The 72,089-nt window shown below is 44.6% G+C and overlaps 2 long non-coding RNA genes across 2 annotated transcripts; one reads left to right on the forward strand and one right to left on the reverse strand.

The window, feature by feature from the left end:
* Positions 1-8,545: 8,545 nt before the first annotated feature.
* LOC146200330 (uncharacterized) lies at positions 8,546-16,443 on the reverse strand. Its single transcript, XR_014705225.1, has 3 exons — positions 16,365-16,443; positions 14,064-14,267; positions 8,546-9,047 (listed from the first exon to the last, which is right to left on the reverse strand). It is a non-coding gene; the product is annotated as an uncharacterized LOC146200330 (long non-coding RNA).
* A 9,446-nt stretch (positions 16,444-25,889) lies between these two features.
* LOC146200331 (uncharacterized) lies at positions 25,890-33,127 on the forward strand. The gene is made up of 3 exons (XR_014704818.1): positions 25,890-26,138; positions 28,012-28,161; positions 32,998-33,127. It is a non-coding gene; the product is annotated as an uncharacterized LOC146200331 (long non-coding RNA).
* Positions 33,128-72,089: the final 38,962 nt, after the last annotated feature.

The raw sequence follows: 72,089 nt of genomic DNA on the forward strand, positions 1-72,089 counted from the left end.
ACATTCTCCTTTCTGGGGAAGCGAAAAAATTGATGCGCGAGGCCTAATTATTGAAGATTTTATTCTATCTAACAACATTTGCTTACTAAACGCGGGTAAACCGACCTACTGCTCTCCGAGCACGGGAAAGATGAGTGTTTTAGACCTGTCATTTTGTTCACCTTCTCTCTTTAACGATTTTAAATGGGAAGTTTTAGAGAATCCATATGGGAGTGATCACCTACCAGTACTAATCCGCATGTCATCATCACCAAAAGTCACCCCAAGCAAACCGCGACGATGGAAGCTCCATTTAGCCGACTGGCCACTTTTCGAGTCCAAAGCCAATCTGGAAGAAGTTTTCTCAGAGGAGCTCACTGTAGATGAATTGAATGAAAGGTTTACTAATTGCATAATACGTGCAGCAAAACTAGCTATTCCACAGTCTTCGGGAGTTGTGCATAGCAGTAACAAAGCCTGGTACACGCAAGAATGCCGGGATGCAAAAAAGAAACAAAATAAGGCCTGGGGAACTTTCCGCAGGTACCCAACCCAAGGAAACCTTATAGCATTTAAAAAGGCAAGAGCAGAAGCACGATTTATTCGTCGAAAGGCTGAAAAAGAATCGTGGCAGAGGTATGTAACGTCAATAAATAGCTCAATGACGTCTAAGAAAATGTGGGAACAAGTTCGTAAACTCTGTGGAAACTTTTCCCCGTTTACAATTCCCATCCTCACAGCCCCTGGTGTTCAGACTAGCATAGAAGAACAGGCCAATATACTAGGCGAACATTTCGCACACGTTTCAAGTTCGTCACACTACACAGAAACATTCCTAAAATACAAAAACATAGCTGAGAAACAAAAGCTCCCAACAAGTGGTGGCAGAAATGAATCATATAATAGCTTTATTACACTCCAAGAAGTAAAGAACGTCCTTGCTGCTGGAAAACAGACTGCGCCTGGTCCTGACGAAATTCATTACGAAATGCTGGCTCATTTATCCAAATCCTCTGTAGAGGCACTTGTGAAATTCTTTAACAAAATTTGGACTCTGGGTAAACTCCCGGAGGCTTGGAAACAAGCCGTTATTGTTCCGTTTCTGAAACCAGGAAAGCCGCCGACCTCAGCGGGCAGTTACAGACCCATAGCTCTGACCAGCTGTTTATCAAAATGTTTTGAAAGTGTTTTAAACATCCGACTAACTTTCATCTTAGAATCTCATAAACTTCTTAATGTTCATCAGTGTGGTTTTAAAAAAGGGTGCGCAACGACCGACCACTTAGTGCGTCTTGAAAATACTGTCAGGGAAGCGTTCATACATAAACAAAATTGCCTTGCCGTTTTCTTTGACATGGAAAAGGCATACGATACGACTTGGAGGTTCGGGATCCTACGCGATATGGCAGATTTGGGCATCCGAGGCCGGATGCTAAATGTTCTGAAGGACTTTCTATCAGGTCGTTCATTTCAAGTACGTCTCGGTACCACCTTCTCGAGGAACTTTATTCAAGAGAATGGGGTACCTCAGGGGTGCATTTTAAGTACAACTTTGTTTATTGTAAAAATGAATTCTATTAGCAAGGTAATCCCAAAATCCATTATGTTCTCGCTGTATGTCGACGACCTTCAAATAGCCTGCACATCCTCAAACATATCAATTTGTGAAAGACAAGTACAATTAACACTAAATAAACTAGACTCATGGGCTTTTAAAAATGGGTTCAAATTTTCCCCACAGAAAACCGTGGCAGTAATGTTCTCGCTGAAACGAGGTATTCAGATCAATCCCAAGTTACACTTAAATGGGATTGAGTTGCCAGTAAAGAGCGAACATAAATTTTTGGGTGTAACGTTCGACAGAAAACTAACATTCCTGCCTCACATAAACATCCTAAAGAGGAAAGCCATAAAATCTTTAAACATACTGAAGGTTCTCTCTCGGAAACACTGGGGGTCTGATAGGGCGTGTCTTCTACATATATATCGATCTGTTGTGCGGTCTAGCTTGGACTACGGGTCCATAGTCTACGGGTCAGCTAGACCATCATACCTAAGGAAATTGGACCCGGTACATAACTTAGGTTTACGCCTTTCTTGTGGCGCTTACAGAACATCCCCTGTTGATAGTCTGTATGCAGAGACGAATGAGCCTCCGCTGAAAGATAGAAGGGCTTCACTTACATGTGCTTATGTCCTTAGAATAAGGTCACAGAAAAAACACCTCTGCTATCCAATAGTCTCAACATGCCGCTCACGAGTAATTTTCACAAATAAACCACAAGCGACGAGGCCACTGATGATGCGTTTCGAAAACATTTGCAGTGAGTTAGAAATTCTGGACACCTTGCCCGACACTGCACCAAAAAACAGCCCCCTACCCCCATGGTACAAACTTCCAAATGTCTGTGATCTCACTCTAACACACTTCAACAAAAGCCAAACTCCTAAAGAGCATATAATACAAGAATTTCGCACAATAAAAGAAAAGTACAGTAATTATACAGAGTTTTATACAGATGGATCAAAAACTTCTACTTATGTTGGCTGTGCCGTAGTTGAAGAGAACTGGGAAGAAATAATTAGGCTTCCTCAGTGCGCATCAATCTTTACAGCTGAATCCTATGCTATCCTGACAGCTGTAGAAAAAATAGTGAATGAAGGCATTGGGAACAGTGTCATCTACACCGATTCGTTGAGTGTACTGATGGCTTTAAATCACAGAAATGCTGCCATGCCTCTAATCGGTGACATAATACATAATGTAAAAATGATCACGACACAAGGACATAACATAGTGTTCTGTTGGGTCCCTAGTCACGTAGGCATTGACGGCAATGAAAGAGCAGACAAATGTGCTGCACTTGCCCACAACAAATTGATTCAGAAAGTAAACATACCACATAGTGATTGCTTGAAATTAATAAAACATAAACAGATGAATAAATGGCAGTCCAGATGGAATAACCAAGAAAATAATAAGTTGCGTCTCATAAAGCCTGTACTAGGAGAATGGCAATCGAGCACACATCAACAACGTTTTATGGAAGTGATAGTATGCCGTCTTCGTATTGGACATACACATCTAACACATAACTTTCTGCTAATGAAACATAACAAACCGACCTGTGAAGAATGCGACGAGATACTCACTGTAAACCACATTCTAATTACATGCTCAAAACTTGAGGCACTACGGAGAAAACATTTTACTATATTTTACAATCATACCATCCCATTCCATCCCACCTTGCTTTTAGGAGAAAGAGCACTTGTAAACCTAGCATCTGTTCTCAGTTTCCTAGAAGAAGGAAGCTTTTTAAATAAACTATAGATTAAACATATCCATTTCCTTTTTTGCAACCAAAACATACATTAACCTCGCTCTTGGCGCATGATAGCCTTAGTTGCTTATGCGCCATAAAACCCAACACAACACAACACATAGTTTCATTTTAACTAAACAGGATAAGCCCCTGTGTGATTCATGCGGACACGAGCTAACAGTCATCCACATTTTAATCTCATGCAGACGACTTGAAAAACTGAGGAAAAAACATTTTACACCGTTTTACAAACAACACATTCCTCTTCATCCAGCTTTGCTTTTAGGTGAAAATGCGCTTGTTGATTTGCCCTGTGTTTTCAGGTTTTTAATAGAAGCAAACGTCCTAAACAGAATGTAAGATTAAATTACATAAATACAACACTCTTAACCATGAAATTGGCGCATGATAGCCTAAGTTGCTTATGCGCCACTAAACCCAACACAACACAACACTAATATACAAGGAAGGGGACAAAAACAACTTAAGTAACTACCGTTCAAAATCTATTCTACCAATATTTTCTAAAGGTCTGGAAAAAATTATTAATAAGCGAATTGATACGTTTTCCAATACCACATGTTAATAGCTCAATATCAGTACGGCTTTAGGAAAAGACGGTCTACTGAAGGAGCATTGCTTACCCAAAAGGAAATTAATTTAGAGAATATAGAAAAGAAACTGATGACTTTAGGAATCTACTTAGATTTCAGTAAGGCCTTTGATCGCATTAATCACGACCTGTTAATAGATAAATTAGAACAATATGGTTTCCGCGGAACGTGCTCGCCACTCATCCGATCATATTTATTGCTTCACGCTCGCAATATGTCGAGATTAATGAACCCAAATCCCATATAAGGTCCATAAAATCTGGGGTACCACAAGGCAGCATTCTGGGTCCGGTCCTTTTTTTATTTTATATTAATGATTTGGTGCTAATTGATAAATCATGTCACTTTGTTATCTATGCTGATGACTGTAATATATTTTTTACGGGAAGCGATCTGGAATGTATTTCACACGATGCAAGCTCATTTTGTTTTAAAGTACAAGAATGGGCCCAGAATAATAGTTCAGTTCAGTAGTTAAGTCGTATCCGACTCTTCGTGACCCTATAGACCTTGTCACGCCACGCTTTCCGGTCTCTCACTATCTTCCTAACATCACATAACTTCATCTGCAGCGCCTCGAGGATGCCATCTAACCATCGCGTTCGCTGCCTACCCCTTCTCCGGCGACCAGTCTCCTTCCGGGGTAATCTTGGAGCCCAAGAAGAGAAAATCTGTCACAGCTTCCACTTCTTGTCCCTTGATGCTCCAGGACCTGATAGGGCAAGACGCCATGACCTTTGTTTTCTTAATGTTCAGTTTAAGCCCAAACTTCTCACCCTCTTCTAGTAGGCGCATCAGAAGTCTCTTGAGTTCCACTTCACTTTCTGCCATTAAAGTGGTATCATCCGCATACCTAAGGTTGTTGATACGTTTTTCAGCAATCTTCATTCCGGCTGAAGACTCGTCCAGACCGGCCTTCCTCATGATGCACTTTGCATATAAGTTAAATAGGCAGGGCGACAGTATGCAGCTTTACCTCACTCCTTTCTCAATCGGAAACCAATCAGTAAGACCATGCCCAGTTCTGATTGCGGCCTCTTGCCCCTATACAGGTTCCTGAGGAGACAGATGAGGTGAATTGGAACTCCCATCTCTTGGAGAGCTTGCCACAATCTACTGTGGTCGACGCAGTCAAACGCTTTCGCTTAATCACAAAATCAGAAGTAGATGGGTTTCTGGAACTATCTTGCTTTTTCCATGACCCAGCGAAGGTTGGCAATTTGGTCTCTAGTTCCCCTGCTCTTGCAAAACCCAGCTTGCACGTCTGGAAGCTCCCGATCCACGTACTGCTGCAGCCTACCTTGGAGGATTTTCAACATCACCCTGCTAGCATGCGAAATAAGCGCTATCGTGCGGTGGTTGGAACAATCTTTGGCACTGCCTTTCTTTGGAATGGGGATGTAAACCGACCTCCTCCAATCCTGCGGCCACTGCAGGGTTGTCCAAATCTTCTGCCATAATGTATGCAGAATGTTAACGGCGTTGTGGTTGAGGATTTGAAGCAACTCAGCTGGAATACCATCAATGCCGCTAGCTTTGTTCTTAGCAAGGCTGGCTAAGGCCAATTCAACTTCACTCTTCAGGATGCCCGGCTTTAGATCAGTAATCACAACCGTCTTATGTTGGGTTTGCACATCCGGGTCCTTCTTGTACAGCTCTTCTGTGTATTCCTGTCACCTCTTCTTTATCTTTGAGGCTTCAGTGAGGTCCTTGCCTTGTTTGTCCTTTATCACGTCCAGCTTAGCACAGAAGCTTCCTTTGATATCTGATTGTCTTATACAGAGCTCTTGTGTTCCTTAATTGGCTATTGTCCTCAACTGCGTGGCACTGTATGTTCAGGAAGGCATTCTTATCTCTCCTTGCTATTTTCTGAAAATCCTCATTGAGAACCTTGTATCTTTCTCTTTCCCCCATAACTTTTGCCATCCTCCTTTCTTCAGCTATTTGCAAAGCCTCGTCAGATAACCAGTTTGCTTTTCCGCATTTCTTTTGCTTTGGAACTACCTTAGTAGCAGCTTCTAGTATTATATCACGAAGATCAGTCCACATCTCTTCAGGCTCCCGGTCTTCTAGATCTAATTCTTGAAATCGATTCCTCACTTCCACAGCATATTCAGATGGAATTTGATCCAGATCATACCTGAAAGGCCTTCTAGTTTTCTGCGTTTTCCTCAATCGAAGCTTAATTTTGGCAACAAGGAGCTGATGATTGGTGCCACAATCGGTCCCAGGCCTTGGGTTTACTGCTTGTATAGCGCGTCTCCATCTCTCCCGGCAAATAATATAATCGATCTGATTTCTATACAGACCGTCCGGTGAAGTCCATGTGTACAGGCGATTCTTGGGCTGTTGAAAATGAGTATTCGCTATGGTCAGGTTGTTTTCTCGACAGAAATCTAATAGCCTCTGCCCAGATTCATTTGGCTCACTAAGACCGAACTTGCCTGTAATTCCGGACATTTCTTCACTCCCGACCTTAGCATTCCAGTCTCCTATGAGAAAAACGACGTCTGATGATGGAGTGCGGTCTAAAAGGCATTGCAGGTCCGCCTAAAATCTCTCAACGTCAGCTTCTTCAGCAGTAGGGATTGGTGCATAGACTTGGATAACTGTTATGTTGAAAGGGTGACCTTGGATCCGAAGTGAAATCATTCGGTCGTTTTTGGGGTTGTACCCTAGCACTGCTCCGCCCATTCTTCTGTTTACTATGAGAGCGACCCCATTCCTTCTAATAGTCGCCGGAATTAAATTCTCCCATTCCGGTGCACTTGAGCTCACTGATACCCAAGATATCAATGTTCAATCTGTCCGTTTCTCGCTTGACGACATCAAGTTTGCCTTGCATCATAGATCTTACATTCCATGTTGCTACATGATATATATCCTTGCAACATCAGACTTTCCGGTCGCTTCTAGACACATCCACAACTGAGCTTCCCTTTGGCTTTAGCCCAGCCGCTTCATTCGTCCTGGAGCTACTAGGAATCGCCCTTTGTTCATCCCCAGTAACATGTGGGATGCCTTCCAACATGGGGGGCTCACCTTCCGGCGTCACTTAATAATAATAACTTAATAATAATAATAACTTATACTTATAATAAATATACTTATAGTTATAATAATTATAATAACTTATTAAACTTATTATTATACCTATACCTAAAATTATTATAAAAACTTAGGAATAATAACTTATTATTAAATGAGTCAAAAACAAAATGCGTTCTATTTCGTGTACTAGGTAAATCAGCTGAAGTGCCCGATAGAATTATTGTTAGTCCATATGTTATAGATACAGCGAAATCTGTGAAAACACTTGGCGTTGAATTTTCTTAATACATGCTTTGGAACGTACACATTGACCATGTTTGCTCCAAAGTGCGAAAACTGGTAGGTATCCTGAATAGAAATCGCAATTTAATTCCAGCAAAAATTAAAACGCTATTGTATAACGCCTTGTTCGAGTCTCATCTTAGCTACTGCACCCTGGTATGGGGAGAAGCGACTTCACAAAATTTGAACAGACTAATCTTGTTGCAAAAAAAAGCCGTTTGAGCAATACAAAATGTGCCGTTTTATGATCATACTGAAGTTCTTTTCCAGAAAATTAAAATAGTAAAAGCCGACAATATTTACAAATACAAACTCATAAAAAATTGCTTCTGGAGCGATACAGGAAAAGCTCGATTCTTTTCTCAAACTAGCCAATCTACAGACACAGCATTATACTTACCCTCACCGCCATCAACTGCAACAAAAAATTTCTTTCTCGCGAACTATCGCCGTCAACGAATTGCTTACACACTTCCAAACACAATAAACGACTTCACAGAAAAAAACATAACCGTAATTAAACTGAGCAAAAACCATATCTTAGAAATATTCCTGTAAACAGCTTGGATCAATGATTAAAAATGTATTTCTATCCTGTATTTTTTTTCTCATTGTGAATCAGCCTATATTATTTACTTTACTCATTGTATGATATGAAATGTGTTTGCGTGCAATTTTGTGCTTGTGTTTGCGTAGTTTTGCATACAATTATATATTATTTGTATATTGCATCTGTATGCGACAGTGTAATGAATTTTAATCTCTGCAATCATTGAAGAAAGTGTTATGCCAAACAGTGTCCCAGGCAGCACACCAACATCGCACCAATCCCGGCCCAACGTCGACAAAAATTGGTACCAACATTGGCGTAACACTGGCTTTTTGAGAAATTACTACATTTTTATATATTGGTCCGACTTATATGCCAACATTGCACCTGCCTTGGCACTGCCAACATAGGCTATCAGCTGGCCGTGCCCCTAGTGTCACGTATTGGCATGCCACTAGTATTCACTGGCACATCTGACATTGGCAATATACCGGCGGTGCCGCTAGTATCATATATTGGTATTTATTGGCATGCAACAAGTATTCATCGGCACACGTGGCCTGCCACTGTTAAGCCACCTTTAGCCATGCAGTTATTTCACCCTTGCCCTTACTGCTGCCATTTGCTTAACTGTCACTCTGACAATTGTGGTTTTCTTATGCAGTCATTTCCCAATACCACCTTGCATGTCATCTCCCTAAGGAGCCATAAAAACCATGCAATTAAATGAGGCAAGCAAAATATTTTCCGAAAACATTTTATTGAGAGCTCATATACATGTAAATGCCACAAGGACATCAGAGGGCCAAAATGCAGTGCAGGAGGCATTGGATACAGGGTTAATATGGGAGAGGCTAGTAGGTGTAATTGGAAACAGGGCACTAAGCAGCACATGACCAGGTAGTGCAGGTAGAGGTGATTGGGTGCAGTGTGCATTGGTCATGATGGAAGGGGCTGGACATGTTGAGCAGGGTTGATGCACCATAGCCTTGTAGTGCGAGAGGTGTTGCAGGAATAGGAGGCTGAGCATGGTTGCATTTCAGGGCAGTGTCCACCATGGATGGAAAATGGCAGTGGACTGTGTTGAGCATTATAGTTGGCAGTTAAGGGTCAATGGATCAAGTGATGAGGTTGAGGGGGCGGGGGAAGCACATGGCCCAGGTAGTAAGCTGGGCACCCCGCAGGAAACAACCATTCAGGAACAGTTTGTTGAGGAGATTGGTCCGTGGGTCTTACAAATGACATCTGCACAGAAGACAAGCATATATCACAATAAGATCTAAACTCACCTTCTCAACACTTATCCAAACACATGTTTGAAGTCTGGGTGCTCTATACGATTGAGTACAAAATACAGTACCCCGCTATAGTAAAACCTCTGATATAGTAAAGTGAAAATGAAGTCCCAGTTCATCTTCCATAGGCAACTGTACATTTTCCCCCTTTATAGTAAAGATGTTTTTGGTAAAAATCGGTTAAAGTGCTTCTGGCCATGGCGACGACTCCCGCGCACTACCTAGAGTCGCGAAGCCAAGACTTTTTGTATTTGAAAACAGAACAATAACCCCGAGTGTTCGTTTAGGTGGCTTTACTACTAGCCATAGCAGCAGTCAGATGAGGGAAAGCGCGCAGCGCGAAGAAGAAGAAAGTAAAGCTGTCTACAAACATAGCAAGGAGGCAGCGTGTTCCATTCAGAAAGTAAAAGAGTAAACGTGCAGCAAGAAATAGGGAAGGGAAAGAAATGGGTCAACATTCACTGCAGTACAAATCATGAGGCAGTGGTGGCAGAAAGTGGAGGTGCAGCGAGTAAGGTCTTACAGCACTTGAGTGTCATGCGAATTTATCACTTATTGCCTTTTAAAAGACAGAAAGAGCAAAAAGGGACACCATGTTCATGCAAGGCTTTTGTTTTTACGTGAAATCGAACTTGGTTGCATTCGTAATCACGTCTTCATGCTTCAAAGGTACTTCCACAAGATGTAGAGAAATTTTATAATGAAAAAATTACACTAAGAGATGATAAAAGCGAGATGGAAGGTATTTGGGTTTTTTTTTTCATTAAGCAACAAGACGTGTTCAGTAAGTGCCTATTTAACTACTAGACAGCACTTTCAGGACCATGTCATCACAGACCACTGATACAGTAAATACCATGATATAGTAAATATTTTTGCTGGCCTCAGTGGCTTTACTATAAAGGGGTTCTACTGTATATATTGAAGGCCTATTGCCACACATTCTTCTTTTAGAGCACTTTGCGACAGGTTTCTGGGCCTGCAAAGGCATGCAGCATCTTATGACGTAGGAATGATAAACCTATATGCAAAATAATATCCATTCCAGATACAAAAGAAAGATATTTGGAAGTAAAAACCTGCTTCCGGCAAACCGATAACTTCAGGTAGATGCTTAGTGTTCATATAGAATTACAGTTCCTGAAAATCTGACGGTTCAGGCTCCAGAACTTTTAATTTTTAAAAAATTCTTAAACATTCCTGCAATAGACAATATGGATTACTAAGCATGCAAGACTGGATGATATTAAAGAACACATTAAAGAATATTTTTCTGCAGTACACCAGTTACAGGCACGCATACATTACTGCGGCCAGAATAAAGAAATAATTGCCCTGACAGAGTCAATCAAGCTATCTTCAATCAGCTAACTGAGGGAGATGTGTAGATCGCAGATATTCACAAGGCTGTGTACGCATATAATATTCTCAAGATAACCGTACCATTTCAAGTTCCAGCTTTTTAGTTTTCACAGCTTTATTGCTTGCTGCATTCTACTATAAACAATTGCCTTAATTGTAATGTACCAAGGAATAGTTTTCATACAGTGCTCATTATAAATTAAAGATACCAGAACAACATGCACACAAACAAGAAAAAAAAGTATAAACAATTGCCTTAATTGTAATGTACCAAGGAATAGTTATCATACAGTGCTCATTATAAATTAAAGATACCAGAACAGCATGCACACAAACAAGAAAAAAAGAACGGGACAGAGCGCCATTCACAACTGATTTATTGTGCAGAATAAAGTACATATATATCTCATTGCCGGCATATGCGCAAAGAACCCATTCAGCATCATGTAGTTTAAGATAAGATATGTTCAAGAAGCCCATGCCTCATACCACAGCCTCTTTCTCTGAGAAATCATTTCTTGAACATAGCTTATGTTAAACTACATGATGCTGAATGTGATGTAGCTGAATGTGTTCCTTGGGCATGTGCCTGCAGTGAGATATATATGTACTCTGTTCTGCACAATAAATCAGTTGTGAGTGGAACTCTGTCCCGTTTTTTTCTTGTGTGCGTGCATTGTTTTGGCGCCTTCAGTTTATAATAAATAAACACGAACAAGCCCAACAAGAAGTTCTAGTCATCATACAGTGCATGCTTGTTCAGCTAAAATTATTACAGTCAGCCTGCAATGAGCAATTGAGCACGTACTAGAAATTTACTTTGCATAGGCAGGAAAATGTTATGCTAGATCTGAGTACAATGATATTGTACTTCCCTATCAGCTAGCAGCCTACCAGGTATGCATTTTCCCTCATCACAGCTAATCATATGGCTATACCATCGGCAACCTTCCACGTGCAAGATTATATTCAGTTAGGCATACATGGGTGATTTTATGTCCAGGTAACAGGTGTGGTGCTCGGGCATCTGATTTCTTAAAACCAATTCATAGTAGTTGTTGGTATAGAGAATAGTAATCTGCCTGAATATCTGAGGCCAAATATTATTTTCATTGCTTAAGCACACCATAAAATACAATGCTTGATGTGACTATGGGATCATAAAAAAACGATACATCTAGCATAACAGTGATTTTTCACTTTCACCCTATCACAATAAGTTCCTTGAAAAACCAGTTTAATCCTGAGCTGAAAAGTTGTTTCGCACACATTTTACATTTCAGTATCTATAAAACGTTGCTATTTTGTGAATATATTTCAAAATCAAAATTTCTTAACAGACTCACAAATTTTTTTTTTTCAAAAATGGACAATATTTTGTACTCAAATTAAAAATAAGATTATGTCTGGAGAAATAGTACTGTTTGCAGAACAAAACAGCACATACGCAAGAAAGCACCAATATCACTCAAATTTAATGTGCAATACACGAAATGAGAGTTCACCTAAAATTACAAGTACAATAGCCCTGTTTACATGGACTCGACAGCACCGGGTTGAATCATCGTTGAGTAAGCAAGGTCATCATTCTCGACCCGGCTGATGTCTACATGAACTCGCTTTCTAGTGAGTAAGTATCGTAGCAGAGCGTTGCATCGAGATTCGAAGTTATTGCGCAAGTTCTTACTCGTATTTGATCCCATTGCCTTTTACTATCGAGAGCTTCGATTATTTTTTATCGTTAATGAGCGCTAAAAAGCATTCATTTCGAGTGACGCTCGTCGCCGCTCCAGAGGCTTTTCATAGCCCAGAGTTCCACATAACTAGACTCCCTGACTGGACAGCGTCTACATGCCTTTAGATAAGCGGGTCAAGCGAATTAACCTACCCCCTGCAAGCGAGTTAACGCAACCCGCTCCGCCGCCTATTTTACTCGACCCGACTGTGTATACATGAACCCCACAACTGATTTTTCACTCGACAGATGTACTCGACCCAATACTGCCGAGTTCATGTATACAGGGGTGGAACGCACGTGTAACAAGTAGCAATGCTGCTAAGAATCCAATCTGCTTTCTTCTGGCTCCCCATCCAGTTTTCTAAAAAAATATCTTGTCTGACAAAGGAGGATATTTGGAGTTAAGCAGCTAAGCAACACAAGATCCATATGCTTGCTCTAACGCATGACTCCTCAGTGCACTTACAGTTGCAATTTGCTTGGTCATGTGGCAGTTCACTAAACCGTCTGACTAGACATGACAATCAAAAAAATAATCGGCGGATCATTTCTGCTTTTATTAAGACATGCAAAAGCTTTTTGGTTGTTGACATAGCATTCAGAGATTGCGGGAGTTTGGCAGTTTTATACGTCTTATTTCGTTTGGCAGTTGCAAGGGCATGTAGAAGAAGAAATATGAGTAGGGAATATAAGGGGTGACAACATCCCGAAATGAAACTAATGGACCAATGATGTACACTGCGTATCTTAAGTGACGTCACTGGTAACATCAAACACAGAAAATCGTCCTTGAGTATGACAAATTTGAAGCCCAGGAGGTGAGTTGGTTGTGGGCAAGTAGTTGGTAAAGGGCAGTCCCCCTGAGAGGTAGGCGGCAAGATCACTGCCACCCATTATGGGGAAAGCCCTGGCAAGCATGCAGGCGTGCACATATATAAGAGCAATAAATGCACAAGGAATGCACGCCTGAATGAGCAGCTGCACTAATAATTTCCTTTTGTCTTGCAGCCCACCCCTCCTGCACTGTAAGCAAGTCTGCTCTGTTTTCCGAACACAGAAGCATATGCAAAAACAAACAGAATGTCCTCTAAAATTTACAAAATTTGCACGAGTATTGCATGATGATCTCCTTTCTGCAAATGTCTTGCTCTAGGGTTACAGAATAAATTCATTGCAGCTGCGAATAAAGCGAGTTGGGAGCTAATGGCAAATCTCAATGGCTTGGGGAGAGAATTGATTATAATTGTCACTTTGAGCAAATAGCCTGGTTTAGATCAAAGTAATATTACATCTACATGACTGAAGCCAGTGTAGGCAACCAGAAATGTACAAGCAGTCAGTAACTGCATGTCTGTATGAACAAATACATACAGTGCAGGCAGCAGTAATGAAGGGAGAGTGGAAGGCAAATAACCTGAGCAATACTTAATGGCTTTCTTCTCTGAAACCTCAATACAGGCTTCCTGCGAATTCTTGTAATGCAAGCATAATCAAGTATGCTAAATATTCCATCACTTAAAGCACCTGCTCTCCCGTGTTACGCAAATGACAACTACTTCATCAGTTCAACAAGCTATGTCTGTTATTGTGCTATTACACCACAGGTTCACTCAATCATGCCTCAACTTGAAATAGCCACATACTGTTGAAATAAAGCAACGAAATATAGCACCAGCTATTAAAGCACTGTCAGGGACATGAAGGATATTATTTTCTGCATACTGTGGGCAAGACTTCTGAAAATGTAAGTCTTGAGCTAAAAAGCTAGAAAAAGTGATATAGCATGCAATCATATAGCGAAAAGCCAGCAGAGCCTTTTTTAAAGCCTTTATATAAAGCAAAACAAAGGCAACGTGTCATACCTACCGAGGCAATGCTTCCTTACACACAGCATGTTTCATGGCAAGGCTCCCACAGTTGTTGACAGGTTATGCAGCACCAAAATGATGATAATGTTGTCTGCCTCACATTCACGCAGCACTCCTTTGATGGCAGATGATTGCTTGTGCAAAAGCAGTGCGATGATACAAGTGGAGCAGCTGGACTGCGGGCGTTATAGAGCAAAGAGCCCTAAATGCAAGGAAAGAAAGTCTCCATTAAATCGATGCCTCTAAATCATGATAAAAGCATACCACGGCTCTTCTCTGTTTAGTTAATCTATAATTTAAATTGAAAGCTGTCTCAAAAAAAGTACTAATTGCAACTCTATGTTACACATGGTATAACATAGCTGTGCCAGGGCGGTGGGGCGATCAGTTAGCATAACGACCGGAAAATGCATACTGATGTTTCATGCAGTCTTGATGCTAGAGCAAAGTGTCATGGTGCGGAGAACAAAATTAAAAGCATGCACGGGCGCCAAACGTGTGCTACACAACCGACGCGACTAGAGGTGTGCACGGGCATAAATTTTGAGCCCGAGCCGGGCCTCATGCTACAAACCCGAACCCGGCGTGGAACTGAAATTGTCTGAGCCCACCCAGCGCTCACACTGAAGGCTCCCGCCCTGCTGGACATGCTATAACAGACCAGTTGCAAAACCTACAAGTCGGCTTCCCTATGAGGCAGGAATTGATGCACAGTGGCGACAGAACCTGATTCAGGGATAATAGTTAGGTGCAGAACATGCATCTACCACAGTCCACGCTGCTTGGGATGCAGTTACGCACAGGCCATTGTCAGAGAAAGGTTTTCAGGCATTCGTAACACTGGAATAAAGGGGGGAGCACTGTCACACTAGGGGTGAAGAAAGAAAATTTAGAAAAGGGACACTAACCGGAGAGGGTAATAGCGGGGCGACAATGGGCACGCGAATGATACTGTGACGAATGGGCAAGAGGTGCGGGAATTACCCTTCCCGTCAGGCGATGTGCTAGCACTGTACCCAACTATTACCCCAAAGTCTATGCCACCATTGTGCAGGAATGTCTGCCGCACCGGGAAGCTGACGTGTAGTTTTTGCAACTGATCTATTGCAGCTGAAGCAACGATACAGAAAGAAAAAAATAGGCCACAATCCCTGGCGATGCATCGCGCGACGACGACGATAACGCCTGTCGCTGCCGCTAGTGCACATCGCACAGAGCGAAGGACCTCAGCGACAGAGACGCGTTTTCAGCCTTGCTTTGTTAGCGCCGCCTCTTCGTTTAGTAAATGAGTATAGTTACGCTATATCCAGTTTCTTGCACTAAACAGCAACACTGATGAAATTTCTTGAAAAGCGTCGAGCCCCCCCCACTCCTTCCCCCCGCCCCCCCCCCCCCCCCCAAAAAAAAATGGTCCCAGCGCAGCGGCGTGCTAATGCAGACATGATTGAAAGCAGTGGCGTTTTTCTGCAACTTTCGAAAATTAGCAATATCTAGCCACACTAGCCTTTTTTGTTTTGCAATACTACCCTACCAAGCTTTTACTAAACCGTCTCGATGCGCTCATATATGCACGGATCAGACGAAATGAGCGTCTGCAGGATTTTCGCTCATACCGGACAAGGGAAACAAACTTTGCATGCAAAAAAAAAAAAAAACAAAAAAACAACAACGAAGGTGAGTACCCCAAAGCCTTTTGCGATTGGCTGCCTCGCGAGCTGGTTCCAGCATCATGAGAGATTTCTAAAAACCCAGAACCTGGGCGACAGCGCCGAGCGGCAATGCTTTAGCGGTCCTCAGCTCACTGCGCATAGTGCTGCCGCGCGACTCATGCGGTTAGCGTTTTCTCGCACCAGACACGAAAATATATGCTTTTGCCCGGACTCCACCGACTCCGCCCGAGGTCACCCGAGCGGCCGAGCCAAGTGACGGCTATACGCCGTTCCAGCCACTGTAACACCGTGAATATCCGAAGTTGGCTTTTAGGGCTACGATGCTACGCAGTGTTTACTTTAGGAAATCAGTACTCTGCAAAACAGCAACGGTTTAACTTGAAATAAGCTGCAAAATGATCGGAATCGAGTCGCGCATACTTGAGAACCACTTTTGAAAAGTTAACAACGTAAGAAATATGCTAAAAGAAGACAAATCTCCCTAGCACATGGCTTCCGCAGCCTGCAGCAAAAATGAAATGTAAGACAACGCTTGTAATTTAAAAAATGCTCAATCTAAGAGGCTAATATTTTGCTCCAATATACACAAACGCTTTATAAAACCTGAATGAAAAAATTTGAGAACTTACATGGAATATTTCTTGAAGAAAGAAGCATTTTCCGTGCGCGGTGCCACCGAACGTCGAGCCGAGCGAACGAGCGGCCGTTGGAGGGACAAAAGAACCGAGCGCCCTCTTTGAAACAAAATACAACTGCCGCCGTCATGCCGGCTAAGCGATGGTCGCGTCATCCTTCGAGCTTTTTAGTAATCGCTTTTTCAGCAGATCGATGGTCTCGGTTTTGTACCCTCCGTTTAGCAAGCGTTTCCTAGATGACAGGACTTGAATCAGCCTTGAACGATGCGCTGCTGTTGCTGCTCATCTATGTAGGGCTCTGTGCCAGCAGCGAAGCGCGTCGTCGCCCTGGAGAGGCGCCTAGCTGTTTTGTTTACAACACCCAAACCTGTTCAAGTTGTATTTTGTGAATGCTGTGTTCTACTACGAATAGTTTGCTCACTTTTAGCATACCAACGAAAATGCTTTCATACAATAGTGCTCAATCGAGTGGAATATTTCAATCACCCTGAAATGAGGATTTGAAGCAAGTTTGTTGAAAATTATTGAGCTAAGCATCTCAGTACCACGACTTGCCACCTCTTTATAAGGTAGTTGCATACCATGCTTACATTTTTTCTCATATATCCGCACCGTCAGCATCATTCTATCTGCTAGATTAGTCGTTTGTTGGCCCGATTCATTAGGCGCTTGTTTCTTTCTCAGTTTAGTTTCTTGCGTATATTTTATTGGCCAAGAAAATGCGGTAAAAGCACATTTCTCTATGCAACCTGTTGTGAGAGCCCGGAAATGTTTGAAAGAAGTCTCCAGTCTGTTAGCGTTTGTCTTTTTATTACTGTGCAATTCCTTCCCCTGGGCGGCGGCCGTCCGCCCCTTGGACCCTGAGTGGTGCGTCGACCCGTCCACCGCTTTGGCGCACCTGCATGGATTTCGACGCGCGCATGCAACCTCGGACCTTGCTCGCATCGCATGCGGTGAAGAGAGAGCGATCGGGGAACGACAGGAGTGCGAAGTGCGCGAGCCTCGAGGACAGGATTGAGCAGTGCGTCAGCACGGAGAGCAGGCGTTGGAAAACTGTGCGAACGAGCGTGTGCGAAACAAAGATGTGTCATTGTAATCCAGTTGTTAATATACCCATTGTACCTTTTCGTATTTTATTTGTGTTTCCAGTCTTTTCTTTCACATTTTTTTTTCATTCAAATGCTAACAAGTCAGTTTACATGTGGGTATCTTCTCTCCATACACAATATTTGTAAAAAAAAAAAAAAACTACCTTCCCCGCGCACGCCTGTAACTGTTCCACCACGGAGGTAGTTAGAGAATAAATAAGCTTTGATACCGAATTAAGCTTAATTGTAAAACAACGACTGCTTTATTTAGTTTTTGAACTCTACAGTTATTCCTTCTTGCCATATGTAGCGCAAGCATTGTATTGCAGTGAACGACGACGGAATCGCGAAATTGGGGGTGTGAATAAAAGCGGAGAAACGTTACAGACTTCTTTTTTTCGCACTTGTGCGAAAAAAGAACAAACAAACGAGAAATTCTAAAATTATGCTATCCATGCACTTGGCATGGCGTCGAATCACAGTTGTTCTGCTTAGCTGCCGCTCTTGTATACTGGCCGCTACACGAAGCTATTTTGTGTTCCTATGAAATTCAGTGTGACAAAGCCCCCCGCGGATATATTTCGCGTTTCAAGTTCTTGTGAAATGTGGAAGCCGGCCCGCCGCCGTGCCGCGGGCGACTCTATAGCTGGCTCTGCGATCATTTTTGCCACTGCAGTGATTCGAATATTCGCGGCTTGTTTAGCAAATAGCTGGCGTACTCGTTTGCCGAATGAGTGTTTCAAGATAATCATAGAGCATTTACCAGTACCGTATGTGTGCGATATTCCATCAGTGATTAATGCGCCATGGTCATTGTAGTCGTATTTTTGATTTTACACGTATGGAATGGTCTACTCTTGCAAAGCCGTCAGTTACGCTAGCTGCACGTATGTCAAATAGGTATATGAAAGAAATAGAGCCTTAAAGTATAGCGGCTGACGCACTGCGTCGTAAATTCCCGCCCGGGCGGCGGCCGTGTGCACTTTGAACCACACGTGGAGCGTCAGGGCCTGCGTCTTGGATTGCATCGCGCAGCGTGTAACCCGACAACCCCACCTGCAGAGCGCATCCACTCGGGCAAGTCGGCGCCGCTGTTGCTGGCGCCGTGCCTCAATGTTTTTCTTCCTTTGTTTGTGATGTTTTCAATGCACCCTAGCAAGCAGCGAACAGAGCGTCCATATTTCGGAGCGAGTGAGTGCCCTCAGTGGACTGGAACAGAAGTGCGCGGTGTGTCGTCAACAACAGCGGACGCTTGAGAAAAAACAAATGTGCGAACGAGTGCGATGAAGAAAAGTGAAACTGTAACCCAGTTATTTGTTTCAGCATAACCTTAATATTATTCATACTGAGATTGTACGTGCAGTGTTTTCTCTCCGTTTTTTTCTAATACTTCACTTCTTAGAGCGACAACGAAGCAGGAAGCGTCAATACGATTTGCCATATGTGGGAACGTTCATGCATTTGCGGACCGACGTTTAATTTACCGCTCAATAACCCAGCTTTAATTTAGATCACCATTGTTGAATCGTTTAAGCGAAAGTATGTGCTGCGATGCATCGTATTCGTATAGCTTGAACGGCCAAGTGTATTTTTAAAGTGTATTTCGATGGAACCGCGCTCGCCATAGACGATCTGAGTCACGTACGAGCCTTAATAGGCCGACGCTTATCGCTCATTAATTGCATCGCACTGCATGCGTGTCCTGCGGTAATCGTCTGTTTAAAGCTACTGTTGTTAAAACTGATACACTCGGGGGCAAAGAAATTTGCTAAAACTTTTGGAATTCTCTTCACCCAGAGCAGCAGGAATCGCCACGGGAGCAGCCATGGAAGAACCTAGACCATTGCCGAATAGAATACAAAAAATAGCAACCATTGCCTATGCACGATATATGACATGTCGTTTTGATTCTTTCTGATCTCTCGGTCGGCGTGGAGCTATTTATCGCCGCCGCCGCCCGGACCAGCAAACGGTGGTGAACTTATTTGATGCCGTTGACCGATCGTCGGTCTCATCCAAATTCGTCACAGTATACATGTGGATTAATTACAGTGCCAGCTTAAGTCAATGAAGATCTAGTGTAAAAGAACACGGTGTAATCCCAAGCAACATAAAAAACAGCTAGGTGGAATTAAAGCAAACACGACGGAAACCAGCACCGCGGAACTATAACTATTTAAACACAAGATTTCCGAAGCATTAAAAATTGCAAAGGTAACTTGAAAACATCGATTATAACAGCACAGTTAACGACTCCAAGTATTAAATGAGCCTGCCAACCGCAAAAGCACGCTAATGCGGTTTCCCACGGAATATTTCCAGCCACATGCTAATTTGCATCTAATATTGACCAGTAGGTGAAATAGACAAGACAATGTTGACTAAAGTGTATGCCAATGCATCTGGCGGGACATGGTAATAGAACTAACAGTATTGTCCAGCATATGCCATATAATATTCAACGTCAGTGGAGTAATGGCTAACGCTGTTCGATATAGCCATCCTTATGAAAGGGCAATGCCAATACCGTTGATATGTAAGGTATGCCAGTGTATATCTGACATTGGCGGGCCATTGTAACAGAGCTGACATTATTGTCCAGCATATGTCGAATATTGGCCAACATCAGTGAACTGACGGCTAATGCTGTCCGTTATAGCCATCCTTATCTCATGGCAGCGCCAACACCGGTGATACGCCGGATATCCAGGCCCATCGTTGCCATCCTTGTATAATGGTACCACCGATATTGTGAGGGCATCGGATATGACGGGCCAATGTTGTTATCATTATAAATAGGTACGAACAATATTGGTTACCAATAGAATCCTCAGGGCCAGTGTTGGACGTGTTATAGAATGGTACAACCAATACCAGCCATAAGATGGCAACGCTGGGCCTACATAGGGCTGATCTCTGCCAACTCACTGACAATATTGGCCCGGGCTGTTGTGCTGCCTGGGTGTGTCCCTGTTGTCTGGGTGGCCGGAGCCTTGTCAAGCTGCTGCTGTGCAGCTTTATCTCCCGTCCCCCTTTTTCGCCATGTATCCCTTCCTTGGTTAAAATAAAATGTTCTTGAAAAAAAAATTATCAAAGCTAATACTTGAAACAAACCGCGAAAAATTTTCCTCTCAATCCGGGTAAAACATTGATGGGAGCTTCGGGGCGGCATGGAGTATTGAAGCACTACAACACTGTAAAAGGTAAATGATCTGTAGGCGCAGTACTGAACGTTTCAGCGGGAATACCGGTGGGTTGAAATTTGCAGAGTATGATGTTATTCAAACATTTCGAAGCATTCCTTGTATTGCGGGTGGGGGAAGTGATATAATTATGAAAATAGATTAAAGGGAGGATGTTAGAATAGTGGCTATGATTAGCACCCATGTATCAATATTCCTATCCTCAGTAATGATAGAGTTTACTGAGCACTTGATTACGTAATGAATATAGTTTCAAGGTCTATTAGGAATATTTTCAGATTACAAAGCTGTGCACGGTAACCAACACCACTCAATACACTGTCAATTTCCACGTACGTTGCCTCTCTGTCATCGTTTGTTCCATTAAAATATGAGGGCGCTTTGTAAAACGAGTTTCTGTGAAAATGAGATGCCACCACACCTATATATATCACAACGAAGGCGTGAGAAAAACATAGCTCGGTATATTGAGACCGTCGTTATGGAATAGCGAAGTATGTGATACGTATGTATTTTTTGTCTAGCTAAAAACGACCAAAGAAAGTCATATTTTTTATATAGTCCTGATATTACAGTACAGAACATGTCAAAGTGTGCTGCCGTGAATATATGAAGTATTTTTGAGCTTCCTCTCTTTCTCATCAGAATGTTCACTTCTAAAAACCATCCACACTTTCAGTAGTGTCCTTTCTTTGCAGTTATAGCCTTTGAAAACAACAGCTTATTCCAGACACAAATGTGTTTATTCTCAAACCTCGCTGTGATGCGTGTCAAGCCTAAATCTGAAGTTGATGGCGTTTCATTCTTTTGGCATTCAGTACTTTTCTCACACTTGCTACACAAGGCTATATTTGTCACGAAAAGAGCCCGCAAGTAGTTTGCGTCCGCAATCATTGTAAGCAAATATAGCCAACATGCAAACGCGCGAGTTTCTTTTCATGCGAAGACTCATGTGGGGCCTAAAGCGGTTTTGCGTGGGCCGATCCAATTGAGCTGGGTGTTTGTGAACTTACAGCCCAATTGCAGTTTCAGTTACCTTGAAATTCTCCGCAGGGGACCAGTTTTGGCACCATGCGGGCACGCCCGTCTTCCAGCTCTATCACGACCGATGTGAAACCCATTGCCGTGTAGCCAAGGTTACCTCATTTGAGCTTCAAGAGGGTTTGGCTAAATTGAGCTCTCCTTCATGTTCCACCTGTCCTCAAGTAACCTACAAGATACCGTGTGAGGCAGCTTGTGGACATCGTGTTTGCTGCACTATGGCTAATGAAGGTCCAGAGATTCATTATTGGTGGCTCCATTTCGGATCTATGAGTGCTCTCCTACAGAAAGCCCACATTTGGTTGAAAATGCCCTCATATGTCCTGCAAGGAACAATTGTGGTCGGAATACAAGAATGTGCTTTGCGTTAGCCTAAGCGACGCTGCTATGGGACCGTCTAGTACAAACAGCAGCAAGCCCAGATGGGACTTGCCCCAATTGCCTCATTAGGGACCAATGCAGTTATTATAATGTTAGCCCCAGCCTTACATGACTAAATCAGACCAACTGCGGCCCCACAATCTGTCCTACGTGGGGAGCTTTAAATCATATGTAAAGCAAATGTGGCCTTTATGTGAAAACCTCTTGAGCAAACCTGAATAGGACTGCACACTAAAAACCCTAACAACTCCCGCATGAATCAAGGCGGGGCTAAAAGCGGACATGCCCGCAGGTGGTCCCCATGAGCTCTTTGGTGTACATTTAGGATAGTGCAGCATATGTTCGGGCTCTGAGCATTACAAAAAAAAAATGAGCCAGATGAGGGCACCCTACGGAATACAGCAGAGCACCCTAACCCAGGCAGCACAAAGCATTGGCCAATGTTGTATGACGGCAAGCAGTGGCCCTACATTGGGCCAGCCTAACCAGCATGCTCCCAACATAGGACATGCCAGTCAACACAATGTCCAACAATGGCCCAGTCTAGCCAGTGCTCTCCCAGTGTTGGCGCTGCCAGTAGCCAACACTGGCTAGCTTGGGCCAAGATGTACAGTGAGTTCCCGATACTGGCACTGCCGTACATACAGAATGTCTATGTTGGACCGAGATTGCCGTTGTTCCTCCAATAATGGTCGCACGGGATTTAAAACTGGCTATAATGGGCCAAGCTGTCCTGCCTTCCTCCGTCATTGGGATTTCCATTTTTTAAAACTGGCTACAATGGACAAAGTTGTCCTGTGTTCTTCCGGCATTGGATGTTCCGGTTTTTAAACATGGCTACAATGGACAATATTATTCTCTGTTCTTCCAGTATTGGATGTTCAGTTTTTTAAAGATGGCTACAATGGACCAAGTTGTCCTGTGTTCCGCCGTCGTTGGCCGTTCCTTTTTTAAAACTGGCTACAATGGACCATGTTATCCGGTGTTCTTCCGGCGTCGCCCGTTCAGTTTTTAAAACTGGCTACAATGGACCAAGGTGTCCTGTGTTCTTCCGACGTTGACCGTTCCGTTGTTTTAAACTGGCTGTAATGGACCATTGCAATTTGTCTTGTGTTTTTCCAGTATTAGCTATCCCGGTATGAAAACTGCCCACGATGGACCACTTTTTCCCCTGATCTCGCAAATGTCATTGCCATCCTAAAAACGCAGCTTTAATGGGCTGCCGAAGTGAATATTTTCCGTTGACCATTCAATCAAAACAAATTCTCCATTTTTATGGTTGAATACACGTGCGCTGGACGCCAAACCGCGGCATTTAATGCCCACAACATTTCAGCCGATCGTTCGGACCTCACCAAGTACCACGTACGGGACGACAATTACTATAACGCATTCATGCACGCACCGCTGCAACTGTCTGGATTCGTCTTTTCGGTGCGCTCATATGCGGCGCACCTTTGGGGGTCAGCTATATGTGTTTATGGTTTTAGCCTATTGGCATGCATGCAGATTTCGTCGCAGGCGCATACGTTTGTCGCACAATTATATCTAATGAAAGCACGACCGTGCGACCACATATGTATACCCCAGACCGGCTAGCATTCACGACCCAATATGCCTGTATTGGACGCCGATTACATCCCTGCATCTATACGTAACCTATAGTACAAATCCAGTTGTCAGTGAGAACGCGCATAAAAACGAAATCGTGTCGCCATAGCATGTTCATGTGACATTAAATTAGTGATTAGAAGGTAGCTTTTTCATTGCCGAGAAGGAAAACGTTGCCTCAAGTTGAAGGAACAAATGACCATTTTCTCAGCGATGTTTTTGTTCTAGTGCTTTTGTATTATCCATAAGGAACTACGCGCAGCATCGTCTGTTTACCTGGAGAAAGGACCGAATACCATGTGTGTACTTTCTAGACGCAATCACTGGAAAATGAAAAGCCGGAAGACTCGCGAGGTTACCATTTTAGTTTTGGGCATTCACACGGTGGTAAAAAAAAATGACAGTTTTTCGTGCAGACTGCGAGCATGAAGGCCCCGGTACATTTATATGGCGCACAACATATATATCGCCAATAAACAAAAAAAATAGTTTTTTCCGCCTATTAGTTTAGAGTTTGACCATTCCAACCGCGCTAGGCGGTGGCAAAGGAATAAAAAAAACTGTACAGGAATGAAAATAATGTGCGCTGTCGAGTCATTCGAAAACACGAATGCAGCCTACAAACACTGTTTTAATGAGGCAGTTTTCCATGCCCTTTCCAATTCTTTCATTCTACTAAAATGATTTGGAATACGTTGCTTGCTCATTGAACGTTATCGTCTTTTTGTGCAATCCGCGTTAGGGTGAAGGTGGTTGCGAAAAACGTCTGTGTATTGCCTGATGCCACAGCGCTTCAGGACCTCGACGCGCACAAAATTGATTCTGAATCATTCATTGCTGTGTCTGTCACCGTCGATTTGCGAAGTCGAGACAAAACATGAGCGAAGAAATATTGTTACAGCTGGAGAATGATGAGGACGAAGTGGCGCGCTCGTTTGTGGAAGATTAAGAAAAAGAAGTGCGTCGAATGGGCGGCCCTCGTAGCCTGGCTCCTTGGCTGTTCCTCAATGTATATATCTTTAATCCTCTTTTGTAGATATATTTCTCCCTGTTACAAAATTATATGCCAAAATTTAAAAACCTTGAACAATTCACAAATTCCGTAGAATGTTCAGAACAGCGCGGTGCGCTATAATTGGACAAAGGTTTTATCGATGTGGCCATAATTACTTGCGCAACAAAATATTCAAGGTGTTTTAATGGTTTTGAAAGCTGAGGTAGTGTAGAATAGGTGGAAAAAGTTTAAACAATGTGAAAATTGTTTTTGTTTTCCTAAAAATTTTCAATGTTCGCTGTTTTCTGTAAATTAGCGCGATCGTATCTCTGTATCCAAATGTCATAAAAATATGAGCTTTAGCTGTTTGCGGATAATTATGCTGAGAACATATTGTGGAATTTTTGCTGCTCTACCATGAACCTTTTCTGAAAGAAAGGCCTGCAAATTAGGAAAATTTTCGTTTCCGATGTTTAGAATTTTTATAAAAACATCTACTCATACCCGAAAAGCGAACATTAACTGAATACAAATAAAAACATGTATATATTTAGTCGGATAATTTTCAGCTAGCTAACTTGAGCATAATTTGTATAATCTATAACCAAAGTTGGCCAGAATAGAAGAGAAGCTCGGAACTCCGCCTCTTTGACATTATTAATCAGTCATCACGCAACAGTATATAATATTTTGAAGTAAATATAAAAGGTCGAACGACCATCCTTTGTTCGATCATAGATGGCGAAAGGGAGGGCACGCGCGCATTTGTCGATGCACCAGCTGTATGGATTTACGCAAGAATGTGGATGGTAGATGGGGAGGTTTTCTATTTTTTTAGAAAATGTTTGTCCGTGGTTGGCTTGAAGAAAGAATGCGTTTGCGAACACACAAAACAAAACTATTTATTAGAACTCGACTCGAGCGGTGCGCGCTGGCGGCCGCTCATCGGCACGGTCCGAAGTCACGGCTGGCCGGTGCAAGCAGAAGAGGGCTGGGTAAAGGAGGAATGGAATGTTGAGAGGGTCGTTGGTCCTTCGTTCCCACGCGCAGCCCTTGCGAACACAACACCGCGGCGGGAATCACGCGCTGGTTGAGCGGGTCGTTGTTCCACCTCGCCTACGCGTCTACGTGCAAGACACAACAGACAGCATCCCCAGCTGCGCTGCTGTGCGGCCTCCTCCCAAAGCGTTCATTTCAGAGCTTGTTGGAGACGCTACAAGACTTGTGACAGCTTCTTAAACCTTTCTTTAATTTCTTCCCTCATTAATTTTCTTTTTCATTGTGCTGTGCATAATTTTCTCTTGCGCCTATACATGTCCATGTGCTCCGGTTGGTGATTGCTACATATCAGTGAATAGCTGAGCTGTGAAATGTCGCCGGAGTACGGATTACAGCAACGGCGGGATACCATCGGCATTATCAGACTCAGTGAACGCCGTCATCTTAGACCGTGAGTATATATCTTTGCAGCATGCCATTGCTTCATAATTGGTTCTATATAATCTCCTACCAGTCCCAAATGTTCTCTTTCCTTATTCTTCTCGAAACAACTGCGCGAAGCATGACTTCAAGAACTAAGCGAATTTTCGTCCGGGTTACATGCAAGGAAGTGCGTGGACTTATTTGCTGGCTGCGATATGAATAGCATTTGCGCCGAAAATAGAGGAGCCGTGCGTAACAGGTGTGTATGCCACCAACACGTGACAGAACACTGCAGGCAGCCATTTGCGCAGTTTTTTGACTGTGCAGCGCGCCGCAATCAATGATTAACCAGACACTATGCGCCCGGCTTTGTACATATATTTTGGACAGCCTCTCTTCTGCGCGCAGGAAGCCATGTTCACACAGTTTTTGGATTTTGTTAAGAGTTAAGGGCAGTTTTTTGTTTTCAGATGTACAGACGAAGTTTTGAAAACTGTTCGTGCCGTCTGTGCAAGCGAATTTTACAGTGGGGCAGACATGTGTGTGATGCCGCTTGATGACTAGGCTATAATTAAGTCATAATGAACCTCCACTTTTATAATGGTTAATATCATATTGAGGAATTGAAAGCCGTGAACAGCGCAAGTGAGCCCCTTTTCAAAATTTTCTTAATAGACGCCCCCCTTCTGAGCACGTGCCTTCAGGTGAGGGCGTTATCAGAAAGCGGCGACAATAGGAGAGCGATTTCGCAGACGCGCTTCGAGGGCGGGGGAAAATAACAATACAAGCAAAAAGGCACATCAGCCGTGTGTGCACTGCGTCCCTGTCACTGCAAAGTAAACAACGTGCACGCCGGACACAATGTACAAAACATTGACGGCTGGTATGAGGCAACCATATCGTCCGAAATATATTGCTCGCGAAGCGCTCGATGACGGCGCGCACTTTCAGGCGAAATGGGACAGGACGTCAGGTCCGCCTGTTCGGCAATTACAGCTCTTTGTACCTCCCGTGCCGTACCGTATGCATGAAGTGCACGCCATAGCCATCGTGCAAAAATGTTGAAACCGAAGCAGCGATCCACGTATTCTAATTCTATAGGAAATCATTTGGGAGTAGAAAAGAGCAACTTAATATGATGTGCATGGTTCTTTAATGAACGATATGTATAAATGGACGGTTGAATAGTTACAGTAATGGAGTTTTCCGCTAGAATTGTTTACGGCCGTGACCGCAATAAACATTACTCATATTGCTCTTAGCTTTAAGCTCTGGCATTGATAAGCCTATCTAAAGAACCGACTGGCAGTGACAGGTTGTTTACAGCTGTTGATCAAAAGGTAGGCCATCATGCTATTATTGCAGGCATATTTGCTTCTTTTTGTACCTCTGTTTACTAAAACTTAATTTTGTTCCCCATTCCTAAGGACGCTGCACCTCTTACAACACTCACTGTTCAGTCGCTTTTATTCAAGTATACAAAAAGGAGGAAATGCGCATGCACTCACAGGATAGCCTGTCTTTCCGTTAACAGCTGCAAATAACACGCCACTGCTCCTCGGTACCTTGGATGAAGTTTTCAATGGGGTTACCTGAGATGCCTAGCAATTGCTGTAATATTTATACCAATCACTGCAGTGAAACAGAAAGGTAACACTGCATCACTTTAACTGTTGCATGCACCTATAAACGTGCCTAAATTTATTGCCCATTCTTATAGACGCAGGACCTCTTACTATAGGCTTTGTTCAGTAAGCAACCGTCTTTCATTGCTTCAATTTCTATCTCTCCACCACTTTCTTGTTGCTCTGGGTGTGATCATTTGATTTCATTGTTCAAATCATATTGTTTTATCATGTGTGAATAATTTAGCGTGCACATACATGCTTTCATTTTTTTAGATGCGCATCGGGAGCGTTTTCTACGTAGAAGTGGATCGATTGAGTTGTATCACTGGTGCGAAAACCGACAACCCCCAGAAGATATGTGTCCTGTGGTTGGAAGGGAAATAAAGAAGAAGAAAATCAGCGGAAAAGCCTGCCTAAAAAAAGGTAGCACTGCATCACTGTAACTGCTGCATGCACCTTTAAATATGCCTTATTTTTATTGCCTATTCTTATAGACGGTGGACCTCTTGCTATTGGCTTTTTGCAGAAAGCAACCGCCTTTCATTGCTTCAAGTCCTATCTCTCCACCACTTTTTTGTTGCTTCGAGTGTGATCCTTTGATTTTATTGTTCAAATCATATTATTAAATCGCCGGTGAATGATTTCGCCTACACATACATGCTTTCATTTTTTTTAGGTGCGCATCGAGAGTGTTTTCTACGTATAAATGGATCGATTAAGTTGTATCACTGGTGCGAAAATCAACAGTTAGGTACCCCCAGAAGATTTGTGTCCTGTGGGTTGCAGGGGTATGAAGAAGAGGATAATCAGTGGAAAAGCCTGCCTAAAAACTTACAAAGATGGCGCAAAAGCGAAATGCTGATCAGGGTTAGAGTCTGATTACTTCTGTTATCCCATTTCACTTGCTAGGTGATGTGACATATATGAAGCACCTTAGTATAATTTGTGGTATACTCACTGAAAATTGTGTAGACATTAACTTTTTTCTCGTTCAATTATTTTGAGTGACGCACGAATTGGAATAAAACAAAGTCATCCACACGTCTAATGCCCATAGACATTAGATGCGTGAATGAGCTCATTAATTGTGTTCCTATGTGAGCATGCAATAGTTTGTCGAATATATTATTTATGTTAAAAGTTGATTTTTTTACTGTTAACCGGAGTAATACATATGCTCCATATCATAGCATTATTCGCCTGTAGTTTGTATCTGCTCTTTCCTAAATTGTATTCTACAAAGTATACGTGTGTCATCTCGTACGTCTATTTAACTAGCCAACAATTTGCAATCGAATCCCTTTTGTGATGTTTCAGCTACAAATAATGTATGACAGTGTTGACAATATAGGTAGCTTTAGGTATAACATATAGCGCGAAAATCTTTAATATATGCGATGATATTTTTATTCACCGCATTGGCTAAACCAGCCTGTTGAAGAGACGAAATGAAAACAAATATGGATGTCTTCGGACAGGAACAGTAATCGTGGTGCCATGACCATTTTTTTAATTAAATTTTCATATGTCATGGGCTAATGTCTCGACACAAAGGAATGACCCTTAGGTTTGCCAGATGCGGCGTAGTATTCTCGAAAAAAAAAACGCCTATCACTAAAGCTGGAAAACGCCGTTTTTGTCGTTTCAAAAAGTTGCACGTTTGGAGGCCGGCTGGTTGCGTAAAATTTTGTCATCCACTGTTTTTTACTCACCGCATTTGGGTAACGTTTACTTTTATAAGAAGTATTAAAAGTGTGTTTTATTGATGCAGTTGATTTAGTAAAAAATCACAAACTTTGCTTCAAGAACAACGCGCTACAAAAATGTTAATGTTCAACCTTACATACTGGCGTGACGCATTGCGTTGTTTGCACTAAAATATTCTGTGTTTATTACGCAGGTCATATTGTTAATTTAAGGCAGAATATGGAGCTCTAAGCTGCTATGTGTGTTCTCTGTAACGCCACCAAAAGTATTATGCTGGAAAGCGATTTGCTTAAGATTGTAATTATAAAAATTACACATTGAAAAATCATCTTCAAAAATATAGTATTGTTAGTGGCGGTCAAAGCTGACAAATGGAATAATATATTAATAACCTAGATTGAATACTATGGCACCTAGCAATAAAAAAGAATGCAGGACAGAGAAAAAGTTCAGCCTTCACTTGCGTTCTGCCATGAAATTGACAGAAATAGTGAATTAATACCATTTTAAGCTATATTAAGTATTTGTCCCAGAAGCAGAAAAACGGTGTTAAGCGCTGACAATATTTTAAATTTTACTTAAGGTAAAATGTAACTAAATTAGGCAAATACTAAATTGAAGTTTTGATGCCTATTCCATAAGGGGGAGCCATATAAGCACATCTATAGAACAAAAACAAGCATTTTTATATTTCTAATATTACATTTTGCAGAATTCAATATATTTACTGACTCAAATTAACAAAGTACTTTGCATTGTTTCCACAGATTTTGATAAAAATTGATGTTGCGGCCGTTTCTTCAATTCTAATCAGTTTTCCTTATTTTACCATTTTCTTACTTTTGTCCAATTTCAAAATAATATGCAGATACACACACAAATCTAGAGCTTCAAATTTTTTCAGAAATAAAGAATGGAACCTAGATAATGTAGAAAAATAGTTTCTGTGCCAAGATATTATTGGATCTTGCAAGAATGCAGGCTGAGTTTGGCCATTATCAGCACAAGCACTCGGTTTAATATTTAATGTTATATTTTTAAACAGTATAACGCAACACTTTTTAGTCCGTGATATTTTTGAGGTACTGAAGATTTTTGAGAGGGATTTGAATGAAAATCGAAGATGATCTTTTTTTAATTGCAGCAAATTTGCCCTTTACTGCTGTTTTCGAATTCTGAGCAATTTTGATGCGTTGTGGAGAACACACCTAGTGGTCTGGAGCTCCAGATACTGCCTGGAATTAAGAACATGCGTCAGGAAGTGAAAACATATTTAGTGCAACCAACCTAATGCATCATATGCCAGTACATAAGGTTAAAAATGAATATTTTTGCAGCGTATCGCTCCTGAAGAAAAGTTTGCGATTTTTTAATAACACAACTGCAAAAACAAAATAGGTTTCTAATAGTGTTTGTAAATATAAAACCTGCATATATTTAGAGAGTAAAAAAGAGCAGATGACAAAATCATGGTATCCAAACTTGCAACATTTTGAAATGGCAAAAACAGCTTTTCCTACCTCTAGAGATATACCATACAATTGTTTTTTTTTCGAGGAAACTACGCGTATCTTGAAAAACTAAGGTTAATTCTTTTGTGTCTAGATACTTGCCCACCACATATAAGAATTTCATTGGAAACGAAAGATGGCCCTGGGACCTCGATTATGTTTCTTATCTAAGGCACCCATAATACGCTGTGAGAAAGCCAATATCAAGGGCTTTTTTTAATATTCCATATTTCGAACGGTTGTGCCATCTAAGAAAATTAGAAAGCTAGGCACACCTTAGGTGTAGCCAGCCCTCACTTTCTGTTACAGCTGCATTTGCTAAGCTGAATTAATGCGTTGATTACTTTATTTTAGCCACGAATATAGCGCTATTACGTGTCAATTTTAAAGAAAGGCCGCAGTGACGCGATTCCTGTAGAATTTGTAAGTGAAATCTGTAAACCTTACAAATCTACCCATATATATGATCTCTTCCAGGTTTTATTCAAGCTACATTACACCAGCTGCGCCCCATAGCTTGAGCCAAGGGTTATAAATAAACCATTAGAAACAGACGATGGAAACCGGTGGTGCATTGCTGGCAGCCACTTAGGACAGCGCAGAAAATTTTTATTGTGTACGTAGCGAAGTGAGGTTATTCGCTTCAAGTACTAAATATTCACTTTAGACAATAAGTAGGACTTAGAGTCGGTGAGCACGTTCGGAAACCCCTGTTTCAATATTTGCGGTTAGAAACCTCATGTGTACCTTTTTTTCCAGCTGCAGATAAATTCCGGGTTATGTAGATACCGTTACCAGCCCATTCGCGCACCTCGATTGTGCCGCTCACAACATGATTTTGAGCGGACAAAATAACCTGCCGCTATGATGGCTAGCCCCATGCATGAGTAAGGGTGATATGCTGGCGATGGTTGCTTCGCGTCGACCCTTTGGCGCACATGAAGGCTCGAGTTACAATGAGCGCGCCGAACTTTGCAATGCGGATGACTACAAAGCGGTAAGGATATAAATGAGTGTAACAGTATTTTTCAGCTGTAAAATACAAATACAGTCTTGTTGGACGATGTGCTGGCGCGGACGAAGAAACCATAGGCAACTTGTAGGTCTAACGCTACACAGGGCTGTCGAGCCAAGCCAAGTCCTCAATTGTATTGTCCGGGAATCAGATTTCTGTATTTTCGTGGTTTCCTATTGTATCTGGCGTTCAAAATGCAGACGTGAGGGTTCTTTATCACAAATAATCAAACGTGGATTGTGCCGGTACTCTTCAAAGTAGCAACACCATTTATTGTGTAAGTCATTAATCAGTAATTTAGGTAAATAATGTCAATAAGGATTCCAAACAAAACCTTTTCTGTGGCGCTCAAGGTAGCTTCCAGCAATATATATCTGGTTTCCTTTGCCTGCCTCCGAAATGTTTTTTTTTTTTATCCCTTGGACCAAATTTGCTTGGACAAGCAGTATATGTGTAAAAATGATGCACCTGTGAGCTACCCGCTTAAGTGAGCTCCCGTTTAAGTGAACTACCCACAAAACCAGTCAAAAGCGTATATCAGCTAACCAGCGGCCAGTGCAGCAGTCGTGGGCTTAGATCGCTTGTGTATATTATATCTAGCCATTTAAAAAAATGAAAATGGTCGCCGAACATTCTCTTGGTAACGATTATTAGTATAAACTGTTTGCACATCGCAGAAAGCGTAGGAGCGGCAAAAAACTAGCGCGCCAGTCATATGCGGAGACAGCCGATAATCAAGCACTAATTCCTAGTGTGGGATGAAACACTGGCTGTCTCAGCCGTATTGCTGTGGAGGCGATCAAAATGCAACAGGGCACATGCTATGCAATGTATGTGCGTCTTTCATCCTAATAAACCCAAGGCAGCTGAAACTAGTCTGGAACTCATCAGTATAGTGTTTCTCATTGACCATAAATTTCGGTACATGAATCCTGGAATTTTCTACATCTTCCTAAAATAATGCGCGCGATTTTATATGCCTCGTAATAGTGTTGTAAATTTTGTTTCCTCATTGTTTTTGTGCAGGTGCCATTTGCGAAAAAGTTGGGGTGGACGATTTGGAGGCACACGCATTTATTCGCAGGTGGCTGCCTGGTTCCTGTGCCAGGGGGGGGGGGGGTGGAAGAAAAAGGCGTTATGCTGAAAGCTCCCCTGGCGAACCAGGCATGCCACCTGTGAATGCAATTGCAGGGTCAGCCCCCTCATTACGCCTATGAGAGTGCCCTCCAGCTCCCTGGCCCCTTCCACTTCCCGAGAGCCCGCCCTGCCCTGACCAACCCTGCCACTGCCCTGCTAACTGCTGCTGTGTGTGCCCTCAGCGCTGGCTAGTAACAACTGCCGTCTATAGTAACAATTACAATAAATATTATCTTTTTGTGAACCATGCCCTTGTTTTGTGAATATCTACTGGATGCTCATGAGCAACAATTTGAATTTATATGGCCACTCCTATTTGAAAGGCCATTATTGTCCCAGCGAGTTCGATGTGCTGTCACGAATATGGCTAGAATGAAAAAGGCTGCATTTTATGGCCTGCACAGGCAGTGCCACAAAATGTGTAATCTTGACATCATCAATGGCACATGAATGGAGTAGCCGGTGTACCCATAAACCATTGGATTAATATTGGTATCGACAATATGCGGCATGAATGGAGTAGCCAGTGCACCTGCAATGGCTAACCATTGGTATGATATTGGCATTGACAATGGGCCATCAATGGAATAGCTGGTATTAAACAAATATTGGTAATACAATGATGGTATAATGCTGGACAGCATTGGCAAGAATCATGGTGCATGAATGGAAAGTCTAATATTGTGCCTACATTGGTGGCTCCAGCTTGGTTGAACACTGGATCAATCTTGGAATGAAAGATGGGCCAAGAATGGAGAATGTAGTAAAATGCCCAAATGCCAATATCAGTCCTATATTGATGCCATTCTTTTCCAGTGATGAACCATTGTTGGACCAATGCTGGTGTGCTGCTTGGGAAAGCGCCACAGCCATATTTAACCCTCCATAACATCCCCATTCTACATTTCAGTGTGCCGTTTTATTTTATAATAATACGCACGCATGTAAGTGCTTCTACTCGAGGGTTCACACAAACGTTCTAAGCGTAGTGACACGTGCACCTGATATTACGTGTTTTTGGCTTGCGGGTAATTATGACAGCTGCGCTTTATTGCAAAAATGCGTGCAGAAATATCTGTGTTACTTTACGAATATGTGTACTTCGGACTTCGGACTACCCTACAAGCCATACGACGTCAGTTGTGAAGACCTTATTTTGAAGAGTCGAAACAAATTGCACCACAGAACCCGACAAATAAAAAAACACACACTTGATATTCAAGAAACTAACCACGAACTGCTGCCCTAAAAAACTTATCGGAAAACATTCCCCTCCAAAAACGCAACTACAGGCCCCCCGGGAAGGAAATAACCAACAGCATCAAATGCATCTCAAAAGTACATCACTATTCCCTATGTCTGAGGCGCTAGCTCAATCATCGGCGTATATTAGAAAAACAAGGAATACGAGGCATACGAGCATTGAGACGCTTTGCCGAGCGTGCTACTTTTTGGCAAAGATCCACCAGGAAGAAAACGTGCCCAAGGCAGTGTTTACAAAATTTTCTGCGCCGACTGTAACGCTAGCGACATCGGCAAAACAAAAAAAACCTAAAAGAAAGAATTCGGCAATAAAAAAGCATGTACGGAACTTCCCAAAAGAACGCAACCCTGTAGCTGAACATTCAAAAGATTCCGATCACAAAATAAAATTCAAAGGAACGTCCATCCTGGACACCAAGACAAATTATCAGTAAAGATGCTTCCACGAATCATGGGATGTACAGTCGACCGCAAACAATATCAACCGCACAATAGGCAACCTTCTTGCCGTATATTTACAAGGTCTTCACTCCTTCCTCGCCACTTCACTGAAGAAAACAAAAAAAATCACTTGTGTTTTAACTCTGGGTAAACCTAGTTGAATTGCGATAGCAACTGCGATTGTATAGGCTTGCAGCAAGGCGTAAGCTATGTGGCCTCGTTGAAAAATTAATAGCAGGTGCGGGTGCGCCCATTTTTTAACGATCCGAGAATGCTACGTCACCGCTCGACGGCTCGGCAGCTGACTTTAGGATTGTGTGTACGAGACGACGAAGTGCTTTTAAAGCATTCGATATTGCAATACATAGGCTTCAATTTTAATCATGGAAAGTAATGAAGAATTTGATTTAACTATTTTCTGGACAAAAACGCCGAAATCCGCAATTTTTACTACCTCTCAAAACCGTCGAGAAAGCAGGGCCTGGTTCATTTGAACACCCGAAACACTGGATCATGCGGACTTGCTTCTATTCTCATTATTACCGCCACATGCTGGGTTTCCACATTTAGCAGAAGACGAGAGCCTCCATACCATACAGCTCTTAAAAGGATGATCAACAAGGGCGCACATCTCATCCGCCGTTTGGAAGCTTCTCCCCTTATGGGTAGCCTACCAAAATCAGTAGTGGACATTAGTTTTCTGTAGACGGGGCAGCTCCAGTGTATTGGCATTTAATTGCAGTTAATCCTTCTAAAACTAGAATAGTACAAGACAGGTTCTAGGGGGCGTCAGGCCAATTGTGTCGAGCCCACATAGAGCACCCATAGATAATTACGTAGGAATTTTTTGCACGTCCTCAGATCCGGTAAGATTAATGCGGGAAAAATAACAACGTTGAAAAATAACAACAAGTTGATAACAACGTTTTAATGTTCTGGCTTGAATAATAACGCTGGGAAGAATCATACGTTACCTAGACCATATTCGTAGAGCAACGCAGATATCAAGGCGAAATCCTTTATTACCTCAACGTTATTGGCAGGAGATTGACGAAAGAAGGCTGTCAGCCGAGGTGTTACGCTTTAGAGAGTGAGAAGTAAAAATAAATTATAAATTTTGTCTATACCGCGATTCTAACCTCCATCCCTTGAATCCCCAACATAGCGCTTTGACAGCCTCGGATTGTAATTTTTTTGCCTTTATTGCATGAAAAAACTTCCGTTGAAAAAATTGCACTGAAACTTATCCATGACTGAAATTAGTGGGCTGCTTAATACGAGCCCGCCATATCCGTAGTCGTCAACACACCACCATCCAAACATAATAATTTTGGAAAGCACACACATGCATCTAGGTACAGCATCTAGTTTGGAGGTTCTTCGCTTGTAGCACATACACTCCACATCAAAGCGCACTTGTCGTGAAATACGGATTTGGACGATCTTGTTGACTCTGCATGCGTGTCCCAAGCACCCGTTGTGGGAAAACACTGAAATCGTTCATTGACAGCAATTAGAACCCCTCACCCTTTCTATCAGCTCGATCGCAAAGAAATGTAATGAAGCCACTGCTGTAGCCGGACAGCTCATTTGGGGATATTTTTTCAGACAGCCATGTTTCCGTTAGGACAAGTATAACTGCTTACGAGATATCAATACACGCGTTAAAACAGTCCTTTTTATTGTAAAGGCTACGCACAATGTTGTATACAACAGAAACGTGCGAAACTGACTTCCTCTCGCACATTCCAAACATTCTGTAGAGTATAGCATTGGTAGGTGCGTCCTCGGTACAACTGCTTGACTGGTGGATTGCACCTCGCGAATATTAGTAAGCACGTCAAAAACGTAGCATTTGCCGCCGGCAAATAAGTTATTGTGTCGTGGCTTGTACTTTATTTTGAGTGATTTGGCGAACTCTAGAACACTCTTTATAGCTTTTCGTTTAGCGGGGCAAAAATCTTTGCTCATGCCAAAATCGCTATCGCGATGGCCAGGCCACTTGGAAAGCTCCCATTTTTTAATCTTGAACATTGCGAATTTAGTGATAACTGGTCTTGTTTTGTTAGAGTCGAATCGGCCAATTCTATGAGCATGCACGATTGCATCTGATGATATTTGGAGTACAAGAGGGTCAGAAAGAGAGGTAAAAGTTTTTCTTCTGACTGCTGGTTTGTTTCTGAGGAAGCATTGTTTATGGCGAAAAACATATTGTTAAGGTTTATTTATAAAGTGGTTCTGCACCTTAGCCTGATGTGCTAACCAATATATAGTGAGCTTATTTATAAAGTGGTTCTGCACCTTAGCCTGATGTGCTAACCAATATATAGTGAGCTTCCTCTTCTTCCACTTCTATTCCGGAGAGCCTCTTTTTACACTTCCTTGTTGTCTTCTATTCGCATGCCTGACATTTCCCCCTTCGCAGACGAAGCCCCTGGGCTGTCAGTCAGAGTCCCGAGCGAGAGTGGCAGCGCTTCATTCTTGCGACATGAACTACCTGTGTTTTCCGAGAGGGGCGACCTTGGGAACATAGGCGAGACACGACGTAGTTCAACTCATTGATGCGTTTGAGCACAATAAATGGGCTTGTGTAGTGCGACAACAGCTTCTGGGACAAACCACGCTTGCGGAGAGGTGTCCATGGCCACACTAAGTCGCCGGGAAGGTATGAGACATCCTGATGCCGACGATCGTGGCGCTGCTTAGAGCGGTTCTGCGAGGCCAGAGTGCGTAAACGGGCGGCCCGACGAGCCTCTTCAGCGCGGCAGAGGGTGCTCGAAACAGACGGCTCGGTGTCGAGAGAGAACGGCAAAATGATGTCAAGAGAACGTCGAGGCGGACGGGCGTAGAGGAGGAAAAATGGACTATAAGAAGTCTCATGCTTCGAGGTGCTACAGGCGTAAGTAATGAAATGAAGCAAGTCATCCCAGTTCTTGTGCCGCGAGTCAACAAGCATCGCAAACATGTTCGTCAGTGTGCGGTTTGTACGTTCGACGAGGACATTTGTCTGGGGATGGTACGGCGTAGAGTGACGCAACTGGCAAGTACAATAGCGCAGAAACTGTTCCACAACATCTGCCGTAAACTGGCGACCTCGGTCACAGATACTTACACGAGGTGGCCCATGACGGAGGACGACAGCGTGAAGAAGAAAGAACGAGAAGTCAGCGGCGGTGGCGGAAGGGATGGCGGCAGTTTCACAGTAACACGTGAGATGATCAACGCACACGATGACCAAGCGATTGCCTTTGGACGAGCGGGGAAACGGGCCTATGAGGTCAACACCCACTTGCTCATATGGTGTGGTCGGTGGTGTCACCGGATGTAAGTGGCCCGGCGGAGAACTCGTGGGGAGCTTGAACCTCTGGCACTGCACGCAGGAGTTCACGTAACGCTGAGTCGTTCGACGCATATTTGGCCAGTAGAAACCTTTCTTAAAGGCCCCAATACAGTCCGACGTAACGCGCGCGTGCACGTCGGCCTCCGCGACGTTATGTCAGCGAAAAACCGAGGTCTATAGTCCAACGTCACGGCGTGATGGATGTAGCGAGCGCGAGCCGACGCGGCCCAACGTCGCCGAAGCGCAAATAGAATCTCGCCTATTTCTCGCCGACCGCGTCGGCCACGCATCCCAGCATTCCTCACGCGCAGTGAAGATGGCGGCTTGCATGTAGACAGCGACCGCGCGCGCATTTCAGACACTGTTGCGGAAAAGCGGCTAGAAGGAATTCGAGGGCGGCCCTGCGTCTATGATACCAAACGGATTGACTATACAGAGACGTTCAGAGGAAAGAAAAATGCCTGGGATGCACACAACTGTCAATAGTACGGCTGGGCACAGCTGTGAGTTCTTCGCTGCGGTGCGTGTGCCATACTCGTTTTAATGCATTGCTCTAATAGGTGTAACGATGGTGTTGTTTCATTTACCTGCAGTACATTCAGTGGAAGTATACCAAAAACTGCGAAAGCGGCTTCGCACAGAGTTGTCACCGGTACACGCCAGAATCGAAGGCCGTACTAGATTGGGCCGCACGGAACGTCAGCGGCTCAGCAACCAGGGAATTCGCGAAATTTATGGAATCCTACAGGAGCTGCGGCCGGCCGAGAAAGTGGTCCTCATTACTGTGTAATCTCTAACTCCTCTGTAATCGTACAGATACTTAAATTTTGATTAGTTTTCAGTAAAACACGCACGTACACAATCATCGTTCCGTCTGTAGCCGTCGTCGACGCGGGCTCCGGCCGTTACTGGACTGGACGTCTCCACGGCTGGCTGTAAATGCTTTGTGCCATTTAAACATTCGCTGTAAACACATCGCACCATTGCCTTGATCACAACAGTAATTAATGCCTCGATAGGCTGCAGCCAGTTCGCCCCTGTAGGTGCCCTGTCGTCTGCTCAAAAATGCACCCCGTAAACGTACCAGCCCTCGAGGGCGTCTTGTGCGCATGCGCGCTGCGGCACCGGACACGCCAGCCGCGCCAGACTGTAGAAGCGGCAGTTTTTTGACGCGCCCGTCGTAGCCGACGTGCCGTGGCCGACGTCGCCGACTCAGTCAGTCGCGTTGAAAACGTCGGAATATATTGGGGACTTATTGAGCGTAAGAGTCCTGGCAAGCCTCAAGTGCCCAGCTGTAACGTCATCGTGCATAGAGTGTAGAACAGAGGAGTAGAGGCTAGCCGGAACGACTAGCCGAAAGCGTGCACCGCCAGACGAGTAATTTTGTCGATACAGCAAACCATCGCGAATGCAGAAAGGGTTCGCAGATGCCGGATTACGAGCTTTTTAAAAAAGTGATACCAAGTCTTTATATATTCGTTGTTCTCACTGGAAAGCGGCAAGATCCGGAAATTGTACGGAAACGGCGGCAAGATAGTCGTCAAAGTTGTCATCGCAGAGGGTAGTTGCGAGAGGCAGCCGCGAGAGGCAGCCAGCGTCAGCGTGTTGGCGGCCACTTTTGTACGACACTGTAAAGTTGAACTCCTGAAGCCGTAATGCCCAGCGGACCAACCGACCGCAGGGGTCGCGTAGATCCACGAGCCAGCAAAGCGAATGATGATCGGTGATGGCTGTAAAGGAACGTCCATAAAGGTACGAGCGAAACCGCTGTACGCCAAAAACGACGGCAAGGCACTCTTGCTCCATCACGGTATAGTTGCGTTCAGACTTGCTAAGGGTGCGACTTGCGTAAGTGACAACGTGTTGGTTTCTGTCATGCCGTTGTATGAGCACAGCACCCACGCCGATGCCACTTGCGTCAGTGTGGAGTTCAGTGGGAGCTGTCGGGCTGAAATGACGCAGTATGGGCCGCGAGGTAAGAAGAAACTTGAGCTGGCGAAACGCAGGATCACATTCAGGAGTCCATTTGAAAGGCATATCTTTCTGCAAGAGGCATGTGAGGGGGTAGGCTACGTCAGCAAACTTAGGGATGAAGCGTCGAAAGTAAGAGCAAAATCCCAGGAACCTCCTGAGTTCTTTCCCAGACTTGGGCTCTTTGACACAGCTGCCAGCTTCAATCTTCTGTGAGTCAGGCCTAACACCGTCTTTGTCAACCAAATGCCCAAGCACAACGATCTGGCGTTCACCGAAGCGGCACTTCTTAGAGTTCAGCACGAGATCCGCTTTCTCCATGCAGAAGCACCACAGCTAAACGGCTGTTATGCTCGGCGAAGGTCCTACCGAAGACCACTACGTCATCTAGGTAACACATGCAAATTTGCCACTTCAGTCCACGCAAAAGAGTGTCGATAAACCTTTCAAAGGTAGCCGGAGCGTTGCATAGGCTGAAAGGTATCACGTTAAATTCATATAACCCATCGGGAGTCACGAATGCCGTCTTCTCCTTGTCTTTAGGATGCATCGGTATCTGCCAGTATTCGGACCGTAAATCAACAGATGAAAAGTAGGAAGCTGAATGGAGTCAGTCCATGGCAACATCAACACGTGGGAGCGAGTAAACATCCTTCTTGGTGACAGTATTGAGGCGTCGACAGAAAATCGCCAGGTGCCATCTTTCTTTTTCACGAGAATCACAGGGGCGGCTCTTGGGCTAGGTGATTCCTGAATGATTCCTCTTTGCATCATATCACGGACCTGTTCGTCAATTATATTACGTTCTGAAGGTGAACCGCGGTATGGTGTCTGTCTAATCGGGTGTGCAGGTCCGGTGTCGATCATGTGATGGGTGCGGGAAGGCGGAATCGGTGGTGGCTGATCTCGAGCAAAGTCGAACACGTCCGCATTTTTCATAAGAACCTCCATCAATATTCGGCGGTCGTTGGTGGGTAGCGATTCATTTATCATAGACTGAAACTGGGAATCAGCATGATCCGGACGTCTAGTTGAACGAGCAACGCCGTCACTGAACGCGGCGATGTGCATAGAAAGGCGTTCTTCAAAGTCGGCGAGTTTCAAACCACGCGGCAATAGGGCAGGTTCATTCGTATGGTTGACAGTCCAAAGCGTGGCACGGCCCTCGTTCACTCGAACAATGCTGCGGGGCACCACCACACTTTTTTGGCACCGGAAAGGGAAACGGGTTCCACCAGAGCGTCGAAGGCATTGGGAGCCACACCCGAAGACACAACTGGGACGAAGATGGCGGATATCGCCGGAACGACGGTATCCTAGATAACAGAAAACGCTTAGACCGCCCGCGGCGATTCTTCTATGAGGGCCGATCGAAGGCTGGGGCTTATTGATATCTCGCCACTGTTGAAGTCGAGAGTTGCGCCACACTGCTGTAAAAAGTCAACTCCTAGAATAACGTCGTGCGTAGAGCGAGGGAGCACCGTAAGTTCAGTTCTAAACTCGTGTCCAGCCATCGCTACATTTACATAACAAATACCAAGCGGAACCAACGATTCTCCCCCTACACCTCGAAATATGACAGTTCTATTCCAGCCAAACATAATTTTGCGGCCGAGACAGTTCTTAAAATCTAAGCTCATCACGGAAACTGTAGCACCCGTATCCACTAAGGCCATAACACAAACACCATCCACTAACACTTCCAAGCGGTTCTTCAGCATAACTACCTGTAGAGGAATTGGCAATATCAATGACCTGGCGACCGCACCTCCATCGGCCGCATACGCTAGTTTCCCGGTGGCGGAGAAGAGCGGCGGGGAGAAGGCGATTGTCGGGAGCGGCGGGCAGGAGAAGTCAGGCTGCGATCAGAAACTGGTGACTCGTTGCGTGGTGGTACGTAGCGGTAGGAGTCCGAAGGGGGGGGATAGGTCGGGTCACGGACTTCTAGACTCACGGTAGAAAGGCGATTTGACCATTGGCGCTGGTAGCGTGGTGCCGGGTTCCGCCGGCGGCAGAATCTGGATATGTGGCCAAGCATACCACAGCGGTAACAGACGGGTGTTTCACGAGCACGGTCCAAATAATAGTCCTCGGTAACAGGATCGAAGCGATCAGCAAAGTCCAGCCGCTGGGGTTGTTGCGGAGGAGGTGGCGCCCTGTAGTGGGTACGAGCTAGGGGAGTAGCGCCATATGAGTCGTTTCGGTGGTCACAGGACGGGAGGAGGTGCGGTAGAATCCCACGAAGAGCGCTGGATGGGAGCTGCCTGCAGGGGGCAGCTATCGCAGGGGATTGCACTGCGGTTCACATCTTGATGGCGGGAGAGCTCATCACGGACAATTTGGCGAATTATGGCGGCCAAATTCGGAGGCTCATGTGAATGCTCGTGAGAATGCACGCTTGCAACAGTGGTCACGTTAGGCAGACGGGCGAATATCGGGGTTATGCTACGCAGCTTTAAAGTTTCGAACGTGCGACAGTGCTTGATTACGGCCGTGGGAGAATCTAAAATTTCTTTTCTAATTAAAACGTTATATACGTCCACCGCGATGCCCTTTAAGAGGTGGCCAACTCTGTCTTCATCAGACATGCTCGGATTCACCGCTTTGCAGAGTTTTAGGACCTCTTCTATGTACATTGTGCATGTTTCACCAGGCCCTTTGGCTCGCTGGAATAAGGTCTGCTCAGCGAATTTTAGTTTTGCCGTGGTATCCCCGAAACAATTTCGAATCTCCTCTTCAAAACAATCCCCGCTCGTTAGGGACGCTTCATGGTTCTCAAACCATGTAAGGGCGGTGGAGTCCAAGAAAACATTTGCCAGCATTACAGTGGCATCCCTGCGATTCTATTTGCTCACCCGCTGGTAATTGGTGAGCCAGTCGTCTACGTCTTCGCCAGCCTTGACAGAAAAGGTCCGCGGCTCATGTTAAAGCTGCCATGCGGGTGTCGCTGGACCTGGCTGCCGTGCATCGCCGTCTTGGATAATTGTGGGTGTCAAAGGGGAGCCAAGCGAGTCGTCGGCTCGAACGAGGTAGAGAAGAATCCGTGGTGATCGTTGCAGCACTTCCACCACACTGTTAAGGTTAATTTACAAAGTGGTTCTGCACCTTAGCCTGATGTACTAACCAACATATAGTGAGCTTCCTCTTCTTCCACTTCTATTCCGGAGAGCCTCTTTTTACACTTCCTTGTTCTCTTCTGCTCGCATGCCTGACAATATTATCGCGACTATAATGAACTTCCATTTGTTCAAGTCGAGCGCGAAAGACTTCGGAATCTTGTTCAAGGTGGTTATTGTTTCCTCGTGCATCATTTATGTCCAGCTTCTAATCTTCGAGGGGAGCGGTTTGGTGTTCAACATTTGGTAGGCGTTTATTTTGCATATGGCGTTAAAGAGCGAGACCTATTCTTGCCTAATTTCGGCAATAGTTTAAGCCATGGTAGCTTGGTAAATTCTATCCTAATGCATATTTCATTGGTTTCTTTTACCATGTTGAACTATGCTGCCATATCTTTGTCGTCCGGTACCGGGCTTTTTACATTACTGCACAATAGCAGAAAAAACGGGCAAAAGGGCGCTACCGGTGTTCCCGGAGAATGGAAGCACACCAATAAACTGATCACCCGATTTAAAGCACTTAGTACAGAAAAATTAACGACTAACCTGCACAAAAAGGACGATAACCTTGAAGTGAGTCATCCTCGAGGTGCTTCCATGCCCAATGACAAGGGAGTGCTCAGCGCTGGCATTTAAGCACTTCGTTTCTCTAAGTGCTGATGTCGATAAGACAGGGCTACGGTGAGTGAGGCCTGGGTTGGCAGTTCCGTTGGGAAACAGCACACTGGTCGGTCAGCTGTGGAAATTCAACAAAGCATTGTTCAGGCAGTCCAGTAGCATTTACGCTTGAGAAGTGTACTATTTTTTGAAGGGCGTTCCCGCACCAAGACAGCAGTACTTAAAATCAACAAACTTCGTAAAAACGACGATAAAGTGTGTGAGTGCATAGTTCTCAAGGTAAATTCATGCCCACTCTCCCTAGTTATGTATTCCAAATGCACCCGCAGTCACTTCTGCTAAATATAAATGCGGGCGAGGTATGCGCGGGCTTGTTAAAGTGTGCCCCACGTCGAAATCTTGCAGTATACACCCAAGCAGAGACTTAATTTGCACGCGCCTGATCGCTTTGAAATGTTCGCAGCGCATTTAGTCCTATCCCCCCAAACAGGCGCACTGTATTTTAGATATTCATCCATAAGCGCCTTGTACAGGCTAAGTAAATATCGCTCAGACGCACACCAGGATTTGCCAGCTATATGCTTACAACGTGTACAAAACTAGTTTTCTACGGAGCAAAGAGATGCGCTTCGACCTGGACAGGACGCGGTCTATAGTGACACCCAGGAATTTATGATGCGTCACGTAAGGAATGGCTCGACCATCAAACGTCACGGGTTACCACATCATCGAATTGCGTGTAAAAGCCAAGATGACGCTTTTTGTTGGCGATCGATCAAGCCCTCGTCGACGCAAGTACGCAGACACAATTGACACTGAACGCTGCAATTCTGTTTTTACTAGGTGACGCGTGATACTTGATGCCCGTACTCAAATGTCATTCGCATACTCAAATACGGAAACCTACTGGGTAGTGCACAAGATTAAATGAAATGGGACTTAGCACTGCTCCCTGAGGGACAACACTAGTAACAGGATGGATGAACTACCCTGTCACCTTCATCTAAACTACCCGGTTCCTCTTGTAACTTGCTATACACTGAAGGTTGAATTCCGCCAATCCCACATTTATCAAGAGCGTCCAACATTGCATCATGGTAGACATTGTCGAATGCACACTTGATGTCGAGGAAGAGAGCTGTGGTTAGCCTGTGGCGGCATTTCTCTTGTTCGACTGTCGATATCAAATCTATTACACTGTCCATAGCTGAGTGACTTTTACGAAATGCTATCATTGCATCTGAACATAGATTCTGAATGCAGAAATAGACCATTCAGAACGTGCTACTACCATTCTTTTACCATTTTATTCTTTTGCCAATGCAACTTGCCAGAGCGAAAGGTCTATAGGAGATCTTTTGATGTGGCGCTGTACCTGGGTTTGAGCAAAGCCACAATGCGGCTTCTTTTCCATTGTTGACCAACACTGGCCGTGAACCAAGCATTGGTAAACCAGCTTAAGAACGTTACTTCTGTTTTAGCACCATGTGACGAAGTACACGGTGGGCCATTCCATCCGGCCCCGGGCAACCTGCCAGAGCGACAGGTCTGTAGGAGATTTTGTGATGTGGCGCTGTACCTCAGTTTAAGCAAAGCCACAACGCTGCTTCGTTCCCATTGTTGACCAACACTGGCAGTGAACCAAGCATGGGTAACCCAGGTTAAGAATGTTGCTTCTGTTGCGGCACCATCTGATGAAGTACACGGTTGACAATTACACCCGGCCATGGGTAAGAAGAACGTTTACAGGCAGAGAGCGCGGCTTTGAATTCATGCAGTGTGAATGGAACGTCTAGGCCATCACCAAAAGTAGGAGAGGCACACCGATGCTTCGGGGCAACAGGTGTGCTTCCAGCAATGCACAAGCACCTTCAAAACCTATCCGGCACTGGTAAAGTGTTAACGCGCAGAAAGGAGAGTGCTGCTGGGGAAAAGAAGGCAGTGCGCGAATACCATGTCATATTCTTGAGAGTGGTTTCCGGGGATCCAGCTTGTTGTAAAATGACCGCCACCGTTGTTTAGCGAGTTTCTCCAAATAGCACTGCACTTTCTTCTGTGCACGTCTAGAAGCCCGGAGGTCCAAGACGTCTTTCGTCCTGCAGAATTTTCATCCTGCACGTCGGCGAGTCAAACGTAGCGGAGAATAAAGCACTTCTACTGGTGTTCTGATATATGGAACAGGGATGCTGCGTGATGCCTCTCGCAGTGCCATAAACAAGCACAGCTCCAAATCAGCAGCTGTAGTGAGAGCTTCGCAGCTCACTTCTAAAACTTTACGGAATGTATTCCAGTCAGTGCAGCGTGTCTAGGCATGTAGAAGACAGTCAAGGCATCGAAGCTGCACATATGTTGGTGTATGGTCACTGCCACATGTTTCAACATCAGTACACTAAGTTGTGGATGATTCAAGATGTCTCGAATCAATGCCAGTTCCTGGAAACTCCTTTAAGCAGTGCCACGCAGAAAGGTGAGCGTCCTATCGTTAAGAACAGCAATGCCTGCATTATATAAGAATGTTTCACTACCCCTACCACGAACGTTCGTTACAGCGCTACCCCAGCAATGCTGATGGGCATTGAAATCTTCCAGTATTATATGGGGGTATGATGTGCTGTCCGGAAGTAATTGTAGTCTTCTTGTGTTAAAGCTGCCTCTAGGTGGGATGTAGGCATGAATAATAGAAGTTGCTTGCCCATTCAGGTTCACAGTGACAGTAACGTACGCGTTGCTGCTGCCTCCGGGAATTTGATGAAGAACGTAAGTCAAGACTCGCGCAAATGCATAGTAAAACCTTGCTTGGATGTCCAGCCGCTTTAGATAGAAATTGCCAACATCTGGAGAGGCGAAAATAAGTAATATGGGGTTCGCATATGTAATGTACCTGAAATCCGTAGTCGAATATCATCTGCCTGAAGTCAGCTAGGCGGCTCGCCGCCCTCGAGAATTCTATTCAAATACTACTGATTGAGAAATTATCTCATGCAATGATGGTGGGGACAGCTATAGAGCCAATATTGTTGTTTTCTGTTGAAGAATTTTTATGCTCGGCTCAACACCATTTAAAGTTGGCACATCTACCCGAGCAAAGGTCGTGTCCACACCAGCAATAATGAGGGGTAGGGTGCCGATCAGTTGCTTAAGCATAACTCTTATTCTGTCATCTGTGGCAGACAAAACAGCCTCGCGCACTGTCGGTCGAGCTTGACAGATTACATTGCGCATTGATAGGGGCAGCCACGCTGCAGAATCCTGCGGAGGGGTTGTAATATTTGGCACTTGACGCTAGTCAGTCAAGAAGAAATGTGAGGAAGAAGTTCGCCTCTGTTGGTTAGTTCACCAGGCTAAGGTGAAGAAGTGCTCTGCAAATAAACAGTGTGGTGGCAGGTACTGCAACGATCACCACAGATTCTTCTCTACCTCGTTTGAGTCGACGACTTCCTGGACCCCTCCTTTAACTGTGACAATGATCCAACACGGTGATGCACGGCAGCAGGGCCCAGCGGCACCCGCTTGGCAGCATCACATTGCAATGCTGGCGAAGATGTGGATGAGTGGCTCACCGATTTTCAGCGGGTGAGAAAGTACAATCGTTGTGATGCCACAGTCAAACAGGCTGATTTTGGTTTCTTTTTGGACTGCAGAGCACTGACATAGTAAAAGAACCACGAAGCATCTTTAACTAGCTGGGGCCGCTTCGAAGGGGAGATTCACAGTTGTTGTCGGGATACCACGGCAAAAGGAAAATGTGCTGAACAGACTTTACTCCAGCGCGGGCACGGAGAAAACGTGCACGACGTACATTGAAGAAGTCCTAAAGCTCTACAAAGCGGTGGATCCCTTCACGTCTGAGGAAAACAGGGTTACTCACTTCCTGAAGCGCCTTGCTGAGGACGTATATAATATTTTGATCACAAAAGATAACTTAGATTCTTCCACAGCTGCCACCAAGCACTGTAGCGCATTCGAAGATTTAAAGCTGCGTCGCATAACCCCTAAGTGCGGCCACTTGCCTAATGTGACCACGGTTGCAAGCGTGGATTCTCACGAGCATTCTCAGGAGCCTCCGATTTTAGCCGACATGATTTCGTCATTAACTCTCTTGCAATGAAGATGTAAGCCGCAATGGAGTCTCCTGTGACAACTAGTCTCTGCAGGCAGCTCCAATCCAGCGCTCCACTTCTTGGGGTACTACCGCTCACACTCATCCTGTCCGTGGACCCCGGAACAACTCATACAGCCCTGCTCTACTTCCTGGTTCCAATCAGAGAGCGTCACTGCGTCCGCAACAGCAAAAGCGGCCAGACTTTGCTGATCGCTTCGATTCGGCTTACGGGGACTATTATTTGGAGCGTGCTCGCGAACCATCAGTATGTTGTCGCTGTGGTATGCTCGGAGACGTATCGAGATACTGCCGCCGACAGAACCAGGTTCCACGTTACCAGCGCCAAGGTCTACCCGTCGATATTGTCACACAGTGGTGACAAGGCCGTAGACACGAAAAGAAGACGCAGGCTTGATTGTACTGAAATTAACTCTGCGCCCGCGAAAGAACTAAGCAACTCGGCGGTGGTGATAGCAAAAAACATGCTCGTCGATCGTCGAACAATGAAGGCAGGCCACACTCGTCAACGCTCAATTTAAAGGCTGCTCAAAACAATCTAGATAACGTCGCAAACTGCTACTAGTAAAACATGGAACATTGTAGAAACGTACGCAAGTGATCGGCTTCTTCAAGACAGATCTCGGCGCATCGTCCGCGACAAAGAAAATGATGACGCGTTGTATCGCGACAACGAGTATGAACAATCACGGGATACAGAATCACAGTGCCGGCGGCTGTTAAAAAAGAACAAATACAGTTTTGAAGGTTTGGCGGCAATATAATGTCAGTTCAGAAGTCCGTGACCAAGCCTTTCTCGCTTCTTCGGGCTCCTACCGCTGTGCACCACAACTAAATTACTCTCCAGCTTCTGACCGCAGCCAGACTCCACCTGCTCGCCGCTCCCGACGTTCGCCCTCTCCCTGCCACCTGTCGCGACCACAGGGACACTAGCGTCTGCGGTCGATGGATGTGCGGTCGCCATGTCATCGATGCTGCTAATTCCTCTACCTGTCGTTATGCTAAAGAACCGCCTGAACATGTTATTGGATGGTGCTTGTGTTAGGGCCTTAGTGGACACGGGTGCTACAGTTTCCGTGATAAGCTTAGATTTTAATAGTCGGCTTGGCCGTAAAATTATGTTTGGTTGGAACAGAACTGTCATATTTTATGGCGTAAGTGGAGAAACGTTGATTCCACTTGGTATTAGTTATGTAAATGTGGCGATTACTTGCCACGTGTTTAGAACAGACTGTACTGTGCTTGCTCGCTCTACGCATGACGTTAATTTAGGTGCTAACGTTTTACAACAGTGTGGCGCAACTCTTGACTTCAGCAGTGGCGGGATATCAATAAGCCCAAGCCTTTGATCGACCCTCATAGAAGAATCGCCGCCGACTCCCCAATCATTTTCTGTCTTGGAAGATACCTTCCTTCTAGCGATTCCGCCATTTTCCTCCCAGTTGCATCCTCGGGAGCGGTTCCCAATGCCTTCGACGCACTTGTGGAACACGTTTCTCTTTCTAGAGCGAAGAGGAATCTGTTGGTGCCCCGCAGCGTCGTTCGTGTGAACGGTGGCCGTGCCATGGTTCGGACTGCCAACCATTCCAACGAACCTACCGCATAGCCACGTGATTTGAAACTCGCCGACTTTGAAGAGGAACGCCTTCCTATGCACAACGCCGCTTTCAGTGACAGCATTGCTCGTTCAACTAGACAGCCTGATCCTAATGATTCCCAGTCCCAGTCCATGAAAAAGGAATCGCTGCCCACGAGCGACCGCCGGATATTGATGCAAGTTCTTATGAAACATGTGGACATGTTCCACTTTGCTCGAGATCAGTGACAACCGATTCTATCTTCACGCACCCATCATGTGATCGACAGACGTGATCGACAAGGACTGCAGTCGTTTGTGGCGCACAGCGGTTTCGCTCGTACCTTTACGGCCGTGATTTTACAGTCAGCAGTGACCATTATTCGCTTTGCTGGCTGGTGAATCTACGCGATCCTTGCGGTCGGCTGGCCCGCTAAGCATTACGCCTTCAGGAGTTCAACTTTACAGAGTCGCACAAACCTGGTCGCCAACGCGCCGACGCTGACTTCCTCTCGCGACTACCTCTCGTAACACCCTTTGTGATGACAACTTTGATGAATATCTTGGTGCCGTCTGCTTCCAATTTCCGCATCTTGTCAGATTTCAGCGAGAACAACAAAAGATTAAGACTTGGCATCACTTTTTGAAAAAGCTCGTGATCCGGCTTCTGAAAACCCTTTCTGCATTCGAGATGGCTTGCTCTATGGGAAAAGATTACTCGCCTGGCGGTGTGCGCTTTCTTCTCGTCGTTCCGGCTGGCCTCTACTCCTCTGTTCTATACACAATGCACGATAAGATTACAGCTGGACACTTGGGGTTTGCCAGGACCCTTACGCGCATTAAGGAACGTTTCTACTGGCCAGAAATGCGTCGAACGACTCCGCGGTACGTGATCTCCTGTGTGCAGTGCAAGTGATTCAAGCTTCCCTCGACTTCTTCTCCGGGCCGCTTACAGCCGGCGACACCACCGTCCACACCATATAAGCAAGTCTGTGCCGACCTCATAGGCCCGTTTCCCCTCCGTCTAAAGGCAATCACTGGGTCATTGCATGCTTTGATCGTCTCACGAGCTACTGTGAAACTGCTGCCATCCTTTCCGCCGCCTCAGCTCACTTCTCGTTCTTCTTCACGCTGTCGTCCTCTGTCATGGGCCTCCTCCTGTCATTATCAGGGACCGTGGCCGGCAGTTTACGGCAGATGTAGTGGAACAGCTTCTGCGGTTTTTTTACTTGCCAATTGTGTCACTCTATGCCGTAGCACCCCACACAAATGGCCTCGTTGCAAGTAAAAACCGGACACTGACGAACATGCTTGCGATGTATGTCAACTCTGAGCACGAGAACTGGGATGACGCGCTCTCTTTATTACATATGCCTATAACACCTCGAAGCATGAAACAACTGCTTATAATCCATCTTTCCTTCTCTATGCCCGTCCGACTCGATGTTCTCTCGACACAAGTCCGCCGTTCTCTCGCGACACCGAGCCCTCTGTCTCGAGCGCCATCCGCCATACTGAGAAGGCTCGTCGGCTGGCAAAATTACGCACTCTGGCCGCGCAGGACTGCTTCAAACAAAGCTACGATAATCGGCATAAGGATGTATGCTACCTTCCTGGTGACTTGGTATGGCTCTATACGCCTCTCCGCAAGCGTGGTTTGTCCCAGAAGCCGTTTTCGCACTGCACAGGCCTAATGCTTGTGCTCACACCCATCAATAACTCGAATTACGTGGTGTCTCGCCAGTGTTGACAAGGCCGCCCCTCTTGGAAAACACAAGTTGTCCATGTCGCTAGAATGTAGCGCTGCCACTTTCGGGACTCTGACTGACCGCCCCGGGGCTTCGTCTGCAAAGGGGGAAATGTTAGGCAACGCTGAAGTCAGAAAAGAGAACGTGTGAGGAAGAAGAAGCTCATATTCTGTTGGTTACTTTATCGGGTGTCAACCGGTAATAATTAGAAGATTAATAACGATGCGACCTTAACGATGCGCAAACTCCCAGACATCCTTAGGGTGAGTGGGGGTAGCGGTTCCGGTCGCAAAGGAGGCACCCTCGACCTGCGTGGCAAGCTCAGCCGAAATTTAACTACCTTGAAGTGACAGAACGGGGTGGCCGTTTGGTGCCAAGCTGTTGCCGGTTCAAGCCAGAGTAAGGTTCGGAGTCAGAAGTAACAAACAAAACAAACTTTATACACAGCAAGAGATGATACAGAGGAATACACAACACTTGAAATGCACAGACGAGGGATTCACAGAAAACTAACACTAAGCATGCAACTACAGAGGTATTCAATAACACATAGGCTTTACAACATAAATCAAACACGAGAGTCAAATAAACAAACACCAAATTGTTCACCGGGCACTGTTGTAGTCCGATGCCTCGAGAGTCACAATGTTGCCGCCATACAAGACGAGCGCCGCTCCCTCGCAGGTCCATGCCTTTGCCAGCAGTGGGTGATCCCTGAAGCACTTGCGAACACGCCGCAATCACTGGCCGACTGACTGACTACACAAGCGACGCGGCCTCCATAAATAGGGCGCGCCGCGTCTGTCTGTTAACGCACCCTAAGCCTAGCGCGCACATACACTTAGCTTCGCTCGTTAGAGCGCTCCCTTTTCCTCCCGTCAAGCCGCGCGTCATCATTGCCTAGGCCCCATAGAATGTTCTGGAAACGTCTGGAATTTTCCGGACTGATGAATCACTGACATCGCCGGGTGAAGAGAAAGAGGGTGACGGCGACGCGAACAAAGCTACGCGCTCTCTCGCGCGGGGAAGGAGGTTTTTCTAGAACCTTGTGGAAGTTTCGATGCAGCGACGCGCGGGCCTCGCGCCGCGCCGGCTTAGTAAAAATGTGCGCCGATTTCATGACACCAGGCTAAGGTGAAGTAGTGGTCTATAAATAAACCTTAATATTGTTACGCCGCGTAGCGGCGCATTGAGAAGCAACAGGAACAGCAGAAGAAGAAACGGAGGAGCGAGGCACGCGCAGACTGTTGCGGGTTTTTCTGAGCCGTGTGCGTCTGTTGACCTGTATTAAAAACAATTTCATTTGTTACATTTGGTGCTAGGCGCTGGGTAAAAACGTTCTGGATCCCCAAGTACCTCGTCGCAGCCGTCGTGTAGCAGGTTTTCCACCTTTATCGCCTCGACAGTACAGTTCAATGGCTACCACCCGCACGACGCAGACTCATGAACAGCGATCTGAAGAGACGACGGCCTTTCCCCTCCAGCGAGAACCGCGTACGTTCCACCGTGAGCCCGAAGATGACGTTGAGGAATGGCTCCGACACTACGAAAGATGCAGCAAGTACAACCGCTGGAATTCGATCGCACGTCTGTACAATGTTGTCTTCGTCCTCTCTGGCATGGCCTTGACGTGGTTTGATAACCACGAAGAAATCCTGACGACCGGGGACCGATGTGTTGAAGAAATTACGATGTCCTTTGGGGATACCCTTGCGAAGAAGGAACACGCAGAGTATCAACTTTCCCAGAGAGCCCACCTGTCCAGTGAGACATGCACACGTTACATCGAGGAAATATTGAAACTTTGTCGCATTGTAAACCGGCAGATGTCAGAAGACAAGGTAGCGCACCTTCTCAAGGGGATTGCTGAGGACGTGTACAACTTCCTTATTTCGCGGGACACGCTTGCCACAGTTGCGGATCTCATCAAGCAGTGCCGGGCATTTCAGGCGTTAAAGGCACGTCGCATAGAGCCCAAATTTGGCCGTCTTTCAAATGTGACAACTGTTGCCGGTATGGACATTCCGGAGGCTGAAGACATCGCTTCTATGGTCAGGAGGATTATACGAGAGGAGCTGGGTATTAAGCGGCAATGTACAAATTTCGATGTACCCTACCACCCGACATCCAGGTCCGTATGGGAACAACACGCACGCCATGGGCTGCACAAAATAACGGCCAACCATCTTACAACAACGACGAGGAGCGGGCCCTGCAACCAACATCGCACCCATAGTTCCAGCAGCGTCCAGCCCATCCGGACGAAGTGCCTTGTGGTGCTCCTCGTCGCCCTTCTGTCGCCCCATCTCGGCCTCCAAGGGATCCTGAGGTGAACTACCAGAGCCGCCAGCCACCCGTATGTTACGGCTGTGGGGGCAGCGGACATATCTTCCGCTTTTGCCCACGCCGTCAATTTACCCGACCCCCTGTTCAACGAGCACCGCGCTTCACGAATGCTGCCCAGTGGGAGCAGCAGCCACCCACTACCTCCTATCGGCACTCTTCCCCTCAACGCCATGCACGGAATGGCTCCCCTGTGTCCGATCGCAGCATCACTCCCCCACCGCAGCGACAACCCCGTTCGCCATCTCCAAGTCGCCGCTTTGTTTCTCCACCGCTGGGAAACTAGGTGGTGCGACTGATTGAGGTAAGGTCGCCGGGTGGTCAATTTCACGCATACCTCTACCTATCGTCATGCTAAACAACAAAGTGTCAGTGTGTGTAGAAAATGTTAAAACGGATGCTTTGGTTGACACTGGTGCCGCTATGTCAGTTATCAGTCTTTCATTTAAGCACCGCCTTCGACAGAAAGTTATGTTTGTGTGGGACAAAAACACTACATTTTTTGGAGTTGGGGGTGAAACTTTGGTTCCGTATGGCCTGTGCTCAGTTTCAGTTGTAATTGGTGACGAGTGCTATAGGACAGAATTCGTTGTATTGAGATGTGCCACGCATGACGTTACCTTGGGTGTTGACTTTTTGCGCGAATGTGGTGCGACTTTAAACTTTAGTTCCGGTGAAATTTGTCTGCAGCCCAATATTATCCCCGCATTAGTAGATAACACATCTCAGAGTCATCAAGGAGTTCTCGCCTTGAAGGAAGATGTGCTGCTGCCTGCGATGACGGCGACGTTTCTCCCCGTGAAGTCATCTGAATTCTTCATGGGTAAACATTCAATAGTCGTCGAGGCAGATGTCTCGAATGGAGCGAAAAAAATATATTTTGGTACCACGCTTCGTCGTGGAGGCGGAGGATGGTCGTGCATACCTCTGGGCTGTGAACGTGTCAGAAGAACCTGTTCGTCTTCCTTCTGGTTTGACACTCGCGAGAGTTGAGAATTATGTGACTCATACCGTCGGAATGTTTTCCGGTTGCAGAGGAGCCGCGAAAGACAAGTCTGAATATTGTGCTGAGTTTGAGGGCATGGTCAACAAATAGCTCACATCTAGTGAACGTTGTATTCTGCAAGACATTTTGACAACTCATGCCCAAGTGTTCGACTTAGCCTCAAATGGATCGGGTAGCCATTTCCCAGCTTCTCGGCTACAGCAAAATATTAACACAGGAAGCGCACCCCTTATTCGCCAAAAACCTTACAGAGTCTCCCCAGCAGAGTGCAAGATCATTCAAGAACAGGTGGACGAAATGCTGCACAAAGGAATCATCCGAGAATCTTCTAGTCCGTGGGCCGCACCTGTGATCCTGGTGCAAAAAAAGACAATTCTTGGCGATTTTGTGTAGACTACCGTCATTTGAATGCGGTAACAAAGAAAGACGTATACCCGTTAGCTCGCATTGATGACGCTCTCGACTGTCTGCATTGGGCGTCATATTTCATCTCTGTTGATTTGCGATCTGGTTATTGGCAAATTCCTGTACATCCATCCGACCTTGAGAAGACTGCTTTCGTAACACCAGATGGTTTATACAAATTTAATGTAATGCCCTTTAGATTATGCAACGCTCCCGCAACGTTCGAGCGATTTATGGACACCATCCTTCGTGGCCTCAAATGGGAGATATGCATGTGTTACCTTGATGATGTTATCATTTTTGGAAAGACCTTCCAAGAGCACAATGAGAGGTTCCATAAAGTTCTTGAATGCATTGGCAAAGTGGGTCTCATATTGAATTCGAAAAAGCGCCATTTTGGAGAGCGACAAACATTAGTTCTTGGGTTCCTCGTCAACGAGTATGGTATCAGGCCGGATCCGCAGAAGATTGCTGCAGTACGCGACTTCGAAACTCCACGCACCCTGAAAAGTCTTCGGAGCTTTCTTGGCCTCTCTTCTTATTTTCGTCGCTTCATTGCTGGTTTTGCGCAACTTGCCCACCCCCTTACTTCTCTACTGCACAAGGATTCGTGATTCGCAATTTGTGTGGCCCCAGAGTGCAATCCTCTTTCAATCGGCTCAAGTCTGCTCTAACTTCAGCACCACTGCTGCATCACTTCGACCCTTCTGCTGTGATTGAGGTCCACACTGACGCCAGTGGCGTCGGTCTTGGGACGGTGCTTGTGCAGCCGCATAGTGAGGCTGAACACGTTGTTGCATATGCCAGCCGCAGGGTGACAAAATGTGAACGGAACTACACAGTTACTGAATAGGAGTGCCTCGCAGCTGTGTTCGCTGTGCACAAGTTCCGACCATACCTATAGGACGCCACTTCACCATAGTTACTGACTACCATTCTCTATGCTGGCTCATCGGGCTTCGCGATCCATCTGGTCGTCTGGCGCGCTGGGCATTACGCCTGCAAGAATGCAACTTTGGTGTCGCGTACAAGAGTGGACGACATCACAGTGATGCAGAGTGCTTGTCACGGCACCCAATGCCGACTTGCGTTAACGATGAAGACGGCTTCGACGGATGTTTAGCCTCAATCGTGCCGACGTTTCTTAGTATGGCGACCTTTAGGCGAGAACAACGCAAAGAGCGGTCACTACAGCCTATTATGCAAGAGGCAGAAGGAACATCAGAGTCAACGCAGTTTACTATCGAAGATGGTGTTTTGTTCAAGAAGAACTACTCAGTTGACGGTGCTGCCCTCCTTTTGGCCATCCCAAAACGTCTCCATGCACAAGTTTTGCATGCCATGCACGATGATATTACTTCTGGACATCTAGGCTTCTGTCGTACCCTGCACCGAATTCGCAAGCGTTTTTATTGGCCACAAATGTATACGACCACCAAGCAATACGTTGCGACATGCGAAAAATGACAACGACTTAAGGCACGCACCACCACGCTGGCCGCACCTTTACAAACCGTAAACCCACCTACCTCGCCTTTTGAAAAGATAGTATTTGACCTGCTCGGTCCTTTTCCAAAGACTGTGGAGGGCTGCCGCTGGGTTACCGTCTGCGTTGACTATCTTACCAGATACGCGGAGACCGCTGCTCTCGCTACCGCAAAAGCTGCTGATGTTTCGTCGTTTCTTTTGGATTCCGTTATTCTTCGCCACGGCGCACTCCGTGTTATTATAAGTGATCGTGGTCGGCAATTCACTGCTGATGTCGTGGATGAAATGCTCCGACTTTGTGGTTCACACTACCGACACTCTACACAGTATCATCCGCAGACCAACGGTCTCACCGAGCGCACCAACCGCACCTTGACAACCATGCTGTCCATGTACGTCTCGTCTGACCATCGCAACTGGGATTCAGTGCTACCTTATGTGACGTACGCCTACTACACTGAAAATCATGAAGTTACTGGCTATTCTTTTTTCTATTTACTTTATGCAAGAACTCCCCACGTTTTCGTAGGCACCATCTCCCCATTTTCCCCCAACGACGATGCGTCTGTTTCTCAGATACTATGCCATGCCGACGAAGCCGTCTGTTTCTCAGATACTATGCCGTGCCGTATGGCCCCCCTACGCACACTGGCTTCTCAAAACCGCTCGAAAGAACACTACGATCTGCATCATCGTGCAGTTGCTCACTACCCAGGAGACTACATCTGGCTTTCGACGCCTATTCGCAAGCAAGGATTATATGACATGTTCCTCTGCAAGTACTATGGCCCCTTCGTACTGTTGGACCAACTGAATAACGTGAATTACGTTATCGCCAAAGTCACGACGGATAACCGCCGATCCCGCAAGACACAAGTTGTTCACGTGGCTCGCATGAAGTGCTGCCATCTCCGATCTACCTATTTTTCTCGAGGACGAGAATCGTTTGCCCTGGGGGAAATGTTACGCCGCGCAGCGGCGCACTGAGAAGCAGCAGGAACAGCAGAAGAAGAAGCGGAGGACACGAGGCGCGCGCTGACTGTTCCGGGTTTTTCTGAGCCGTGTGCGTCCTTTCACCTGTATTGAAAACCATTTCATCTGTTACAATATCAACTAATGATGCTAATCACTCTACGTTCCCGCATGTACGTTGCATGAAAGAAGTAATTGAAACCGTAGCCGAAACTGAATGCAGAATAGTATGGTAATTGACTATTTTCTACATTTTCGCGTGATGCACGTGGAGGCTTATGTTTTTACAACGTCCTACGCGTCATTGCAGATATAGAATAGACAACATTGTGGAGAATACTAATTCATCATTCGCTAATAATGCACAACGCATGATCATTTTTGCATTTTTGCATTTCGGCTTTGCTCAATATGACCGCTGCCAGCGTGATCTAATCCGAATTCTTGAGATCAGAACGCGGGTGGCAAATCCAACCTGTGAGGCACACACTAAGAAGAACTTAGTGTGTTTAAAAATGTATATCTGAGTACGTTCCATTCGGATGCAGTTGGGTGTTTTTCTGAGGGCATAAAATGATATATTGCGTGCTTCAGAAACCACAGCTTTAATATTTCATATTTAGCACATGTCCTATTCGTTCTTTATTAATTATATTTAATCATTTACAGTGCATTTAAAGGATCACAAATAGTGTCGCGGTAGATATAAAGCTGCTGAAGCAGTGTACACTGATACACAGGAAATAAAAATCATCATAGCGTAAACAATTTCAACAAGGTTTTGAGAATATAAGTAGATCCTTTTACTTTTTGGACAAGCGAACGAAAATTAAAAAATAAACTTGCCAGAAGAGAGCAAATATGACGGTCGATCGAGCAAAGCAATTTAAGAAGGCATATCTTCGCTACGTAGCCACAACTAAGAGGAAGAAAGACATCTCATACCTTCTTTCCATGGCAGACGCGCAGACGGCGCCAACCGGCCCACGTGGATTCACGGCCCGTCCGTCTCGAGTAGCGAAGGGGGGGGGGGGGGGGGCGCTCATAGGTAGTGTGCAGAAAAAGTACTAAGAATAATAGCATGGTACCATCCCACGTGGTGGCTAAGGAGCTGGTGATGGGAGATGAAGATGGAAGAGCGCTTATTTTCCAGTGAGCTCTTGGGCTCCGGCCTATACACGTAACGCTGAGTCAAAGAAGGATGAATTCATTGCTAGTTGGTCCTTTCTCTCTAGCGGAAGGCACGGAAGCGTTTGATCGGCGTAGTATTACTGGTCGCAAAATCAGTGCAGGTATCTCAGCGGACAGTCTCCTGAACTGGAGCCGTCGTTGCCTTCGCCTACGCCTAGAGAGCAACAGTCTCTACCGTATCGGCTATCTTTCGTCGCGCAGTTATGGCTCAAGCTTCCCAGGCTAGAGTATTCTGCGTCTGTCTACGGCTTTTGTTTACAACTCTACTCTTGTGTTGCTCGCAGGCTTCAAGGCGGTTCCGACAAACGCTTTCTTGACGGAAGCCTGTATTTCGGCGCCCCTGGATAGCGATGGAGTCTACAAGCAGAACTTTCTGCAATGCCGGAACCCGTCCTTTTCAAGGAAGTAACCGTGCGGACGTACGTGTACGTTCTGTGAACCTCCCTCAACCGCACCTCTTGCGCACGGAGTTGATTCCGCCGGCATGGTCATCTTGTGAACACTCTGTATTCGGCCATCTTAGGACGTTTCAACCCCACGCTCCTTGAGTGCCACCTTCTTCAGTTATTCTGAAGAGCTTCATGATGTGAAGCAAACTTCCCCGCAGGTTGTTTGCTTAATGTGTTAGGATCAGTGAAGAAAATATTCAAATTTTAAGGCATGCAGAAGATTGTACGCAAGCGCTAATTCTAAATGGCGAATTCGATCATTTTGTTTTAAAAATCATCCTGCTGATACAGGTGAGTGTTCACTTTGCATGTAGTTGACGACTACAATTTTAGAACAGTTTAAAATACTGGGTAAGGGCTTGACTTTCACGCATGAAGCCCCAAGGCAAACACCTTACAGTTTTTGGACTTGCAACTGTCCCTTTCCAATAATCACCTGTGTTGGATGTACCGCCACAGGGTAGCGAAGGATATTCTACCATTTGAATCAGCACACTCCAAGACGGTCAAAAGAGGCATTGCTACTCTTTGTCTTGTGTCCGCACTCATGAAGTCATGCGAGCACAAAATGAGTGAAAGCTTCGAAAACCAAATGTCTCGATTGGAAGCGGCGGGCTACCCCTGTGCGATCCGGGCGGCAGTAAGCGAATCCCTTCTTCAGAAGCTGAAGGGAAAAGCGTGCAGAAGGGCTCCAAACAATGGTACAAGACCGGTCGTGGTACCTTACATGCACAAGGTCGCGCACAACCTGAAGAAAGTGGCCGGCAGGTACTCAGTACCCATGGTGCTCTCGGCACCAAAGAAGCTAGGCCAGCTGTGCTCACGCACCGCAAAGCAGAAAGAAAGGAAAGGTGGCTGTACCAAAAAACATACGAAGCCCTTTGTCAAATGCGCGACAGGTGTAGTTTGCACCATACCACTGACTTGTGGAAAGGCCTACATAGGCCAGACTGGGCGCTGCATAAATGAGCGTGCAGGGGAGCATGAACGTTCATTAGGCGATAAACATATTAGCACAAATTTGTCTGAGCATTGCAGAACCTGCAAATGTCAGCCACGGCTTCATGAGATAAAGATTCTTGGAAGGGGCAGTAGTGCCAATGCACGTGTGATTTTGGAAGCGTTTTTTAAAAAGAACGATAGTAACTGCGTTAGTGACGCGTCAGTCGTTCTGTACATAAATGAATTAGCCTTTTTGAAAACGGCATTTAGGGTATAAAAATTAGGCACGTGTGACATGACCTCTTGGGCCGCACGCTGCACGCATGAGTTGATTTTCAATCGCGAGGCCCAGGGTCAACTGATTGTTACTTGCTTTGATGACCTGTCTCAGGTGATAAACCCAGGCAGCACAAAGCATTGGGCCAATGTTGTAAGTACGATGGCAAACAGTGGCCCCACAGTGGGCCAGCCTAACCAGCATGCTCCCAACATAGGACATGCCAGTCAACACCATGTCCAACAATGGCCCAGGCTAGCCAATGCTCTCCCAGTGTTGGCACTGCCAATAGCCAGCACTGGCTAGCTTGGGCCAAGATGTACAGTGAGTTCCCGATATTGGCGCTGCCGTACATATAGAATGTCTATATTGGACCGAGATTGTCATTGTTTCTCCAATATGGTCGCACCGGGTTTTAAAACTGGCTATAATGGGCCAAGTTGTCCTGTGTTCCTCCGTCGTTGGGTTTTCCGTTTTTTTAAAACTGGCTACAATGGACCAAGTTGTCCTGTGTTGTTCCAGCATTGGGGGCTCCGGTTTTTAAACATGGCTACAATGGACAATGTTATCCTCTGTTCTTCCAGTATTGGATGTTCAGTTTTTTAAAGCTGGCTACAATGGACCAAGTTGTCCTATGTTCCGCCGTCGTTGGCCATTCCTTTTTTAAAACTGGCCACAATGGACCATGCTGTCCTGTGTTCTTCCGGCGTTGCCCGTTCAGTTTTTAAAACTGGCTACAATGGAACAAGGTGTCCTGTGTTCATCCGACGTTGACCGTCCCGTTTTTTTTTTTTAACTGGCTGTAATGGACCAATTTGTCTTGTGTTTTTCCAATATTAGCTATCCCTGTATGAAAACTGCCCACGATGGACCACTTTGCACCCTGATCTCCCGATTGTCATTGCCATCCTAAAAACGCAGCTTTAATGGTGAAGTGAATATTTTCCGTTGACCATTCAATCAAAACAAATTCTACATTTTTATGGTTGAATACACGTGCTCTGGACGCCGAACCGCGGCATTTAATTCCGACAACATTTCAGCCGATCGATCGTTCGGACCTCACAGAGTACCACGTACGGGACAATTACTATAACGCATTCAAGCACGTACCGCTGCAGCTGTCTGGATTCGTCTGTTCAGTGCGCTCATATGCTGCGAATTTTTGGGGGTCAGCTAAATGTGTTTACGGTTTTAGGCTATTGGCATGCATGCAGATTTTGTCGCAGGCGCATACGTTTGTCGCACAATTATATCTGATGATAGCACGACCGTGCGACCACATATGTATACCCCAGGCCGGCTAGCACTCACGACCAATATGCCTGTATTGGACGCCGATTACATCCCTGCATCTACTTAACCTCTAGTACAAATCCAGTTGTCAGTGAGAACGCGCATACAAAACGAAACCGTGTCGCCATAGCATGATCATGTGACAATAAATTAGTGATTAGAAGGTAGCGTTTTCATTGCCGAGAAGGGAAACGTTGCCTCAAGTTGAAGGAACAAATGACCATTTTCTCAGCGATGTTTTTGTTCTAGTGCTTTTGTATTATCCATAAGGAACTACGCGCAGCATCGTCTGTTTACCTGGAGAAAGGACCGAATATGATGTGTGTACTTTCTGGACGCAATCACTGGCAATCACTTTCATGAAAATGAAAAGCCGAAAGACTCGCGAGGTTACCATTTTAGTTTTGGGCATTCACACGGTGGTAAAAAAATGACAGTTTTTCGCGCAGACTGCGAGCATGAAGGCCCTGGTACATTTATATGGCGCACAACATATATATCGACAATAAACAACAAAAATAGTTTGTTCCGCCTATTAGTTTAGAGTTTGACCATTCCAGCCGCGCTAGGCGGTGGCAAAGGAATAAAAAAACTGTACAGGAATGAAAATAATGTGCGCTGTCGAGTCATTCGAAAAAACGAATGCAGCCCAGAAACATTGTTTTAATGAGGCAGTTTTCCATGCCCTTTCCAATTCTTTCATTCTACTAAAATGATTTGGAATACGTTGCTTGCTCATTGAACGTTATCGTCTTTTTGTGCAATCCGCGTTAAGGTGAAGGTGATTGCGAAAAACGTCTGTGTGTTGCCTGATGCCACAGCGCATCAGAACCTCGACGCGCACAAAATTGATTCTGAATCATTCATTGCTGTGTCTGTCATCGTCGATTCGCGAAGTCGAGACAAAACATGACCGAAGAAATATTGTTATAGCTGGAGAATGATGAGGACGAAGTGGCGCGCTCGTTTGTGGAAGATTAAGAAAAAGAAGTGCGTCGAACGGGGGCCCTCGTAGCCTGGCTCCTTGGCTGTTCCTCAATGTATATATATTTAATCCTCTTTTGTAAATATATTTCTCCCTGTTACAAAATTATATGCCAAAATTTAAAAACCTTGAACAATTCACAAATTCCGTAGAATCTTCAGAACTGCGCGGTGCGCTATAATTGGACAAAGGCTTTATCGGAGTGGCAATAATTACTTGCGCTACAAAATTATGCAAGGTGTTTTTTAATGGTTTTGAAAGCTGAGGTAGTGTAGAATGGGTGGAAAAAGCTTGAACAATCTTAAAACTGTTTTTTTTCCTAAAAATTTTCAATATTCGCTGTTTTCTGTAAATTAGCGCGATCGTATCTTTGTATTCAAATGTCATAAAAATATGAGTTTTAGCTGTTTGCGGATAATTATGCTGAGAACATATTGTGGAATTATTGCTGCTCTACCATGAACCTTTTCTGAAATAAAGGCCTGCAAATTAGGAAATTTTCATTTCCTGGGCCGATGTTGAAAATTTTTATAAAAACATCTACTCATACCTGAAAAGCGAACAACTGAATACAAATAAAAACTATATATTTAGTCAGATAATTTTCAGCTAGATAACTTGAACATAATTTGATTAATCTATAACCAAAGTTGGCCAGAATAGAAGAGAAGCTCGGAACTCCGCCTCTTCGACATTATTAATCAGTCATCACGCAACAATATATAATATTTTGAAGTAAATATAAAAGGTCGAACGACCATCCTTTGTTCGATCATAGGTGGCGAACGGGAGGGGAAAGATGACGCGCGCATTTGTCGATGCACCAACTGTATGGATTTACGCAAGAATGTGGATGGTAGATGGGGAGGCTTTCTATTTTTTTTAGAAAATGTTATGTACGTGGTTGGCTTGAAGAAACAATGCGATTGCGAACACACAAAACAAAACTATTTTTTAGAACTCGACTCGAGCGGTGCGCGCTGGCGGCCGCTCATCGGCACGGTCCGAAGTCACGGCTGGCCGGTGCAAGCAGAAGAGGGCTGGGAGGAACGGAATGTTGAGAGGGTCGTTGGTCCTTCGTTCCCACGCGCAGCCCATGCGAACACAACACCGCGGCGGGAATCGCGCACTGGTTGAGCGGTTCGCTGTTGCCCCTCGCCTACGCGTCTACGTGCAAGACACAACAGAAAGCATCCCCAGCTGCGCTGCTGTGCGGCCTCCTCCCGAAGCGTTCATTTCAGAGCTTGTTGAAGACGCTACAAGACTTGTGACAGCTTCTTAAACCTTTCTTTAATTTCTTCCCTCATTAATTTTCTTTTTCATTGCGCTGTGCATAATTTTCTCTTGCGCCTATACATGTCCATGTGCTCCGGTTTGTGCTTGCTACATATCAGTGAATAGCTGAGCTGTGATATGTCGCCGGAGTACGGATTACAGCAATGGCGGGAAACCATCGACATTATCGGACTAAGTGAACGCCTTCATCTTAGACCGTGAGTATATATCTTTGCAGCATGCCATTGCTTCATAATTGGTTCTATATAATCTCCCGCCAGTCGCAAATGTTCTCTTTCCGTATTCTTTTCGAAACAACTGCGCGAAGCATGACTTCAAGAACTAAGCGAATTTTCGTCCGGGTTACATGCAACCAAGTGCGTGGACTTATTTGCTGGCTGCGATATGAATAGCATTTGCGCCGAAAATAGAGGAGCCGTGCGTAACAGGTGTGTATGCCACCAACACGTGACAGAACACTGCAGGCAGCCATTTGCGAAGTTTTTTGACTGTGCAGCGCGCCGCAATCAATTAGTAACCAGATACTATGCGCCAAGCTTTGTACATATATTTTGGACAGCCTCTCTTATGCGCGCAGGAAGCCATGTTCACACAGTTTTTGGATTTTGTGAAGAGTTAAGGGCATTTTTTTTGTTTTCAGATGTACAGACGAAGTTTTGAAAACTGTCCGTGCCGTCTGTGCAAGCGAATTTTACAGTGGGGCGGACATTGTGTGCGTGATGCCGCTTGATGATTAGGCTATAATGAAGTCATAATGAACCTCCACTTTTATAAGGGTTAATATCATATTGAGGAATTGAAAGCCGTGAACAGCGGAAGTGAGCCCCTTTTCAAAATTTTTTTAATCGACGCCCCCCTTCTGCGCACGCGCCTTCAGGTGAGGGCGTTATCAGAAAGCGGCGACAATAGGAGAGCGATTTCGCAGACGCGCTTCGAAGGCGGGGGAAAATAACAATACAAACAAAAAGACACATAAGCCTGTGTGCACTGCGTCCCTGTCACTGCAAAGTAAACAACGTGCACGCGGGACACATTGTACAAAACATTGACGGCCGGTATGAGGCAACCATATCGCCCGAAATATGTTGCTCGCGAAGCGCTCGATCACGGCGCGCACTTTCAGGCGAAATGGGACAGGCCGTCAGGTCCGCCTGTTCGGCAATTACAGCTCTTTGTACCTCACGTACCGTACCGTATGCATGAAGTGCACGCCATAGCCATCGTGCAAGAATGTTGAAACCGAAGCAGCGATCCACGTATTCTAATTCTATAGGAAATCATTTGAGAGTAGAAAAGAGCAACTTAATATGATGTGCATGGTTCTTTAATGAACGATATGTATAAATGGACTGTTGAATAGTTACAGTAATGGAGTGTTGCGCTAGAATTGTTTACGGCCGTGACCGCAATAAATATTACTCATATTGCTCTTAGGTTTAAGCTCTGGCATTGATAAGTCTATCTAAAGAACCGACTGGCAGTGACAGGTTGTTTACAGCTGTTGATCAAAAGGTAGGCGATCATGCTATTATTGCAGGCATATTTGCTTCTTTTTGTACCTCTGTTTACTAAAACTTAATTTTGTTCCCCATTCCTAGGGACGCTGCACCTCTTGCAACACTCACTGTTCAGTCGCTTTTATTCAAGGTACAAAAAGGAGGAAATGCGCATGCACTCATTGGATAGCCTGTCTTTCCGTTAACAGCTGCGAATAACACGCCACTGCTCCTCGGTATCTTGGATGAAGTTTTCAATGGGGTTACCTGAGATGCCTAGCAATTGCTGTAATATTTATACCAATCACTGCAGTGAAAAAGAAAGGTAACACTGCATCGCTTTAACTGCTGCATGCACCTATAAACGTGCCTTAATTTATTGCCTATTCTTATAGACGCAGGACCTCTTGCTATAGGCTTTGTTCAGTAAGCAACCGTCTTTCATTGCTTCAATTTCTGTCCCTCCACCACTTTCTTGTTGCTCTGGGTGTGATCATTTGATTTCATTGTTCAAATCATATTGTTTTATCATGTGTGAATGATTTAGCCTGCACATACATGCTTTCATTTTTTTAGATGCTCATCGGGAGCGTTTTCTACGTAGAAATGGATCGATTGAGTTGTATCACTGGTGCGAAAACCGACAACCCCCTGAAAATGTGCGTCCTGTGGTTGGAAGGGCAATAAAGAAGAAGAAAATCAGCAGAAAAGCCTGCCTAAAAAAAGGTAGCACTGCATCACTGTAACTGCTGCATGCACCTTTAAATATGCCTTATTTTTATTGCCTATTCTTATAGACGGTGGACCTCTTTTTATTTTTTTTTTTGCAGAAAGCAACCGCCTTTCATTGCTTCAATTCCTATCTCTCCACCACTTTTTTGTTACTTTGAGTGTGATCTTTTGATTTTATTGTTCAAATCATAATATTAAATCGCCGGTGAATGATTTCACCTACACATACATGCTTTCATTTTTTTTAGGTGCGCATCGAGAGTGTTTTCTACGTATAAATGGATCGATTAAGTTGTATCACTGGTGCGAAAACCAACAGTTCGGTATACCCCCAGAAGATTTGTGTCTTGTGGGTGGCAGGGGTATAAAGAAGAGGATAATCAGTGGAAAAGCCTGCCTAAAAACTTACAAAGATGGTGCAAAAGCGAAATGCTGATCAGGGTTAGAGTCTGATTACTTCTGTTATCCCATTTCACTTGCTAGGTGATGTGACATATATGAAGCACCTTAGTATAATTTGTGGTATACTCACTGAAAATTGTGTAGACATTAACTTTTTTCTCGCTCAATTATTTTGAGTGACGCACGAATTGGAATAAAACGAAGTCATCCACACATCTAATGCCCATAGGCATTATATGCGTGGATGAGCTCATTAACTGTGTTCCTATGTGAGCATCCAATAGTTTGTCGAATATATTAATATGTTAAAAGTTGATTTTTTTACTGTTAATCGGAGTAATACATATGCTCCATATCATAGCATTATTCGCCTGTAGTTTGTATCTGCTCTTTCCTAAATTTTATTCTACAAAGTATACGTGTGTCATCTCGTACGTCTATTTAACTGGCGAACAATTTGCAATCGAATCCCTTTTGTGATGTTGTTTCAGCTACAAATAATGTATGACAGTTGTGACAATATAGGTAGCTTTAGCTATAACATATAGCGCGAAAATCTTTAATATATGCGATGATATTTTTATTCACCGCATTGGCTAAACCAGCCTGTTTGAAGAGACGAAATGAAAACAAATATGGATGTCTTCGGACAGGAACAGTAATCGTGGTGCCATGACCATTTTTTTATATTAAATTTTCATATGTAGTGGGCTAATTTCTCGACACAAAGGAATGACCCTTAGGTTTGCCAGATGGGCGTAGTATTCTCGAAAAAAAAATGCCTATCACTAAAGCTGGAAAACGCCGTTTTTGTCGTTTCAAAAAGTTGCAAGTTTGGAGGCCGGCTGGTTGCGTAAAATTTTGTCATTCATTGCTTTTTACTCACCGCATTTGCGTAACATTTACTTGTATAAGAAGTATTAAAAGTGTGTTTCATTGATGCAGTTGATTTAGGAAAAAATCGCAAACTTTGCTTCAAGAACAACGCGCTACAAAAATGTTAATGTTCAACCTTACATACTGACGTGATGCGTTACGTCGTTTGCACTAAAACATTCTGTGTTTATTACGCAGGTCATATTGTTAATTTAAGGCAGAATTTGGAGACTCTAACCTTCTATGTGTGTTTTCTGTAACGCCACCAAAATAATTACGCTGGAAAGCGATTTGCTTATGATTGTAATTATAAAACTTACACATTGAAAAATCACCTTCAAAAATATGGTATTGTTAGTGGTGGTCAAAGCTGAGAAATGGAATAATATATTAATAAACTAGATTGAATACTATTGCACCTAGCAATAAAAAAGAATGCAGGACAGAGAAAAAGTTCAGCCTTCACTTGCGTTCTGCCATGAAATTGACAGAAATAGTGAATCAATACCATTTTAAGCTATTTGCCCAGAAGCAGAAAAAGGATGTATAAGCGCTGACAAGGTTTTAAATTTTACTTAAGGTAAAATGTAACTAAATTCAGCAAATACTAACTTGAAGTTTTGATGCCTACTCCATAAGGGGGAGCCATATAAGCACATCTATAAAACAAAAACAGGCATTTTTATTATTCCAATACATTTTGCAGAATTCAATATATATACTGACTCATATTAATAATATACTTTGCATTGTTTCCACAGATTTTGATAAAAATTGATGTTGCGGCCGTTTCTTCAATTCTAATCAGTTTTCCTTATTTTAACATTTTCTTACTTTTGTCCAATTTCAAAATAATATGCAGAAACACACACAAATCTAGAGCTTCAAATTTTTTCATAAATAAAGAATGGAACCTAGATAATGTAGAGAAATAGTTTCCGTGCCAAGATATTATTGGATCTTGCAAGAATGAAGGCTGAATTTGGCCATTATCAGCACAAGCACTCGGTTTAATATTTAGTGTTATATTTTTAAACAGTATAACGCAACACTTTTCAGTCCGCAATATTTTTGAGGTACTGAAGATTTTTGAGAGGGATTTGAATGAAAATCGAAGATGATCTTTTCTTTAATTGCAGCAAATTTGCCCTTTACTGCTGTTTTCGAATTCTGAGCAATTTTGATCCGTTGTGGAGAACACACCTAGTGGTCTGGAGCTCCAGATACTGCCTGGAATTAAGAGCATGCGTCAGGAAATGAAAACATATTTAGTGCAACCAACCTAATGCATCATATGCCAGTACATAAGGTTAAAAATGAATAATATTTTTGCAGCATAACGCTCCTGAAGCAAAGTTTGCGATTTTTTAATAACTCAACTGCAAAAACAAAACAGGTTTCTAATAGTGTTTGTAAATGTAAAACCTGCATATATTTAGTGAGTAAAACATAGTAGATGACAAAATCATGGTATCCAAACTTGCAACATTTTGAAATGGAAAAAACAGCGTTTTCTACCTCTAGAGATATACCACACAATTTTTTTTTTCGAGGTACTACGCGTATCTTGAAATAAGTTAATTCTTTTGTGTCTAGATATTCGCCCACCACATAAGAATTTCATTGGAAACGAAAGATGGCCATGGGACCTGGATTATGTTTCTAAACTAAGGCACCCATAATACGCTGTGAGAAAGCCAATATCAAGGGTTTTTTTTAATATTCCATATTTCGAAGGGTTGTGTCATCTAAGAAAATTTGAAAGCTAGGCACACCTTAGCTGTCGCCGGCCCTCACTTTCTGTTACAGCTGCAATTGCTAAGCTTAATTAATACGTTGAGTACTTTATTTTAGCCACGAATATAGCGCTATTACGTGTCAAAGAAAGGCCGCAGTGACGCGATTCCCGTAGAATTTGTAAGTGAAATCTGTAAACCTTACAAATCTACCCATATACATGTGTATAATCTCTTGCAGGTTTTATTCAAGCTACATCACACCTGCTGCGCCCCATATCTTGAGCCAAGGGTTATAAATAAACCATTAGAAACACGATGGAAACCGGTGGCGCATTGCTGGCAGCCACTTAGGACAGCGCAGAAAATTTTTATTGTGTACGTAGCGAAGTGAGGTTATTCGCTTCAAGTACTAAATATTCACTTTAGACAATAAGTAGGACTTAGAGTCGGTGAGCACGTTCGGAAACCCCTGTTTCAATATTTGCGGTTAGAAACCTCATGTGTACCTTTTTTTCCAGCTGCAGATAAATTCCGGGTTATGTAGATACCGTTACCAGCCCATTCGCGCACCTCGATTGTGCCGCTCACAACATAATTTTGAGCGGACAAAATAACCTGCCGCTATGATGGCTAGCCCCATGCATGAGTAAGGGTGATATGCTGGCGATGGTTGCTTCGCGTCGACCCTTTGGCGCACATGAAGGCTCGAGTTAAAATGAGCGCGCCGAACTTTGCAATGCGGATAATGACTACAAAGCGGTAAGGATACAAATGAGTGGAACAGTATTTTTTAGCTGTAAAATACAAATACAGTCTTGCTGAACGAATGTGCTGGCGCGGACGAAGAAACCATAGGCAACTTGTAGATCTAACGCTACACAGGTCTGTCGAGCCAAGCCAAGTCCTCAACTGTATTGTCCAGGAATCTGATTTTTGTATTTTCGTGGTTTCCTACTGTATCTGGCGTTCAAAATGCAGACGTGAGGGCTCTTTATCGCAAATAATCAAACGTGGTTTGTGCCGGTACTCTTCAAAGTAGCAACACCATTTATTGTGTAAGTCAATAATCAGTAATTTAGGTAAATAATGTCAATTAAGGATTCCAAACAAAACCTTTTCTGTGGCGCTCAAGGTAGCTTCCAGCAATATGTATCTGGTTTCCTTTGCCTGCCTCCGAAATGTTTTTTTTTATCCCTTGGATCAAATTTGCTTGGACAAGCAGTATATGTGTAAAAATGATGCACCTGTGAGCTACCCGTTTAAGTGAGCTCCCGTTTAAGTGAACTACCCACAAAACCAGTCAAAAGCGTATATCAGCTAACCAGCGGCCAGTGCAGCAGTCGTGGGCTTAGATCGCTTGTGTATATTATATCTAGCCATTTAAAAAAAATTCAAATGGTCGCCGAACATTCTCTTGGTAACGATATTTAGTATAAACTGTTTGCACATCGCCGAAAGCGTAGGAGCGGCAAAAAACTAGCGCGCCAGTCATATGCGGAGACAGCCGACAATCAAGCACTTATTCCTAGTGTGGGATGAAACACTGGCTGTCTCAGCCGTATTGCTGTGGAGGCGATCAAAATGCAACAGGGCACATGCTATGCAATGTATGTGCGTCTTTCATCCTAATAAACCCAAGGCAGCTGAAACTAATCTGGAACTCATCAGTATAGTGTTTCTCATTGACCATGAATTTTGGTACATGAATTCTGGAATTTTCTACATCTTCCTAAAATAATGCACGCGATTTTATATGCCTCGTAATAGTGTTGTAAATTTTGTTTCCTCATTGTTTTTGTGCAGGTGCCTTTTGCAAAAAAGTTGGGGTGGACGATTTGGAGGCACACGCATTTATTCGCAGGTGGCTGCCTGGTTCCTGTGACAGGGGGGGTGGAAGAAAAAGGCGTTTTGCTGAAACCTCCCCTGGCGAACCAGGCATGCCACCTGTGAATGCAATTGCAGGGTCAGCCCCCTCACTACGCCTATGAGTGTGCCCTCCAGCTCCCTGGCCCCTTCCACTTCCCGAGAGCCCACCCTGCCCTGACCAACCCTGCCACTGCCCTGCTAACTGCGGCTGTGTGTGCCCTCAGCGCTGGCTAGTAACAACTGCCGTCTATAGTAACAATTGCAATAAATATTATCTCTTTGTGAACCATGCCCTTGTTTTGTGAATATCTACTGGTTGCTCATGAGCGACAATTTGAATTATTATGGCCATTCCTATTTGAAAGGCCATTATTGTCCCAGCAAGTTCGATGTGCTGTCACGAATATGGCTAGAATGAAAAAGGCTGCATTTTATGGCCTGCACAGGCAGTGCCACAAAATGTGTAATCTTGACATCATCAATGGTACATGAATGGAGTAGCCGGTTTACCCATAAACCATTCGATTAATATTGGTATCGACAATATGCGGCATGAATGGAGTAGCCAGTGCACCTGCAATGGCTAACCATTGGTATGATATTGGCATTGACAATGGGCCATCAATGGAATAGCTGGTATTAAACAAATATTGGTAATACAATGATGGTATAATGCTGGACAGTATTGGCAAGAATCATGGTGCATGAATGGAAAGTCTAATATTGTGCCTACATTGGTGGCTCCAGCTTGGTTGAACACTGGACCAATCTTGGAACGAAAGATGGGCCAAGAATGGAGAATGTAGTAAAATGCCCAAATGCCAATATCAGTCCAATATTGATGCCATTCTTTTCCAGTGATGAACCATTGTTGGACCAATGCTGGTGTGCTGCTTGGGAAGTATTCAGTTTTATTTTACATTGTCTAACGTTTTAGATTTTGACTGCCTTGCTTCGCATAGATGACACGGCCTTTGCTACGAGTGACTGACTGCTATTGATACAGGTTGTTCGTTAACTTTTGCCC

The sequence above is a fragment of the Amblyomma maculatum genome, chromosome 2 (genome assembly GCF_055883805.1).
Source record: "Amblyomma maculatum isolate TAMU_Amacu chromosome 2, ASM5588380v1, whole genome shotgun sequence".
In the NCBI taxonomy this organism is placed as follows: Eukaryota; Metazoa; Arthropoda; class Arachnida; order Ixodida; family Ixodidae; genus Amblyomma; species Amblyomma maculatum.